General features: G+C 40.6%; 2 protein-coding genes across 4 annotated transcripts in view; both read right to left on the reverse strand.

Annotated features, from left to right (window-relative positions):
- Positions 1 to 12,759, reverse strand: part of ST7 (suppression of tumorigenicity 7) — a 152,392-nt gene extending 139,633 nt beyond the window's left edge. Inside the window, exon 1 of one of the 2 annotated variants that reach the window (XM_082488448.1) lies at positions 12,240 to 12,759. In XM_082488448.1, coding sequence (XP_082344574.1) covers positions 12,240 to 12,390 — 151 coding nt within the window. In that variant the 5' untranslated portion in view covers positions 12,391 to 12,759. The remainder of the gene's footprint in view (positions 1 to 12,239) is intronic. The other variant, XM_082488449.1, reaches the window with a different exon arrangement.
- Positions 12,760 to 28,066: 15,307 nt separating this feature from the next.
- On the reverse strand, positions 28,067 to 59,834 carry CAPZA2 (capping actin protein of muscle Z-line subunit alpha 2; the record flags this gene model as incomplete). Of its 2 annotated transcripts, XM_082493283.1 has the most annotated exons (10): positions 28,067 to 30,232; positions 31,154 to 31,216; positions 33,845 to 33,916; positions 37,522 to 37,600; positions 40,445 to 40,524; positions 41,663 to 41,869; positions 42,368 to 42,431; positions 43,156 to 43,207; positions 45,216 to 45,279; positions 59,709 to 59,834. In XM_082493283.1, the coding sequence occupies 10 exons, from the start codon at positions 59,745 to 59,747 to the stop codon at positions 30,092 to 30,094; spliced, it is 861 nt and encodes a 286-aa protein (XP_082349409.1). In that variant the 3' UTR covers positions 28,067 to 30,091. The 2 variants fall into 2 exon arrangements, with proteins under 2 accessions (XP_082349409.1, XP_082349408.1); XM_082493282.1 differs by lacking the exon at positions 59,709 to 59,834 and having other exon boundaries at positions 45,216 to 45,324.
- Positions 59,835 to 60,948: the final 1,114 nt, after the last annotated feature.

The raw sequence follows: 60,948 nt of genomic DNA on the forward strand, positions 1-60,948 counted from the left end.
GAGAGGGAGGAACTGGCAGAGATGGGGAAACCTGCAGCTTGCCTGGGAGCACACGGCTACAAGGAGAGCCCATGGAGCCATCAACTGAACCTCATTGAATATTTTCATTACCAAAACCAGAAGGGTGCAGAAGAAGGCTGGTATGAGCTGCCAGAGAAACTGGATCAAAGTTAACGGTGCAAAGGGTAAGGGACCAGGAAGGGTCTCTGCTCGCAGCTGGTCAGCTGGCGTGACAGGTCCGTGCTTACTATATGACCACATACTGCTGCGATCCACCAAGGAGATACTGACACAAAAAAAGGCAATTTTAACCATATGACTACACCACAAAATATTTCCAGTGGAAGGCGAGAAAGATTAATTACACCACATAAGGCAGTTAACGAAGCCTTACTTTGGCATACGACGTACAACACTGGTTACCCAATTATGAAATGGATGAAAAAATGAAAGAGTAGAGTATTACTAGTATGCTTAAGGATTTTCCACCGTTTTAGGAGAGCAGGCTAGGACTGCCTGACTGACTCAACCTCACAAGGGGAGGATGGGGAGGGAAAACCCCATATAAGTGCATTGGGAACCAGTCCTCGTGGTGGCGGTGCAGTTTGTGATGGTAAAGGAGCGAGCTGTCATGAGGCAAAGGTGTGCAAACCAGCCATGAATACATCTGGGCTGGAGTAAGACCAAGGTTCCTAACTATCAGAGCTATCAGGTTCCAGAAATATCTTTCAGTGCAGTGGTTTATGGGAAGATAATGTAAAATGTGACTGAGGACCGGAGTAGGGGACCCAGGGAGGCCAATCCACCTCTCTAGTCCCACACAGCACAGCTCCTATATACTCCTCATGGGAGGCAGGGGAGCTACCCTAGGACATCAAGGGTGAAAACCCTGGCTCCTGAGGAGCCCCTGACAAAACACACCTGACAGCAATGTGCCCTGGTGGCCAAGAAGGCCAATGACATCCTGGGGTGCATCAAGAAGAGTGTGGCCAGCAGGTCAAGGGAGGTCATCCTCCCCCTCTACTCTGTCCTGGTGAGGCCACATCTGGAGTACTGTGTCCAGTTCTGGGCTCCCCGGTTCAAGGACAGGGAACTACTGGAGAGGATCCAGCAAAGGGCTACAAAGATGATTAGGGGACTGGAGCATCTTTCTTAGGAGGAAAGGCTGAGGGACTTGGGTCTTTTTAGTCTGGAGGAGAGAAGACTGAGGGGGGATCTTATCAATACTTATAAATACTTAAAGGGAGGGTGCCAGGTAGATGGGAACAGTCTTTTTTCAGTGGTGCCCAGTGATAGGACAAGAGGTAACGGGCACAAACTTGAACATAGGAAGTTCCATCTTAACATGAGGAGGAACTTCTTTACTTTGAGGGTGGCAGAGCACTGGAACAGGCTGCCCAGAGAGGTGGTGGAGTCTCCCACTCTGGAGACATTCAAAACCCACCCGGACGCTGTCCTGTGCAACCTGCTGTAGGTGACCCTGCTCGGGTAGGGGGGTTGGATGGGATGATTTGCAGAGGTCCCTTCCAACCCTGACCATTCCGTGATTCTGTGACTGTAACACAGCCCAATCCTCAATTGCCAGGTCTAGGCAAATCCTGTGGTCCAGGCATCTACAGAAGTCCCAGAGCTAATGAGAGCTCCTCATGGTTTGTGTTCCCCCCAAGACTACACGGTTTTGGGGGGCTGCTGCTCACACAGGTGTGACCAGCAATTTAAAACTACACACTCTTGACAAGGATTTCTGGACAGAAATCCAAGTTAGGAGTGTGTAGGGCAATATTTACTGCTAAGGAAATTCTCTGGAGCTTGTATCATTCCTCCTTTGTCCTAACCCAAAGAGCTGGACAGATGGACACAGGGACCAGGAGGCACTGCTATACCAGCCAATGCAGCATGGTACAGAAGCCTACGCCTAGTGGGCAGAGAAATCCATGAAGTCAAGCTCTGTCGAGGAGACACTTATGTCTCCTAAAAGCGGTAGGTCTGCATCGGCGCAGCCCTGCGTGAGACCTCCTCAGCTCCTTCTCTCAGCAAGGAGGGCTCGTCAGCTCGGCTGCAGCATCCAGCTGCTGCGCAGAGTCGGTTTCTGCTCGAGAAGTGGCTTGAGTCGCACTGGGGACTCTCTGTCCACTCGTCCCCTGCGCAGGGTACGACAGGCCAGCTGCGTGCCCTGTCCTAATGGGGTCTGGTTTAACCTTCTCTCCAAGAACCGAGGAAATGACTAGTCTGGGACTCTGAGCTGAGATTTGTGTAAAACATACCAGCTGGGTATGCTGCTATCAAGTTCACTTTGGAATTAAAAATAGCAAGAGAAATTTCACATGGAAGATTAAGTGCGTTAGTAGATCGTATAACCTTGCTCCAGACCAAGCCACGCTGTAAACCATTTTCAGCCCTCGGCATAAAACATACGGGCAGTGCCATCAAAACATTTAGTTATGTAAAGATCAACATCTACGGAACTCTCAGGTTACAAGTATATTTTCTTGAGAAATGAATGGCAGTCTTACAAAACAAAACGAGGAGGACGATAACATTTCTTGTGCTTTAAATCTGATCTCCGAGTGTCTTGCCGCTGAGCACAAGACCTAACATATCAACCTAACAGGCTTGACATTTAATAAGCCAAGTTTATTTCTAGAAAGTGAGCTGGAAATTAAATCTCATGGTTGCAGTTGGCGCACTGTGCAGAAGAAGAATCTTACGATGACTGCATTTAATTTTTGCCCTATAGCTTTCATCCTTCTAATTGGTATATTTAAGTGCTCTTAATCACTTAAGCATTGAATCTACCACAGTGATAAATCTCCAGTTTAGACTCCACAATAACAAATCTTTGTCTTCTCAGAGCAGCTGGCGAGTTTTGATGTGGACTTTGAATTTAGACCCTTTCCTCAGGCTTCACAGTAACAACTTGTTTGTTCTGTCTGCTGAAAGCATGACATTAACTCTTGTCTTTAAATGCATTATCGTTGTTTAAGCTTAGTGTTCTCGCTCTTAAAATTGGTTGCCCTTCAGCAGTGGCCAACTACAAAACACACAAAAAAAATCCAATTAGCCTGTGCTGGGAGTTCACAAAGCAAATTTCACTCATTAGTATTTACAGAGCATCACTGGTCCACATGACACTTCAGAGACACGAGGACGAGCGGGAGTTTATAATACAATCTTTCAATAGATGCCTCCAGTGCCACAAAGAGCTAATTTAAAAACAGGTGGAAGGGGCCTTCAGACACCCCCTTTAACAGCCAACGCAGGAGCGACATCCCTGCAAGCACCTCACAGCCTGGCCACAGGACCGAGCTAGGTTTTAATCTTAAATTCTTTGACAAATGCCCTAAATACGTTCCTGAAGTAGCTCCAGCAAAAAAGGTAAAACTTAGATGTGACCATCAAATTGCAAGAGGGAAAACTGCCTTTAGACCGAAGAGACCGGGGACCCCAGTTTTGCTACAGGCTTCCTGCAATACCTTAGCATACTACTTATGCCCAAGTCGTTAAGAATTCATGCCCATTAATTACCTTTGCAGCAAACCCCTGGACCTATGCTTGCAGAACAATCACGCCGTTAAAGACTTGCAGGGTCGGGGTCTCATTTCCCTGTGCCTTGGTCCTCCCCGTACAGTCTAACGTAACTCTCAGCTGTATGTTGAACATCCAGATGTCCGGAGTTGGGGCTTATTTTGTTAAATATAAACTATCTTCTTAAATAATTAGCCTTGTCATAAAAAAGCTGAAGCCTGACTTGTGACTGCTACGCAAAAGACACCACCTTCGTCATTTTCTGACAGCGATGTTCATTTCTGTAGATTTAAGTCCAGCGGAATCAGCTCGGTCATCCAACATAAGTCGCCACTTAGGTGGTTTTATTTGCTTTGCCACTTGCCAACAAGACAAATAACTCTCCTTTAAGCCCAGAGCTTGCCAGCCGACCGAGCTGCGCACAGAAACCCCGGCCTCAGTGGGGACGGCGGTCTGGCACGTGCACAGAAGTCCTGGCACATCCAGGGACCGTCGGAGCCTCCGCGCTCGCACAACGCACCTGCGCACCCACAGCAATGGCTTCCAGCTGGGTGTTGGGGTTTTGACCTCAACACGATAGCGTTTTTACTAGTCAGCTCTCCTGTTTATCACAGGCCATCAGATTTCGCTTCCGTTCCCCCGCTGTTGAGCTTGGCAATCTTCATCGCGCTGACGGTCTTAACGCCACGATAGCCAAAGCTGCAAAGCCAGCGCATCGCATGCCGTAGCAGTTGGGTCCACAAGCCCATGTCTTCAAAAATCTCTGTTAAAAACCCACCTTGCACATGAGTTCCTCTGGATTCAGCTTGCAGCCACCCATTCTCATAAGATTTGCTTCCCCCATATTAAAGGCTACTTTAGTACCTGCTCTTTTCTTCCCACCAGATAGTTTACGGTGTACGCAACCACCCCTCAATCCTTAGTTTCTATTAAAGCGAGGGCACTGCACGCAGCATCTCTCCCAGCCAGGCTGCAACTTCAGACGGCAGATAACTTGGCCCCAGTTCTGCCAAGTGCAACACATTCATTTTAGCTCCAACTATTTAGGAAGCTCACTATATGTTTGTCAACTAGATTAAAGCTCTCACTCCTCCCTAGCTCCTGTCGAGTTGCTTCTGGAGCTTCTCTGTGATTAGATAAACAGTCCCAGCTTCCTTACGCTATGGATGGGTTTTTGCTAGACTCTGCGTAGCTCCTCTCAGAGATGCTGCAGTTTTCTGAATCCATTTTAAAACACAGGCACCCCCAAAATATCCCTGTTTTGTCCAACATCATCTTCCTGATTCCTGCTAGGTGTTGCTCTCCAGGTAGGCATCACATCCTTCTGTCTTTCACTTAATGTATGTAAATTTGGCACAGAATTATGTATTTCTCTCTCTTTTCAGTCCTTCGGGCACTGACACCGCTTAGCACTTCTTGTATCTTTCACACATGCAAATTTATCATCTAGATTTTTGCATTTACTTTGTTTACAAAGTAACCACGGGGGGGGGGGGGGGGGGGGGGAAATCTATTTTAAATTTTTCCATTCATTTAGAATCATAGCTTTTTCCCAGCCACTCAGACAATTAGGACTTGTGACCTCTGTGAACAATGAGGCTTATGTTCTTTTGGGCTAAATTTATCCGGGCACTCAGCGGATGCTTTGAGAAATCCAGTTTTAGGAGCACTTCTGAAATCCAGTTTTAGGAGCACTTCTGAAGATTTTCATCAGCGCACAGAGGACATTAGGCTTCAGTTAGGAGCTGGCAGTACAACTCCGTGGTTGTATATTAGCCAGTGTTACATTAAGCTCACTCAAGATTTTATCAAATATTATTTTGAAGGCTCTGACTTACATACTTCCCCTGAAATAGTGGCTGCAAATCTTCTAGAGCTTTTTTTGTATGAAAGTCAGTTTCTTAAAGAAATATTTTCTGAAAACCATGCATTTGCTACAAACTTCCCTCAGTTTCCTGCATTTGATGCTGATTGAGAAATTAAGCTCAATCAAAAAAAAAAAAAACACAACTCACGAAGAAATGCCAAAAATTCATAGAAAACAAATGTCCTTCTGTATCATTGAATGCTGCGTCCATCAAGAAATTATCTAACAAGTTTTGTTAGGGCTCTTCCCTCATTTTGTTGCAAGAATCCCAAGTTCCATCTATAAAGACTTTTGTCAAAAACGGCATGCTACTTTCATGCCCATTATATTCTTTTCCATAAAAAATAAAGAGAGAATTTCCAAGCATACCATGCTGAAAATACATGCTTAAAATCGTTAAAATCTGCTGTACAATAACCTCTGGAATATTAGCCTATATCCAAGCAACAACTAATTTTTTGCAAAACCCACAAAAGCCGACCAAAGAAACCTCTGACATCCAAACCCCGTCTGGAGGCTCAGCACCACTACAAATGCTTCACGGTGCTGTAACTGATACAACTAAAGACGGAGGTTAACAGTAAACAAAACACTCTCTAATTCCATTAGGACTGCAGAAAAATAAGATCAGTCTTTATGAAAGACTTCACTTACATTCTGAGAAACGCAAAAATTAAAAGACAAGTGATTTGGGGTAAGTAGGCAAACTATCCATACGTAACTGATACAGTTTATTCTGTGAAATACACATGCACAATTATTGCTGATCTTGCCAGAAGCGGTCACATATTTAAAATTTTACATTCAACAGTCTATTTCATACAGGAAAAAAAAAATAAAAAATGAAGACTGCACTTGCAGGGAGTTACAAGTTTCTCCATCTCCTTTTGGTGGCATCGGAGCTTTGCTCCAGGTTTCCTGTGGTCACATCACCACAGTTACTTCTACAGTTCACACAGCAGACACTTCCAGGGAAACCCATCCCAACGATGGCAGACGATTTTGAAAGAAGGCCAAGCAAGTACCAGCAAGTCCATGAAAGCAAAAATAACTGTCCTTCCATTCTTCTCAAAAGAAAGAAGCAGTTCACTCATTTTTAATCCATTTGAAATTCCCTGGCCTTCATCAGGTTAATGTTTTCCAAGCCTCATGATCACCTCCGCGGGCTTAAATTGATGAAGGGGAACAACACCTCCTGGCCGTGCTGTCAAGATGCTATCGCAGCAAACACACACATTGCGACACGCACGGTGGCTACCGTGACCGAGCACACGGTGCAGGCACCGGCAGCCAGGGTCCCGGGCCAGGGAGGACAAACCCCCGGGCCTCTGGTCCCGGCCCCACGCCAACAAAAAGCCTCCTACCCTAAGGGTGGTTTATCATCGTTAAGTCTGCGCGCAGGCAGCTCCAGATGGCCAAATGTCACCAGCAGGAAAAAAGTGACCATTAGTTAAATTTTAATAACAGGTGAATGCTTTCTGCTACTGCTTGAATTTGAGATGATGGGAATGAAAAGTTATTTATTTGTCACACTGCAACCTATTGGAGCACATTGCACCGGTGCCCAGTATATAGATCTGCAAGGTCAGGAAGGCCAGAAAGGGAAGATCAAAAAGATGAGATGAGCTTCACTGACAGCAGCCACCACCCCAAAGACAGCACAGCCTAAACCTGAGAGGCATGCTCCACCGCTTCATCTCCCTCAGTCTTTCTGCTTGTAGAGTCACACCCAGCTTTCCTGCATGGTTAAATACTGGATAGTTTTCGTAAAATGAGGGTTCAATGAGACAGGAGTGGTCCGAGCGCTGTATTTGCCGAAGCCTGTGCCATGCACACATCAGTAAATGCATTGGAGGTGGAGCAGATCACCGTAGCATCTGGCTGCCTAGAAACCTCTCGGTTTTGTGGTTTCAGAAAGACTCTTGGATGAAGAGCAAGTGTTGTTATCCGATTTTACAGGGAACAGAGGAGACACTTGGAACACATCCACTCCGTTCTCCTGCCCGTGCATGCACAAACCCTGACTGTGAGTGAGTAACCCGGCGTTGGCCGGCACCGTGAGGGTGCTGCACATCAGCCTCTCTTCCTCACTTCAGATGGCCAGCACCGTGCGTGGTGTTTCAGGCTCTGGGCTCTCAGAGAAGCCTATTACATGGTCACAAATGCCACATTAATTAAAATCCCAGGTAATTATTCCATAGGTACATCAGAATAAAAAGAAGAAAAACACCCCGTTCCCCAGAACACAGCTTTGTCACAACCACCATCTCCTCACCAAAGTGACATGGTCTTCCTCCTCCAGCTGTGGTTCTCCCGGGCTCGCTGACCTCAGGGGCCCAGCAAAACAACGTGACTTGCTTTCTTTGATGCTGTAGGTTTCTAACCCTCCCTTCTCTAGATGTTGACCTGGTGACAGCATAGGGCCTTGCTCCAGTGCAGCTGAAGCAGGATGTCCCACAGAAAGATGGTAATACTCTACAGACACCAACTGAGCTAGATGCAACCCAGAGCTCATACCCATATATTTATTATTCACAATTTGGGGAAATCAGTTTTCCTGATTTCTCTACCCTCAGGAACTCAACGGTTTCCTCCTGCCTTGCCTTTTCACAAGCCAGTTGTGCTTAATGCTCTGGGTATTAAACCCGTCCTCCTGCTGCACTTTGAAAGGATAAATAAAATCATCAGAAACTGTTTAACTCGTGGGACTGTCTCCTTCTTAGGATATGAATAGAAAGCCAAACTGTTATGTCAGGAAAAACAAGCAGGGTTGCACATTTTTAGAAGAGGTGTGTCTTAGTTCAGATTAAAGTGGCATTCAGAAATTGTGCAAGTGCCAACACGGGAGGAAAATACACCTTGTTATATAAAATAATCAATTTTATTTTAATTATTTTGGAATAAGATGATAAAATACACTTCCTCAACTACTTATTCTGTATTTAATATTTTACCCTGGCATAGTAAGTCTCTTCTCTTGCTTCATGGCTAATGGTATGGTAGTGTTAGAACAGTTCAAACACTCCTATTCATGAAGGATTTTATGATTTGATGTGTACCTCCAGCTTCAACAAAATGCAAAAAAAACCACCATGAAACACCAAAATCAGATTTAACATGAATATTTTTACATGACAGGCTAGATTTCCTTTTGTTGATACCGCAGTAATCTACTCCAGTGAGGATACTGAAATTACGCTTGCCCCAAACTGTGAGGGTGTTCAAGCCTGGGAACCCAACGAAACACACAGGGTGACAGCAGAGCTACCAAACGCTGGGGGTGTGCACATCTGTACAACATCAAAAGAGGGGGAAAAAAGGCCTCACACTTCACCTTAATAAAACTTACCCCTAGAAGTGACCACTGGACTATTTGGTGAAACCATCCACAATGACTCTGCCCGCCGCCCACTGCCCATGTCCTCGCTGCAAACCGATTTCAGGCTGTGTGAACACTAGCGACATGTGTTTCGCCATCCGATTTGAAGACTTTCAGACACGGGAAACCCGAAGATTCCTATAGCAGCTGATCCACGGTTCGTTAAAAACTACATTGAGTTCACCCTCTGCTTCCAGTCATCAATTATTATTCTTCTCATGATTTAAAGGCCATTTATTTCTCCCCCCTGACAATACTTCCTTACTCTAATCTAGTCATCTCTCAAGCAAAATCTCTTATTCTGATGTTTATCTCCGGCCCTTAAATAATTTTTTCCACTATCTTCTCCAGCTTTTCAACTTCCTTTAAAAAATATTGACATCAGGCATGGAAAACCAAAAGTCACATAGCGGTAGGAAGTGCCCGTCCCTCTGGCAGGTACTCTGCCTTACATGTCACACTAGTCCTTCACGTCACAGCAGCCCTCTGTGGACCGGGGTTAAGGTGTTTGATCCAAATACCTAAAACCTTTTCAAATCCCTATTTGGTGAGGTGCAAATCATACCTGTGGAACTGCATTTCTCTCGCCGGCTGTCTTAAGCCTGCGTCCGGTGGTACTGAAAACCAGTTTGTTTGACCTCAACTCACCAACAGATCCAGCTTGTTCTGGGAAAATGCCCAGTCATTGTTTTTAATCACCTTATTATGTCTTTACGTCATGCAAAAGTTTTAGTAGCCATGTTTACACTTTTATTTTCCCATCACTGAGATCCATGTGATTAGTGTCACAGCTGGGGCCAGTTGCTGAGGTACGTTATGAGCAACCTTAAACCAATGCCAGTACGCTATTGTGATCGACTGGGGGAAAAACACCCAAACATAATAAATCACTGCATTTTTAATCCATGCACAAAAGCTTTGAAAAACAAAACAAAAAGCCTCACGTTATTGCCAGTGTTGATTTTTTTAATAAATCCTATTTAAGAACAGATGATGCATAAAGGCCATATTGTGCCTATTGTTGTCCCCTGGTAACTCATTTTCATCACACACTTTGGGACTTACTGGTAATTTCTTCCGTCTCTTTAACTCCGTCAATGCTTAAAACACACAGCTGTGGAAATCTCTCCCATTTACAGATCTCATACTTGCATTTTACTTGCATTTGGGGACATTTCAATGAAAACCAAGATGACTCAGCTGAAGACAGCTGGAGTAACATTTCAAATGAGAAAGTGCATCAAGAATTGGCTCGTTGAGACTCCAGAGAAAATCAGAGGGGTTTCATTAGGTCTCAAATGGACGCCTGCGATTTTTTCCCAATAGCGAAAATGACAATATAAAGGATTCTGACATTTTTGCTTGACAACCACAGCCTGCGATGTTTACCTGGGACACATGCATTACATAAATTATTAAGAATCAAGCAACAAGAATTACATCCTGTTCTAATCAGTGTGCAGCAATGTCAAAAGGATACCTTTTCAAAGACATATTGAGAAAATGTAACCAAAATTGTATTTAAAAGTCATTTTTAATTGTGTTTATGCTTAAAGTGAAAGCTGAATCTTTTTCTTTTTCTTTTTTTTTAATTCTTTTTTGATGCCGGATTTGCCAAAGGCTTATCAAATGAGAACAGGCCAGAAAGACGGGCAAAGAGCGCTCAGATAACGTTCGGTTTCCCAGCAGCAGGGATGCCGCGTGGGTTACAGCTCATCTGCCCCCAAAACAAATAGCCTTCTCTGGGCGGGGGGGGGGGGGAGGCGAGGGGGAGGAACTTAAACGATCCCAGTAGATAGGAAGGAAGAATAAGCAACTTCAAGATAAAGACATAACTGTCCAGTTCAGACTGGCCAACACTATGTAAGTTACTGCTGATCCAGGACAGCAGTGGCATATGACCGTATTGAGTCTTAACAGTCAAAGCAAAGTCCATTGCAACTGTGATAATCTCCCAGCAAACTTGCACCCTTTTACTTATTATCATTCAGAAGAATAAGCGGATATCTAATCTTTATCAGAAACATCATAAAAGTTTTAATCCTGTTAAAAAAAAAAATGCTTGAGTATAACATAAATTGTACAGGAAAAAGTACTAATTCTACTCTATATACTCCCTGAACACACGCATATTCCCCATAAAAACCAAGGTCCTTTTTTATCCTTCAAAGAAACTAAGAATTTTCCACAAATACAATTTTCCTTTGGAATCCATCAAACACACAGATGACACCTGCTCCTAAGAAAGCTCCCAGAAAGAATGAACTGCTCTGCAACTGACAACGGGTCTGTATTTACATACTTACTCAGTCTGCATCAAAGATAAGCCTGTTATGGAAATTAATTGAGACCAGGAGCATAGGAGATGTAAATTACTTTTGGTTGCTCCTGAGATAGGCTTGTGAACTGAACACGCTGCACATTCTTACTCAAGCCCCTGAAATTCTCAGTCTCAAAAGTACAGAAAAAGCATGACATGGTTGGGGAAACAGCAGTTTTGCTATTTATCACGGAATGCTTAGGTTGGAAGGGACCTTGAAGATCATCGAGTTCCAACCCCCCTGCCATGGGCAAGGACACTTTCCACTAGACCAGGCTGCCCAAAGCCCCGTCCAGCCTGGCCTTGAACCCTCCAGGGATGGGGAATCCACAACTTCTCTGGGCAACCTGTGCCAGTGCCCCACCACCCCCACAGTAAAGAATTTCTTCCTATCATTTACACAGTAAACCCAGGATAAATAGCTCAAGCCACTACTTGGAAATCAAAGGCATAATTTATTTTTTTTTTCTCCAAGAGCCTGCTAGTCAAAAAGCAGTATGTTGACTCCTTTAGGAAAAGTCCAGTGTGAAACACAACTCCAGAAAACAGCAAGCCTGGGCACAGCCACAGTCTAGCCTATACTCCTGAAGTCCTCCAGACTTCTTTACCTCCACTCAGAAGCGTAAGAGAGGAGACAGAGAAGCTCCTCCAGTGCCACCACAGCCCTTAACCCCCCAGCAGGCAGAAGCAGGTACGCTGGCAGAAGAACCGAGCGCCTTGCAGCATCCCTCTGGTAGCTCACCCCAGCGGGCAGGAGAGAGTTTTTTAAGCCCAGCGGATGATTTTTTTTTTTTTTTTTTTTTTTAACCACATCACACAAAAACTGGCATTTCTGCAGCTCAACTCCAAGCTTCCCAGCTTCGGCGGGGCAAACTCGCAGCTTGAGCTCTCCCAACTTTGCCCCCCCCCCCTCCAAACCTCCTATACAAAATCCCACCCGTACCGCCAACAGAGGGGATGCGGACACGGCGCAAAAGCCCCGGGGAACCCCCTTAGGTCTTTCGGGGAAAGGGAAACCCACACTCCCCCGGCCGAGACAGCATCCGAGGGGGTGGTGGGGGTGCTCTCCCCCCGGGGGAAGGGTCGGACGGGCGCCCCGCGGGGGGGGGTAGGGGGGGGAGAGCACAGCGGGGCTGATCCCGTCCTACCTGTGGTTAAATTGTCATTAATCTTCAGGGGCACCCTTAAGATGTAGACCAGGAAGAGCATGATGAAGAACCACAGCGTCCAGAGATAAGTCCAGGACCAGACGATGCAAGACTTCAGCTGTTCCAAAAAGCCCGTCCCAGCTTCAGCCATGTTTTTTGGAGGAGAGAGGGGAAAAAAAAAAATAAAAAGGGGGAAAAAAAAAAAAACACCAACAACCTACCCAACCCAAACTCAGCTCTCTGCTGCCACAACCTCTCAGCGTTTGTGTTTATGGGATGATTCACGCTTCCCCGGGTTCGGCGCTCGCACCGCCCGCCGCGGGGCGCGGTTCAGGCCGCGGGTTCGAGACCGCCCACGGCCAGAATCACCGCCGGCTTAAAATGGACTCCTCCGAGCTCCGGCTGAGCGAGAAAAAAAAAAAAAAAAAAAAAAAAAAAAAGAGGTTTTTTAGGCAAAGCCCAAGAGGAAGGCGGGGGGACGGACTATGTGCTCCCGGATCTGCCCCCGCTCGGGCTCGTCCCCCGCGCCGCTCCCGCGTCCGCCCGCTGCATGATGAAATGCGGGGAAACAGCGAGAGGCTGCGGGGAAGAGGGGGTTGGGGGAGGGGGGGAGGGAAAAAAAGACAAAAAAAAAAAAAAAAAAAAGGAAAGAGAAGGCTGTGCAACTTTTTCCCATGTCTTTACGATTTAATACAAGAATTTCAAGCGGTATTTCCACCGTGCAACAGGACTTGAAGCCCAAAAAGAGCCCATGTAGGATGGTTTGGGGTGTTTGGGTTTTTTTTTGCCGTTTATTTGCCTAAGCGTCTTGCTGGGATAATATCAGAGGTACGAAACAATTTGCTTATGTGTATTTGCGTGTGCAATGCCCGGCAGAGCCCTGAACCGTAAAACTCCCTCCCCTTCCCCCCCCCCCCCCCCCCCCCCCCCGGGGGATACTATATGGCACAAGAAATAAGCATGTCTTGTTAAAATAGCGTTGATAACGGATAATCGTCAAGTCACAAAATTGTACTTTTGCGAAACGCATTTCTCTTCTTCCGTGACTCTCTCGATGAGGTATTTCTTCACAAAATGAGACTTGTCAACAGAATGTGACAAAAATTCAGTGGCCAGTTAACATCACTGAGTTAACACCGCTGACCCCTGCTTTTTTTTTGATGCTGCACAGGTTACAAACATTTAAGTAGACACACACTGTATACTGCAATTTGTTTGGATCTCTTTCTGGTGTGTTTCCACAATCTGTATTGAGTGGGATAATACTTTCCAGCATTTTAAGGTAGTATTTCTTAAGTGGTACCAAAATAACAAAACATCCCAGAGTATTTTTCCAACTGCTAATAGCCACCCTGTCCTGGGAATTTCTAGTCTGGCAATGAAAAAGTCATCATGGAGAAAAACATAGTAGCTTTTCCAGAAAGTTTACAGTATATAAAGACATTAAACCAAAATAAATCTGTACTTTTACAAATTGATACCTTCTCATCTAGTAGCAAAGGCGCCAAGATTCACATTTTTTTTCTTCCAGGCTATGCTATGGGACTTGAAACTGGATGAGGAAACTTGAAGCCAGCGGTGTCTTGTGCCATCAAATGTGGCAGAATCTGCTGATTAAGGGACCCTGGTCCCTATATCAGAATATTAGTGAAGGAATGACAGAAGTTTTTCCTGCTAATAAATCACGAACCTTTTAAAATTAAAATCTACAGATGGCCCTTAACTACAAAAAGGTCATTTATAGTTTAATTACATACCAGAGAAAACCACATTTCAAATATTTCAGCTTCCTATTCCAGTTATAAAGGCAATAAATACTTAACACATAAGTTACATCTGAAAAATGTCAACACTATTCCATCATGCAGCTATTTGTAAATCAAAATATTCATCTCACATTCTTTGATGTGTTAGTAAAAAAAACACTAAGCAATTTTTTCACTTTTATAAATTTTCCTCTACATATTTTAGTTTTCAGAATATTATTGCTTACGTTGCAAAAATAACTATGATCGACTTCTTTTATGTATGAAAGACAGAGATGTTTTATGTTGGTTTTTTTTTTTTAATATATTTTTATAAACAACTTTTAATTCTGTTAAGCTGTCTTTTAGTGAAAGACTGGAGTGGACTGTGTTGGTTTCTTCAGCTGTGTTTTCTTTATATCCCCTGTATTACTAGAAGATCAAAACACTGTGAACTGTGCCCACTTAAAGCATAGTTATTAATTTTATGCCTTTCTTCCTTTAAGCACCACTGTTTCTTCTTCCTTTGGACTTAGAGCAGCTATTAATATTTTGCAGTAATTTTTTCGCAGTCCACTGCTGGATCTCTGGTGTTTTTACAGGGAGCATAAAATATTTAAAACCAAAGCTGCCAACAGAGTCCAGCTCTTCAGGCTCCCAGTAGCACACTCCAATGGTTTTCCCATTGGGTGCTACACGCAGAAGATAATAATAATAATAATAATAATAATAATAATAATAATAATAATAATAATAATAATAATAATAATAATAGTAATGATGATGATGATGGAAGAAAAAGCATGTGTCCAAATCCACATGTTTGCATGAGGTGAAGAGCAAATACCCATTAGGATAACTTGACTCCTGACTAGTTCTGTGCGCTCATATGACAAATTATGTTTCTGTTGCCCCTATTAAAGAAGCACGTAAGCTGACATTCAAGACGTTCACAGTTCAGGCTCTGTTCAACACAAGTTATCTCTCCTCGTTCAAATCCGTTCAACAGGAGTGCCAAGTATTAATAGAAAGCCTTAAAGCGTGCATTTCACAAGTGAAAGAAGCAAACTGTTCAGTACTATGAAGAGCCCCAAATTTATTAAGTGACATCTGGCTCCGGGCACCCATTTGCTAAGTCAAGGCTACGTCAAGGCACAGAATACAGCTGAAGTGATTGTTGGACAAAAATAATTTTGAAAAGAGTCTTCTACCTTTCTGCTAAGATTTGCCAATCAATTATCTCACTCGTTTAAGTGTTTTCTCACACAACCCCTCAGGTACCCCAGTTCCTACCTCAAAATATAAGTGCAAACACTACTAATTTGTTTGCCATAAACTGAGTTCGGGGTTCCTCGTTTCTTATATGACTGTTGATGACTTTGCTAAATGAATTCAGGAAGTAGACGCGATGACAGTTGCTAAACATGAGGTACAGTGAAGTTATCGTTTTTTTCCAGAAGAAAGAAATGCTCTTGAACTCGGGTCCTGGCAAGTAAGAAAGAAAAGATGTGACCACTATGCAGCAGAAGTCTGGTCTGAAAAGTCTGCCCACACAATCTTTTTATGCATCCGGATCCAAAGTAGTGGGGTTAAAAATCTTTTTCTAAAGAAAATAAACCTCAAAATATCTTCTGTCTGAACATTTCAGAAATCAATAACTTTTTTTTAGGTCCATAATGTACAGTCCCCTTGGAGCCCGGCTATAAAATAAGATTGCCGGTTTCAGAAATCAGGTTTCTCGGCAGCCGAGAGGTGGCCCGGCACACGTATCGAGGACGTTCAGAAAGGGCACGTACAAGACCCACATCGGCTCCAGATATCTGCGAGTGCTGGGAAACGTTGTCAGCGTGGTCCAAAGCAGCCAGACATCCCCCTGACTCTCAGCTGACGCCGGGTGGGCAACTGAATCCAGCTAAGCAATGTTAACGCCTTACACCTTCTAATCTAGATACATATTAAACAACAATAGATATACATATGCATGCATGCATATATCTACACGTGTATCTATATACATATAAATAAATATGCATACAGTGCACCTATTAAATATATCAGGTGCATATTAAACAATATCAGGGATGAACTGGAGATGGCAGTCTAAACTGCAGACAGCGCTGGTGAAGAACAGCGTGCCAACGGGAGGGAAGGCACTGGAGGAGAGTTCATGGGATCCCATACCCAGCACTTCTCAGACATACCAAAGGCTGAATAAAATGGCTTAAAGACATGTGAAAAATCTGTTTTCAGCTAAACAACACCATCCTTAGTCACAGTCCGGAGAACTGAAAATACGCTACGAAAAATCAAAATGAAAATTCATGCTTAATTTTCATTTTAATATTTTTAATTATTTTCATTAAAACAAAGATATTTCAAAAGTATGCAACTACAGACTTCTGAGCAGTGTGCCCAGGCCGAAGTTTCTGTTCCCCATCTTAGAAGTGAAATATTACAGTATTACAGGAATATTCTTCGGCTTAAAGGAACACAGTACTATTTTAAAACATGTCACCATTACTAATGAGGAAAAGTCAAATAAGCGTTCACCTGCCTCGAGCACCACTTGTCAAAAAGCTTAAAAAAATTGTCTTCCGTGTGACTTCCAAAGCAGTATGAAGGTGGGAACACGGGGATGAAGGTCTGTCCGTTTTATCGGTTCAGAAAACAGGGGAGCTGAGTTTGAGGGAGCCGAATCTTCAGATTCCTGGAGATCTGCTTAAACCAAAGGAGGATGGGGAAAACAGCGAGAAGGCAAACTCCCCTAAGCCCACGGGGTTGTCTGTGGCCACCGGGACTCTGCCAGAAAACAGGGGGATGTAGAACGTGTCTGGGAAGTTGTAGGGGAGGGAGGAAAGACCACCTGAAAGTCATTTTAAGATCTTTACTGACAAGAAAATCAACCAACAAGCTGCCTTAATTGCAAGACGAGTCACAAAAACTGAGTCAGACCTGGCTCGGTTAAAAATCGAATGTTGATGCAAAGACAGTGCAAAGAAAGGTATTACCAAACAGTTGGTGCAACTCAGAGCAGTGTTTCAGTGTTTTCAGGTAGTGTTCAAAATAAATCATGACCAAAAATCCCCTACCCCCCCAAACAAACAAACAAAAAAAACAAACCACCAAACCTGTTTCCTTCTTCTTCTTCTTCTTCTTCTTTTTTTTTCCTAACAAATGACTTTTCTCCCTAAAAATGAGATGGGAATTCCTCCCTGACCATCAGCCCACTTAGGCATCAGTGTGGGGCAGAGTGCCTCATCCCAAACACACACAATTGCTAAAGCACATTGAATTTTTTTTTTTTTTTAAATCCATGGAAGTATCCCCCAGTAACACATACATATGTTTATGAAGTAGGTGGACACACACATTCATTGAGGCATTTTATGAAGATCCTTTCTAAAAAAACAGGTGGTGGACCAAGACACGTCAGTATTTGTACAAGGCAGTAGGTGCTTAGGGTTCATAAAGGAATCACGGGAGCTGCGAGGTTGGCCCCTGGTCAAAAAAGAGCTCTCGGCAAGTCAGAGTCTGGCATCTGCATCCACACATGTTCCCTACGTCACAGGAGGCAAACAAGGCTGTGGGAGAAACGGGGAAGCAGAGACAGATGGCGAAAAGCCCGGAGGGAACCAGCGCTGCTTTCTCCCTCCCCCCTTTAGGTCGAGGAAAAGGACAAGAGCTGAGCTCCCCACGTCCATGCCTTGGACCGCAGCCAAACAGTAAATCTGCTTCTTTTTTTTTTTCTTTTTTTTTTTTTTTAAGGCGAAGCATTTGTCGGTGCAGGAGATGGAAAAGCCCTGGAATTTTTTCGCTGTTCAATATCTTGTCCTTTGTTTTCTTAAGAAAAAAAGATGTTAAGAGTGGTCTTTAATTTGCTGAGCGTTGATAGTATATTTCATAAACAAACCTTTTTAAGAGAGAAAAAGGTCTCAACTCCTCTCCTCTGAAATCTGCAATTAGCAGAGCACAGTTTATTTTTCCCCTATCATTTGTCAACACAGCATCTTTACCAGCTACGTATCAGTAGAAACGTAGAAATCCACTGACAGTTACATTTTACTTAATCTCCAGAAATTCAGATGAAGGAAATTGAGCGGCAACCGTGCTGGGTCACGTACAGATAATTCTTGCTCCTTGAAGCTGGCAACTATTAGGGAGGATAAGAACAGCTCTGACTGTAGGCAGACGGTGATGGAGCAAGCAGCACATCCTCTGCCATGGAAGCAGGTAGCATCCAAATGGCACATGATTTCCTTATATCATTTATATATTCCTTATCCTTGGCTCCTGAGCCAAATCTCGTTAAACCTTTGCAAAATCAAGTACCAAAATATCCTTTTGCCTTGCCTGACGCAATTCTTTCCTCTTTGGCCTGCTTGTCTCACCGCTTCACATCCATCCAGTACATCATCGCTGAGAACACGTCTCTCGGATCGCCCATCTTCTTTCCCTCTCCACAGATGAAGGTCTCCATGAGCTCTTGTCTTTAAATTTGGGCTACAGAACAAATGTCTGGTTTACACGTTGGCTTCATGGTACCCTACTTTCTTCCTTCCTTTGCTCTTTGGTCTGTTTTGCTTAATCTATATTCTTGCTGGTTCACGGCATTCTCCCTTCTGCACCCGGCAGTTGTTCTTCATGTCTAAATTCCTTTCTCACAGCGTCCTTTCATTCAGTCCATGCTGCCTCCCCTTTTAGTGATGAAGCAATTGCTATCCCAAATTACATTTGCCTCACTATTTTTAGGTTATAATGTCGGTGATAAAAGGAGAAACGTATTTTGCTGATGGGTAGTAAGAAAACGTACCCAATAATGTCTGCCTAAACAGAAAGCCTTGTCGATAACCCTGATGTAGTCCGTAAAGGCAAAAGAGAGTTTTGGAAAGGAAAATCCACGATGGCCATTTCTTGAACCAAAGTGGCCTGACTGCAAAAGCCCCATTTCAGAGTAAGCCCGGCCTAAGGCTTAGGCTAATCCACTCTCTAAATGCTCATGAAGCAGCAGAATAACCCCACGGGCAGTGTTCCCCACTTCCGAGGTGGCCGGGGCATGCAGCCCTTGTCTATAAACCATTTCATGTTCAGCTAGCAGGAGCTGACAGACCCTGCAGCCCATCTCAGGCCCTGCTTGGGCTGGTGATGGGTCCAGGAACGAGTGAACGGAGCTTGCCACTGGTACAGACGCCCCAGGCTGCATCCTAAACCAAATTAATTGTTGGTGCCAACCTCACACCTTGCATTGAAGTGGGATGCTCACATTTGTTACCTGACTCTTATTTCAAGAAGAAGTATCATTGATTTCACAGTAGGCCTTCCTCCCCCTCTTAATATTAACCTGACTAGTTCATTAAATATTAATCTGAATAGTTCATATCTCTTTTCTTCTACATTATTTGAATAGATCATAGAATCATAGATTTTGTGCTCTTTAGCCAAACTCAGACCTAGGTGAATTTTACATTGTAGATATGCTTTTATATAGCATTTTTGTACTTCAGCCTCCTTCTGATTGTGAAGAACACAGCAGAGTAATGCGATGGAGTCCCACCTGGTCTGAGAAGATCCTCTTCCTTCTCACACCTGCTAGTGTTGGCAAGCCAAAAGTAAAATGACTTTCTCTGTCATAAATGACTGCCAGCTTATATCCCACTTATTATCTCTTACCATACAGCTCTGAATTTACTGCACAGCCCAGCATAAGTGGACAGCCTTAGCTGAGATGGTGGGTGCCTGCAGCCCCAGAAAACACGGCACGTTTCTCACGTGTCCCACCAGCTTGCTGAGAACAAGGTGTGTTTGTACTCAAGCACCAGCTGATACCTGCAGGCTCATTATTCGGTACATATTCCCCCACCCCATTTACTACCTATTATTGAAGTCCTGCTAAAGGTACAGTATTATTCATTCCCTGATGGCTTCTTTCATGCCGCTTGCCACTACGGTACCGAGTACTTCATAGACTTCATACAGACTTTTTCCGTAATCTCTTTTGCAAACAGAAAGCTGAGGTGGAGAAGGAATAACACTAAGTATAGTCACTAACATGGGATCTTGCGCATCACTGGATACTCGTGACATCATACTTGTTGAATCCCAGCCTGGTATCAGTTTGAAACATCAAGTGCTTCTGCAAATCTGGGCTTCTCTGGGCTTGCATGCCCCAAGGTGAGAAACATGAGCAGACCCATAGCAAAGGAGGATTGTAAAGAGCATTAAATGGAGACAAAATTCTCCTAAATCCCAACAGCTGGTGCTGTGTGGGGAACAGGGTGGCGGCTCTGCAGCTGTAGGGTGAGCAGAGTGCTTCAGCAGCTGGGAGAAGGCACCAAGGTCAGGGCCGCAGGTCCCAAAATGCTCTGCGATGCCTCTGAATATATAAATGGAGCACAGTAGTCCTTACACCAGAGCTTTATGTGGATACAGATTGGGAGAGGTCAGTATTGCTACAAAGCTCTTTCTCTCAGGCTCGTTCTCCTTGCCAAACGATGATCACACAAGGGCATCTTGCACTGCCCTCCTGCAGCCTCCCACGACAGGTGCGACAGAGGTGACCTGCCCAGCATCGGAGGTGCTCTGCGCGCCCGTGAGAGCCATGCATGCAGTTGGCCGTTATCTGAGTGACTTCCCATTCCTTCCCTTCTCAATATACCCTGCCCTTTCCACACATTGTCCCTTAGAAACAGGACTTGTCTTAATTCCTGCGTCTGCTATTGAGCCATTTTTAGAAAGGAAGGCAGATCCTTGCTGCTTATTACTCTCATTATATCTTTCCTTGCCCCCTCTTCCTGCCAGCCCCACACAAATTAGGTTTGGGGCTTTTTCCATCATGAGATACGGGCTGTTTCCAAAGTCTTTATATTTTCTATTTTGCACTTTCATCTTCTGTGCTGAGATTTTACCTCCTTAGGAATCCCTCTCCTACAGGCTAGCCCAAGTCTGCTCTGCCTCATTGGTTTGGATGGCATACCTTCCCCTCTGCTGTGCCAACGGGAATTCTTCCCTCCCATTTTGGTTCCAGACAAACATACATATGTTGCACATCTGATGAATCCTGATTTACATTTGACTCCAGCATTGGCTCCCTTCACTTTCTGTTTCAACACAATCGGTGCAGCTAAAGAAGCCGGTTTGTCTTCACCCCGCTGACTGAATCAGTTGCTCTGCACGGCAGCAGGGACGAACAACCAGATAAAAACCCTGGTGGGTAGGCAGGGACCTTCACCCATACACTTCCATTCTTTCTCCTCAGCATTTCCTAACCGCTCTGGCAGGCATAAATAGCCATATGGAAGGGTTCTTTCCTTACAATTTCATCACTAGACTACCAGGGGTTCTGAGCAAATGACATAGCAATGGTTGCTGCTCCCATGTTTTCATCTTCTGTGGTGGTCTCCACCACCATAGACAGCCACGTGATTGTAGCAAACGCATCACCTGCCGTGAAAAATCCGCTGTTACAGATAATCATGGAACCTCTTTCACTGGGTCTGTTACTTTGTTGGGAATCTTGATTTTTCCCCAGAACAATGATCCTTCACTGTGGGATTGCCAAGGTTGCATCTGCTTCTGCCCCATTCTCAACCTTGGCATCACCTGTGTTTTGACACCAGGCACTGGGTTACCACGCAGTGTCAGCAGCTACAGTTTGGGTAGCAATTCTGGTCACACCAACTGCTGGTAGGACTGCAAGGCACACAGTACCCAGCTGAAAGAGCTAAGGAGAGCTAGACAAGTTCTTAAATGGAAGATGCTGGCTCACTAAGTTTAGTAACGAACTGGGATGGACATTTACTCATCACTGACTTTAATAGCTTCTTTGGCGTATGCCTTAACTCCAGATGTTCTTGCACCCAGAGAATCAGTTATGTGGCAACCTCTGCCTTTGCCTTGCAGCAAAGCCCTAGGACAGGAGCAGCATTTCAATTCTTCAAGAGCATATGGCATTTACTTTCTTAGCAGCGTTTCTCAGGTCTAGTCTTCTGCGACTGAGCTGGCTCCTGGCTTCTGTGACAGCTGAAGGACTCGTCGTACTCAGAACACGCCTACAGGAACCTTCAACAGTCTCTTGGATGACATAGGCTTTCCTGATACTCTACGAGAAGTTCGGCCTGGCTTGGTGGAGTGAGGATACTGCCTATTCCTACACACAGGACTGCGGGGACATACGGAAAATGCTACACCAGCTACCATCCAGTCTTCACCAATGCATGGCAGGAGAGGCGAGATGCACCTCAGTGCTTCTGAGAACAGGACAAGTTATCCTCCTGGACCCCTAGCTTAGGCTGTCTTGGCAGTTCTGACTGATCACAGATTCATTTTCTTTTCCTCCACACAGAAAAAAAAGGTAGGAAAAAAAGCATATTATGTACTTCCTAGCACAAGAGAGGGTGGTGCATATCACGTCCTCAGTTTTGACTGACATCAATGCCGACAAGGTACTGCTAAACAAACTGCCTGCTGTTGGGACAAATACGCCAGATAACAAGAATCCAGCTCACCACCTGGACAAGTTCACAGCAGCCCTTGACTCTTCATTCCAGGATGCTCTTACCTCAGAATCCAATTGCTGGCTGCTCCACATCATTAGGATTCCAAAGGATCTCATTTTTGTACACTCCTAGTGCCCACTTCGTCAGTAGAGAAGGATAACATCAGGCACACAAACCCAGCACTGGTTGGTTGGTGTTGTTTTTTTTTTTTTTTTTCCCTGCTTAATTTAGCACGGGCTTTAAAATTATAACAGAAATCTAATTGCTGCTGAGGGGAACGCTAGAAAATATTACAGCATTCAAGGCCAGATTCTAGCAAAAGGACATGAGAGCTGGCTGTGTGACAGAACTCAGAGGGTTGTGATCAGCGGCACAGAGTCTGGTTGGAGGCCTGTAACCAGTGGTGTCCCCCAGGGGTCAATACTCGGTCCAATTTTGTTTAATATATTCATTAATGATCTGGATGAGGGGGCAGAGTGTATCCTCAGCAAGTTTGCTGATGATACCAAACTGGGAGGGGTGGCTGACACCCCAGAGGGCCGTGCTGCCATCCAGCGTGACCTGGACAGGCTGGAGAGCTGGGCAGAGAAGAACCTAATGAGGTTCAGCAAGAGCAAGTGCAAGGTCCTGCACCTGGGGAGGAAGAATGCTAGGCACCAGTATAGGTTAGGGGCGGACCTGCTGGGAAGTAGCTCTGAGAAGAAGGATTTGGGGATCCTGGTAGATAGTAAATTATCCATGGCCCAGCAATGTGCCCTTGTTGCCAAAAAGGCCAATGGAATCCTGGGCTGCATAGGGAAGAGTGTGGCCAGTAGGTCAAAGGAGGTCATTCTCCCCCTCTACTCTGCACTGGTGAGGCCACAACTGGAATACTGTGTCCAGTTTTGGGCTACCCAGTTCAAGAGGGATAGGGAAGTGCTGGAGCGAGTCCAGCGAAGGGCAACTAAGATGATTAAGGGATTGGAGCATCTCCCTTATGAGGAAAGGCTGAGAGAGCTGGGACTCTTTAGCCTGGAGAAGAGAAGGCTGAGGGGACACCTTATTATGGTGTACAAGTATCTAAAGGGTGGGTTGAAGGAGGATGGAGCCAGGCTCTTTTCAGTGGTTCCCAGTGACAGGACAAGGGGCAATGGACACAAGTTGGAACATGGCAAGTTCCGTTCAAATGTACAGAAAAACTTCTTTACGGTGAGGGTGACAGAGCACTGGCAGAGGCTGCCCAGGGAGGTTGTGGAGTCCCCTTCTCTGGAGATTTTCAAGCCCCGCCTGGATGCAGTCCTGAGTAATGTGCTCTGGGCAATCCTGCTTTGGCAGGGGAGTTGGACTAGATGATCTCTAGAGGTCCCTTCCAACTCTGAAACTCTGTGATTCCATGACATCCAAGTAGTGTATGAGTATCATGATAGCCTGCAACATCCCTGGGACCGAAATGAACACTATGCAGAGAAAAACAAACAATCTGCTTCTCCAAATGAACAGAAACCAAAAAGCAGGATGTAGAGAAATGACTTAAAAGTATTGGATTTCACATAGAAATTAGAATTGCTGGATTCAGTCTTTAGCCTAAAAGCTGCGGAGTCTGGAGATGCTCTTCAAATACACAAAACATGTTGCAAAGAAAATGGGAACAAGCTGTTCTGTATGCCCACAGCTAAGATAAAAAGAGGTTAAGATCCAGCAAGGAAGATTTAACTTTTCCTAGTATCTACCTTAATACTAATAATTCCAAAGCCCTGCAAGTACTCAGAGAGGACGAATAATCTTTATCGTTAACACTTTCTTTCAGAGCAGCCAAGTCTCTGCCCTGCCATGGACAGCCGAGATGCAGCTGATCCTGCCACACCGTGGGATGAAAAGCAAGATGAGCCTTCGCTTTCGATTCCAGGGTTTCAGTATTTCTAACAGCACTATTGTTCAGAAATCTTCCAATCAAATATCTGAACTTTGGAGTCTTTAACCACAACTGGGTTTTGGCCAAGCATGCATTTGCTACCTCCTGTTCCTATTTTTACAGTGAAGTGAAAGACTTGCAAAGCTTACCAGTTTTACAGCATCTGAAAGCCGGTTTGATAATGCAGTGTCATGTAAAAGGAAAGAAGGAAGCAGATTTTTCTTTCTGCTATTTAGTTTGAAACTGCTAATGGCTCTTAAAAGCTCAACTCCAGTTGCTCGTGCGTATATTACCCTTAAGCATCACAGCAAAGTTGAAAATGTATTCAAAAAATCAGTTAATCTTTTGAGTATTGTCCCGATCCAATGTCGGGAATGTTTAGGTTGTCCACTTCCAAAACCATGAAGAAGATGGTCCTCCCAGAAGATGGCAGCGCTGTTGAGACAAAATTGCATCTGGTATTGGTTCTCTACAAGTATTGATTTATTGTGTAATGAGTTTACTCCTTTTCCAAGCCTTCTTCCCTAACTTCCAAATTATGTGGCAGTTATTTCTGCATGGTTAGACCAACAGACAGGAGAATCATGTGCCAGGTCATGGTACAAATAGCAGTTATTAACAGAAGGGCCACAGAGGCATTAGGGGGGAGCATCCTCAGGAGTTTTGACTGGGTTAAGACAGACTGTGGCTGGGAGGGGAAGACAGCTGGAGCCACACTTGCAGCAGCCGCTGCCATTCGCAAAGCGCAGGTTGAGGAGCAGCAGGCGTAGCCAGACAGATGGGCAGCAGAGGTTGTAGCTCAGAAGGTCTGGGGTACCCAAGGCTTCCGCCCCTGACAGAGCTGCGCTCCTGGAGAGCAACTTCAACTGAATCGACCTTTTCTTCAGAGCTGCAGCATCAGGCTCCCGCTCTCCGGGCTCAATAGGAGGATTTGGTTGAGTGGAAACACATCACAACTTTCTTCCTTAAGGAAAATCATCATAGATGACATTCTTGTACTTCTTATAAACTCACTGACACATCTTATGTTATAACTGGATGCACTGCCTTACCTGGGAAAAGGCAGCATGATGACATCCCAAATACCAGGACTGAAATTTGGTCTCCTTGCTGCATGATGAGCCCTTCTGGCATCTCCACGGCACAGCAAGAATTTGAACATTTCTGCCTTTGGGCACCTAACTTTTAGTACACAGCTTCTGTGACAGATGCCCACTCCGAGACAATACACACCACCACATGGTACCCAGGAAATCCAGCACACTGGGCAGGGAGGCAGCTCAAGCAGGAGGAAGGGCTGCAGTGGATTTAAAGTTTTCCAAGAGATTGAAAGGTAAGCACCCCTCCTGCACTCGAGAGCTTGTGACTGTGATTTTTCAGTCAGGTTCATCAACACTTGGTTTGCAAAAGAGGCGATAACCTGGTTTTCTTTTAGCCACTTATAAGAACATTTGCTCCAGAGAGATCAAGTCCTTTCTTTATGTCATGGGACCAAAACTCTCTTCTCTCCGTCTAAGGAAAGTAGCCTAGGCTCCCCGCATACCAGCAGAGGCAACTTTTGCCTTAGCAGACTGTTGCATCATAATTGGCAATCCCTCTGCTTGTCTTGCATTCATGGTGCTGTGCCAAAGCTGTAGCTCAGCCTTATACATTATCATCCCTAAGTGACTTCTGAAATAACCTTGAAGGGTAACTCAACATTTGAATTCGACACTGGAAAACTACCTATTAAAGGAAGTACTCTCAATTCCTTCACTGATGCCTACAGTAGCTGTATGCAGTCTAAGCTTGACATTGAAAAACATTAAGCACCTTTAGATATGAAACGGAACTATTTACTACAAGTCATTATCGGCATGTGGAGTTGTCCCCTCAAACCAGCCAACCAAATAGTGCTTTAGTGAGCACATTTACAACCATATAAGCCGGAAGTTGTTTCAGATCCAAGTTTAAAATAAACTACAGTCAGTCAGGCAAAAGTCCCTATGTGCTCCTCTCGACTTATGAGGAATAAACCCAACAGATTTGCCCCTGCACAACTTTATTGATTTGCAAGGAAAAGACACACAGAAAAGTCTAATGTGTTTACAGATTATCCTTTAAGGCAACGATTACCGCTCTTACCGCCTCTTGTGATGAGTGGATGGATAATATCATGCTGAGCACTACCTGTTACAGGTAAGCCAGTCACAGTAGCAGAGGAAAATACTGCTACTAAGAAAACTGACCAGGTATTAAACACTCATTTTCACAGAAGAAATAAAGTACCTATTTCACAGTTCCTTTCCTTTAGCTGTGGGGGGAAAAAAAAAAAAAAAAAAAGACTTTTTTGTTTAGATCTGATGCAAATTTTTCCCTTTCAAAAAAAAAAAGTTTAAAGTTGACACCATTAGACAAAAATTGACACTTTAAGGTTATGAACAAACTAAGTTTAATCTAAACCTAGTTTTACAGTTGCATCAGAGGAAGAACAGTCTTTCCAGTAAACGAATGCGGCAGAAGCTATGTCTGTGTCAGCAAGTAATTCAGTACCATAGGAGTGAATCCATAGAATCAAACCGTTTACGTTCAGCCTCTGCACCTACAGAGTCTAGAAATTTGAAGGCCATGTTTAATCTGATCCTCCAGCCATCCTCAATGCATAGGTGGTTTCAAGCTGCCTGAAGGAAGGGATTTACTCCCAAACCGCACAAACTACATCACTGCCGTAGCTGCAGCTGGAGTCGTCCCTTAAAGAGAACGTGTCTGAGTCTCATAGCATGCTTGTAACCCTGGGCTGAGTGACCATTCACTAAGGAACTGCATTGCAGTGTTCCCAGCTGACTCAGACGGCAGAATTGCTTTCAGCATGTAGAGCATAAGAAGCGGTAGTGATGTAGCCAAAATTACAATGATTTTAAAGTTTCATTTGACCTGCAGTATGAATTAAGACAGGCATACAAAAAAGGGGCTACTCAGGAGAAACTGAAAGCAGAATTGTCACTCCATTGCAGATGTCCAGAAAGAACAATTGCTTACTTGCATAAGTTTAAAATACCTTTGTATAAAAGGAGCACTGAGATGCATAAGATGTAATACACTTCATAAACACAAGCATTTTACAAGTCCATGTTACAAGCCATAATGTCTAGTACATCAACATTCCACAAAACAAAGCATATCTTTATATTTAAAAATAGAATATAAACAAATAGTAATTCACATTAAGACAACTGCCACAGCAAAATTTCTCAAAGAAAGTGCTTTACCTACACAAAATACTCTAAAGTCTACCAAGCAAGCTCTGAAGTTCTCCAATTAAAAGGGGTAGAAACGAGAAAGGCCAAGTAACATCCAAAATTTTGGGGGAAATCAAGAACTCCAAGTGTGCCGTGTGCCTCAGCTGATACTTGAGTCAGCCTCATCTGGGGAGTCATTACCCCTAAATATGACACAGCATACCATTTTTTAAAAGTAACAGAATAGTTGATTTACTTATAAATTGCTTTATTGAAGCTTAACTTAATAAATTTGATGTTCAAGGTGTAAAATTATCTCACAGACTCAAAATTAACACAACAGGAAAATATATAAGCAATACAGATCTACTTATGTTACCCTACTGGTAGAATTGAACCTGTAAGATGCCATTCTTTGAAGATAAGGAATTAAGACTATCACAGGACTGAATAAACAGAGGGAAACACAGCAATAGAGTACTTCACAGTAAAATACCTCTTTATTAGGAATATATTTAAAATTAGCTTTTTATTTCAGGTAAGAAAAATAGCATTCTGACTTATAGCCAGTGCTGATTCCGGTCACACACAATATTCTAACAGCTAGAAAAGTTATTTGCACTGTTGTTGCCCATTAACAGTTCTCCTAAGTGTGCATTCACTGTCCTATATTTTTTTAGATTTTTTTAGATTTCTTAAATACGTTGAAGAAATTCTTCAAACAAGGTTTGTATTTAGACCTTAGTTAAGATTGACTTGACAGTGAATCAGCATCTGTTATTAGCTCACATACAGCTTTTATAATCAACGTGGTTCATACAGCTTTTATAATCAACGTGGTTCATTAGCTGATGTACGAAGACAATTAAGAGGGCAACTCTCCAGGAAGACTGCGGTAGAACAAATCCCACTCTTCTACTATACAGTTTAGTACTGTAAAGTAGCAGCAATTTCAAGAACTTCAGTTAATTCCATACCCCTTTATAAGAGAGCACTGAAGAACAGAATGTAGGGGTATTGCTATCACAATTCAAACAGTAAATTACTTTGTGTGTACACTTTTATACTCAGTACAAGTCTAGACTCTTTCTCTTGCTATGCTGTAACTTAACAGTTTACAGTAATTAATTGGATCATGGTGTAAACAAAGATATAAAACCTTTGTGTAAGCTTTACTGGTTTAGAAGTGTGCATTAATACCTGCATTCCAAAAAACAAAAGCTGTTTAATTTTTCATCATGAGCACATAATTAGGTAGCATATTTTAAAACAGCTTTATCATCCACTTAAAAATGAAATCTATGCATTACACAGAAGTGTTATACAGCATTTGTAATAAAGACTGTGTTTTTAGATACCTGACGGACATTTTCTATATAAGATATATCAGACAAAGTATTCTTCACATTCACACAAATGTGTTATTTTTGGTCTTCTAATTTCCTCCACCCTCTGTAGGCAATATGAAGCTAGAAGACACCTGCTTTAAGTAGACTTCCATATGTAGATGTTTCTGAAGTGCAGATGGAAACAATGGATGATGATACTACAACAATCTCCAAATACACTGAGAAGAGCCAATAAGCCACAAGCTTGTGGCTGTTTTAAGTGGTATTTTAAAAAAAAGATAGAAACACCAAAAATAGGCTATATCAGGAAGCAATCTGATACTCAAATAAATAGAAAATTTGCATTTTAATGTCACATTGAACTTTAGTACATTTCAATCCGAGAAAAAAAAATTAACTGACATAGTAACGAGTACAGGATTATATATATTACAATATGCCTTGTTATAATACACATGTGGCTTCATGATAAAAAACCCTCAAGGGCAGATGGAGTTTAAGCTCATTTAAGTAATTGTCAGGAACAAAGCATTAAATGCGTTTCTGAAATAAGTATGTTTATTTAATTTCAAAATCTTAAACAGTGTTAGAACTTGGCCTTTTTTTTAATTTAGTTACCATGGAGCAAGCTAAATAAGTATTCTGAAGGGTTTAAACAATATAGAAAACGCTTTTCCCAATTTTACATACAATGAAAGGATAGATGATTTCAGAACAGCACCTATGGCTAACTCCATGTTGACCTTGACATAGAAATGCACATTACTAATCTCCACAAGGAATCCAGCAGATTTTGGAAGTTGTCCATTTCACATGAAAGCAAGAGAAAGGGATATCATATGCAAAAATATTTTTTGAACTGTTCTTAACGTGTAATTGAAACTAAAGGCATGGTCTCTTCATTATAAAAAAATAAAGGTACAACAGAAACTCTAAAGGAAGATATTCAGCTATACTGAAGTTGCAACCCTCTGAAAAGAAAGAAAAAAGAAAAAAGTCAATAAGCTAAGCTTTGTGCTCTAAACAAACTACTTACAGTGATTTTCAATGGCAAAAGCCCATGCTGACTGGGTGATTTGACAGTTCCAAATACTTTTTGTAATAATTTTTATTTGTATACAAGGACACTAAAACGATCCAGTCATGCAACGTTCACTTTAAGCATTCTGCATCTCTTTTCCAATCTTATAGCTAAGGATCTTGTTCCAGTCAATCTTGGTGCGGGTAACTGGCAACTGTCGACGTAAGGCCTTGAAAGTAGTGTCTGACATAGTCTGATAATTCTCACTGATAGCAGTCTGTTAAACACAAAGTCACACAAAACAAAGACACATGAAGAACAGAATTAGCATGTTATATAAAAAGTTAAATGATTGAATAGTCTATTACATCTTAAACAGGCTTAATGAAAATATGCCAAATTAAAATATTTTATGAAGGAAAGCTGTTAGATCTAGATTGAAACTATGTGAAGAAATTTAGTGAGACAGATGCAATAAACCTGACTGTAGCCTAGGTGTTTCAGCAAACCACAGAATGCTTAACCAGCAGCATGAATGAAGTGCTGATCAGAGTTAGCTCACACATCATTAATTTAAAAGACCAAAGTCTTCCAATGTTTTTTCTGCAGGGACGGTAGAGTCAGTCCACAACATCGTATGAGCTTGAATATAAAGCATTTCATACACACTTAGTAAATTTTTATTAAAGAGCATTTTTTTTAAAACTGACAGAACACTGTGTCTGAAATTTACTTTATGTTTAAGACCTAACTGAACATGAATATACTTCTACAGAGGATATCTAGAACAGTTATACTTTTCTAACTTTAAAATGACTAATTGAAATGAATGATGCTTATAGCCATATTTAGCAAAGCTGTCTAACAGAGTAGTCTCTGAACAGAATCTGTACAAAAATTCCACTTAAGGAATGCACAAATACTGAAAGACATCAGAATTGCTGATATTTGATCACATTAGGGACTTTTCTGTTCTCAAAAAAATGACTTCTAATGTAACGTTAAGTAGGCGAGTACAATCACCAGAAGGTGTGGAAAGGGAGGATACAGTTAATAGCAGCATGAAATCTATTTGTATTTGTGTGGAACTACATTATCTTAATATCAAAAGTTTGCCAAGTATAGAATACTAGCTTTGGTTAAGTATATGGTAATGTGATACATGTGAGTAAGGATACAGTGTGTGTTTCCAACATACCTGATATTCATTTTCTGCAGCCTCTACGATTTTTATAAATTCCTTCGCTGTCTGGGCTTCATTCTAGAAAAAGAGCATTTGAATTAGGTCTCATGTACAGCATGATTCTAAGACCCATTGAATTATGTATTTTCCATTAGTTATGAGAGATGTCAGGTAGGTTCCATGAGAACACACGGCCATTTAGTGGCTAAACCGAAACTGAGCAAAACATGAATCCAAAAGGCATATGCCACATTATTACATTATTATTATTATATTAAAAAAATAAAAACAGTCCAACTGCAACGAGCATAAAGATTACTATGGAGTTCATTACATTATTTTGATTAAAAATTCTATGGAACAGAACAGCATTTAGAAATACAACAATGCACACAAAAGTCTCTAAAAACATGCGAAGTATGGATATTAACATTACCAATGTTAAATTTCCAGTAGAAATTCAGGAAAACTTAAAGAACACCAACTAACCCAGAAATATGCAGAATACAACCAAAGAACTAGAAGAAGTTTATTGACCTCTCAACATTCTGAATCTGGCGACTATGCTGAGGCAAACACTAGACTTTATATACCTGGTTTTCTAAAAACTTCCCCAAGTACGTCTAGCAAAAATGAGGGTGAAATACATCACAATGTCCAAATGTCATCATGACTGATAACCAGTTTCTCAGCTTTGGGCCTCATCCTTAAGTGTGCAAGTGTGTGTTTGTTTTAAAAAATAAAAAATGACCTGTCAGTCAACCTGGAGAAAAACTAGCTGAAGTGCTTGAAAGAAGTCTTGAGAAGAAAGTGATGGTTTATGAATTTCAAAACTTCCAGGTTGGTGTTGGAGACATTCCTAAGGATGCTTTTGCAGAAGCTGTTGAAAGATAGGAGTGTTCTTGCCCCACATAATCCCTTGTTCCTACAATGGCAAAGACTGGGAGAAAACTATAGCAGTTTCAATGACAACTGTTTCGAAGTTTCAATGAAACTCCAGCTAGCAGCTGTGAAAAGTGCTCCTGGACGCTGCAAAAGAGATGAAGGAGGTAGCAGCCAAGTAGAACAAATGAAGCGGGTTTGACTTTTCAGTGAACCGTGGAAATCATTTCAAAGGTTCTGCTAATGAAAGGAAGAATTCAGGGGTAGGACGTCTTATTTGGCTCAGACACAAATTAGGGCTAAGAAAGTAACCTTCAGCAAAATTATTCATAACTTTAGCAACCAGAGAACTCTTCATTCATTTATTGCAGTTGTGCCCATTGATGGTACAAAACTGCTTCTCTGCCAAACAACAAAAGAGGAGTCGTTGGGGCTCCTTTTAATCTACCTACTGTTCCTTCTGTGTGAAATAGAAACCTGTACAGCCTCTGCCTTCTATCAAACTTAAACCCAAGGCTAAAAATTGGTAACCAGCAGCATACTTGCTTTTGTTTTAGCAGGAGGTAGGAAAGTTACGTAAAAGATGTTTTTCTACTTGTCCGTCTTTTGCCGCTGTGCATAAATAAATTGCAGAACAGGATTAAGTTTCTTCCCAATAGAAAGTGAAGCAAAAGCTACTGAAAGAACTTCTTCCACATAATCTTCCCTGAAGCTTCCCTTCTCTTAGTTGAATGAAAGACTAAACAGATCCCTTTCACTTTGGGGGTCAAAAGTAATTTTATATCTACAGCTCCAGAAGCGTTATCAGTTGGCACCGCATTCACCCGTTCTTTACAGGGCTATTGCAACTGAAAAGCCAACAAGCCTTGTTTTGTATTAACAAACAATGTTCTTTATTGATGAATTTAGCTTTTGAGCCAAATTGGTCACTACTAGTCATTACCATTAAAGTACTTCTACTATTCACTTTTACAATTGCCCTTTGCCAGTTTAACTGCACTGGCTTAAGTTTTATTAAAGAACACTCCAACAGAAAATCTTCTGTTTATAAACACAATCTCCAGTAGGGGAGAGAAGCATTATTTCAAAAGTAGTAGTAGTTCATGATGCAACATTACCAACTCTTAAAGTATCTCTGGTACTATGCCCAAACAATTTTTATTTCTACTGTCTACTCTTCATTATGATAATGATCCACTTGGAAAGAAGTTGAAAAAAATTATGCTTTAAATATAATGTGTGTTATGCTTCTCAAAGCATCTCTGAAAGGGCTTTTTGTACAGAAAAGCAAGAGGCTGACAGCACCAGTTACAGACAGGGCGGAAATGGAGGGAGAATATCCACTACTGCTTCTCAACTGGTAGCATTTGTTTACTATTTTTAGCATACCAGTCTTCTCCCCCTGAGCAAAGGAGGCAATCTCCTAGAGATTGTACGACCAAAGTGGGTTGTTATAACTCAAACCTCCTTCATATTCAAAAAATTAATGCTATAGGTCCCTTGGCAGACCAAAGTTTAAATACAACAGAAGTGCAGAAAGACTGACAGCAAGCTAATTAAAGCTTTACAACCAAAGTTAATTTAGCTTATATAAGCCACATGCAAGCATACATTAATTTTATTTTTTTTTTTAAACAGGAACTATGCATTAGGCAAAAGTAGTAAATATTACATAGAAAATATTTATAAATTAGAACATTAATTCTCATGCATGCAAAAGAGCAAACTAGCCTCCAAAGTTCTGAGGTTTTTTTTCAAGCTTGCTTCTCTTTAAAGTAGAAAGTCATTTCAACATACACAATAAGGTCTTTAAAGTTCACTTACAGACACTGTTAGAGAATCTTGTATGTCTTTATGGCTCACCAGCTGAACATTACCATCTTCATAATAGTGAACCTACAGAAAATTGAACAAGGAATCTCATATTAAATGTTACAGACCAACAATATATAGGAAAATCAAAGTACTCTGTTAACAAACCTCTACAAATCAAACAAAAACACACATAAAATGTTACAGAACAACAAAAACAAATAGAGAAACCAAAATGTTGAAGAATTTAAATATTTTTGAGGGGAAATGGTAAAGAAGCTACTCTGGGAACATTTTTGTGTTGATGTGCTTTATATAGTGTTTCATGCAATGAAGTTTAGATTTATAGAACTATAGAATCATTTAGGTTGGAAAAGACCTTCAAGATCAAGTCCAACTGTACACCTAACACTGCCGAGTCCACACCACTAAACCAAGGTTTCGATTAACATCATGAAGACTACATACTATGTATATGATTCTACTAGAAACTCTTGAAATGCTGAAGATGTATTTAGAGTAAGAATGGTTTTGGTAAGGCTTCAGGATACCATGAAATTGTTTTTTTGCTTCACCCAAATTGTTTTCGAGGGACAGGGCAACATTAACCTTCCCTTTCAGATCTGCCTGGTTTTGATATTTTCCTCTTAGATATGGCTCATAGCAAAAGCTGGTATTTATCTAGACAAAAGAGCTCTTTGGGACAAAGTTTGCCAAGGTTAGATAGCAAAACAGAATGAAATCTATTTACTCTTGAAATGTTATATCTACAGAACAGCTTCCTAGATTATTTTGCAGCAGGAGAAAACTAGTAAAACTCTATCCAAGCTTTTAAATTCGGTTGGGAAGGATCTGAAAACATTCAGTTTCTAATGCAAATGTTGGAAAACTTAAAAAATAGGAAGCAGCTATAAAGTTACATGTAATCATTCAAAATAAATGAATACAGAAGAGTTATGCAGCTCATTGACATTTAAACACATATCTTGAAAGATTTTTTACAATTTTTATAAAGTCAACATAATTAACAGAGCTGATGTTATGAGGAATTAAGGTATTTGTGTCTCGCCCTATTAGGCAAGATAACATTTTAATTTGGAGATTAATGCACAATACTAGAATTTAATATATATTATGATCATGATGTGTGCAAGAGACCCTCATTTTTATAAACAATAGAGAAAACATGACACAGAGTAAGACAGCTATACCTAAGCAAAAGACAAGTTTTCCTACACGAGAAAAACATTATTTCCTATGATTCATCTTACATTATTATATTGCTTATTGTCAAATACTTGGTTTTCAACAAAAGGTATCATCCTAACTATAAAACAAGCTTATTTTCAAATCAAACACTACTGGGTGAAACTTCTGCCAGCCTTTTTCAATCCAGTTCCTAAAAGATAGGAAGTGCTTACTCAGTGCAAAATTCTGAGACCTCCCAATGAAACAGCAGACCCCAGAGAAGTATAAATCTCCCCCCTTCCCCATCACAATCCACTGCAGAGGGCCAGAAGCTCCCCTGTACTCTGAGGCCAACATCAGCACATCCATCTTATCTGTCTCACTGAATCACATTCTTGGCAAACACTCAGGCCTAAAAACTTAACAGGGATGAAGAGTCAAGTCTAGTTCTGGGATGTGTTATATCTTATACAAAATATGAGAAGTAACTGTTCTGTACTATACCTCACTGCTGACATCCTTCTAGAATGCTAGGTCTGGGTTCAGAAGGCTACAAGAAGGATGATGTTTATGAACAGAACCTCTTGGAAAGGTTAACTAAGGAGGGATGAGAATAACAAATTATCTAAGAGATAAAATTAGTAACCAGTACACTTATCAGTTGTTTTCCATGCACGGTTGGAGCATGTCAAGCACCACAGGGACTTAGCTTTAGTAAAAGACTGCTGTTGCAGTTTTCCCCTTACATATAATTAAAAGAAAAATTAAACAAGAGAAGAGATTAAGACAGTTGAGAATCTCCTATATTAGAGTTTATTAATAGAATTAAAAAAAGGAGGAAGTTGTGCAAATAACCTTGAAAATACTGAAGACAGTTGGAATTTTCCCAACATATTCATAAAAGGTCTTATCAGAAACAGGACTAGAGTCATATTGCTGACAAAGATTCTGCAAATAACACTGAAATTTCAGTACTGTGAAATTTCACTAATGTTGTGAGTGCATATTCTAGAAAATACTTTGCTCCTTAAGAAAAAATTAAAGCACTTTTTTTGTTTGTTTGGAGGAGGGAAGGGAGAGCACTCCCACATACATTGAAGAAATTGTACACTATTTCTAAAAATTTGAAACAGTTCAAAATTCCTTGATGAAACAAGCAGTTCCAATACAAGCAAAAAAGTAAAATTTTTCATCACTCCCCAAAACACAGACTTTAATCAAGACATTATTTACATTCATTAATTACATGAAATGGTAATAAAAAGAAAATCGGCTGATGCCCAAATTAAGATGCTGATTAAAACCTGACTAAATTCCCTGTTCAGGATATTTTCTAGGCTACTGGGCTAACCTTTCCCAGAATTAGGTAGACACCTGCCTGCTTGTTCTGGAAAAATCTCTTAAGACATTTAACCAAAAAGTGCATGCTGTGGAAAAAATGCCTGTTTTGCTGCAAGCTAGACAGTTTACTTGTATTCTCCAAATGTCTTGAGAAGCCTAACAGTTATTTAGGGTGCTTACCATCACCAACTTGCTCTGACAACATAATAATGGCTGTCCACATTTTGACTGTCATTCCAGTTGTTACAGAGTTTGCCCCAGAATGGGAAATCAGATTCAGCCCCTCTGCTTGGGTGGATCTGAACACGTCTACTACATCCTAAAATAACATCCTAAGTCTCAGGCTATGGCTAGAAAAACATTCCATTGCATCTTCCTGAAGTCAAGTCACTGAGCAGTGCGGAACTGCAAAACTCACGGGGACACAAAAAGTGCAGGAAAAGGGAACTTGACTCTGTGTCTTGTACTACGCTGAAAGCCAGACTGCACTAGGATTCTAGTCCCAGATGCCAGAATTGTTTTAATAAACTCCTGCAAAATATGTGTACACATTCCAGGGAACCAACCCAGGAAGTCAAGTCCCCCTGCCTACCACATGACAGTCAAGACTTCCTTTGGTCTCAAGGATTTCTGCATTCCTGCTTGGACAGTGTCTCCTTTCTGAATGCCCTAAAGCCAACAGGAAGGGCAAATTCTGAATGAAGAAGATACGGATTCAAGTTTCAGATGGTGGAATGACTGAAACCAAAGGCTACCACCTTTCTGAAAAAAAGAAAAAAAAAAGGTGGGTAACGTGAAAAAAAACTGTTATTATCAGTTAAAAAGAAAAAAGTTCTACTTCAGAAAGGGCCTACCCTCAAGAAAGGCTTGTGCCACCACAAATTCAAGAAACAGGAAACCAAAGAGGTATATGCTTAGCTGAGGTGAATACACGAATACACCTTCTGAAGTCTTCTGAATCATTACATTAAACATGTATTTTGTGTTTGTAAGGATTAGGTAAATATGCAATTAAGTCACTAACACTTAACTAAACAGGCATCTCTGCTTTGCTTATTGGGTCCCCAAATTACCTTAAAATACTTAATACACTGGCCTGAGTCTCCCTTGATAGTAACTGGAAACTTTACTGGTCAGGACACAGTTTGAGATAAGCATACCTGAATTTTCAAGATGCCAGCCACTTGAGTGGTTGAAGGGGTGATTGTAAACTTCCATTCTGACCTCCAACGGCCATTCCTTTAAAAAAAAAAAAGGAAATAGAAATCAGATGTCACCCCACTGGTTAAGAAAAAAACCAAACACAAAAAACAACATACAACTGATAGTCAAAGGAAAATGGAGAACGAATATGCTGTGCAACTACATACACACAAAATCTTTCCCTAAAGATTCAGCCCTGTGATCAGTCGAGAAGAGAACAGCTTCCCAAAATATTTACCCTCAGTTTTGGATGTGGACCAAAGAGATTTATTAGTAAGAACCTTTTAAAAATAGGACATCTGAAAATACCTAGAGTCTCCAATGTTCTTTCCCTCCGTCATTATTAATTAGGTATATATATATAGTCAATATTTTGTTTCCGTGACCTGTAAGACTTGGTGGATCAGAAAAAGTCACACTTCACATCAGGTTATGAAAAACATGAATGGAAGGAACATGAAGGTCTTGCTACTTTCTGCTACGCTGAACTGTAACTAGGCCTTTCAGCTCTTCTAGCATTTCTATTCCAGGACAACTATTTCCTTCCAGTTTCCTTCCACAAATTCAGTATCCTTGCCAAATTGCTTAAAGGGAGTTTCAGACATCTGGAAAACAGTATGGGGAGATTGTAGTTTCACCTGATTTCTTTCCTGTAGGCTAGACATTTTCTTATTTAGTTATGAGGTTAGTGGATTAGGAAGTTAGTACATTAGAGCTATATTAAGAATGCACTGCGGCTGTCTCTCAATTCGCACTTAAAGAAGGAAAGAAAGTTGATCCTATGAGTTCCAATCCTACTAGGGTTAGGTATAGATCCCTATGAGTTCCAATCCTACTAGGGTTAGGTATAGATCCCTATGAGTTCCAATCCTACTAGGGTTAGACGTAGATTCCAGTGCATTCAATGAGGGGAGAGAAAGAGATAAGAGACTTTAAGATTAACACCTACTAATGGATCTATATTAACACATATTAGATACTAACAACATTAACTCCATTATAAAGTCACTGGTTATTATTTCAGACAATATCAAAATTATAGATTATCACTGAAAATTCAGACTAAAGCAATTCAGAAGCTTATCTGTCATCTCTAAGAAAACTGAAAGGGTCACCCAACTCAGTGACACTAATATTGCTTATAGCATTAAGACCCAACCCGTTAGTTATAGGAAAGCTTATGTGCTGAACTAAATTTTAGGTACAATATTAGTCTTTAGATGCACGGGATTCCATGACTAGCTAACATATTTGTTTGCTTCTTAGTCACTTTGTGGTTCTTGAAGTTAAGATAACCACAATGTTTCCACTCCGGGATATCTTTTTTTTGTCCTTAAGATGCCATTCCAAGAAAAGAGTTCAAGTTCAGAAGGATTCTTCCGTAGGAAATACTCTAAGTTAAAAAAGATGTGTCTTTATTTACCTCTGTTGACTTAAGATGTTTTTCTAAGAGATTGACTGTCCTTCCTTTTCTTTCACATTAATAAACCATCTATCCTATTATGTTGACAGTATTTCAGAAACTCACAGAGCATTTTTCTTTGGCATGTATTGGTTTTCTATCATCCAACAAGCTTGCTTTCATAGTAGGTTGCCAGCCTTCCAAATGCCTAAAAAAGCTGGGCCACCTTTAGAATAAATACTGGCTGTGGCTTGGGCTGGATATCCAGACATACAGCTAATCAACTGAGGAGCCTCATTAACTTTGAATCCATTCCTCCATTCCCAAATTCCCCAAACCAATATACGTTTATTAAAACTTGCTAAGAATGACAATTAGAGTCTGACTAACCCCCTGTAAAAGTTTTTGAAACATGTTCAGTATTTACCCATAGATGTCTGACCATAACTTTATTAAAGAAAACTTTCAAGAAAGATTTTCTCCATCTATAAAAGGTTGCTGCATATCTGTTCCTTTTCTTTAAAGACTATAATTTTGAAGTAACTATTTGGAATATCAAAATTCATCATACTTCTGAGCTAAAAAGAAAATTAGGATTATTTCAAGTTACTTTTTGTATTGATGTAAAACGTGCAGCCTTAACTAGTCAAATTTAAGTCAATAGGAAATATTATTTAACTGTGCAATTTCAATTAAAATCTATTTAACAGTATACTGGGCAAATCATTTAACTGATACATGCTGAAATTACTATGCATATGTAATATTCACCTTCAGCATCAGAAAACAAAGATTTCTGCACTTCCACTCATTACCTGTGGGACTACTAAATATAATTTCAAGCAGATACAAAATAACAAATAAAATTATAATGAAATACATTTCTTGAGACAACTGCATATATTAGCTATCTTTAGGAGATACTTCCTTAACCCAACTCCAATACTGTGATATTTATCTCAACTCCGGTCAGTTTCCTGCAAAGACCTATCCAAAGTTCACTCCAGACTGTGGAAAACGTTTCAACTAAGTACAGAAACAAAATCAAGCTGCAGTTTATAAAAGGTCATTTCATCCAAGATCACCTTTATCTACTTCACCCAAAAATTAATGATTCGAGTTCTACAGTAAATCCATATTTGGTCACCTTCCTTCTCTAAGACATGCAAACTAGAAGGAGCTGGTTTTATTCCGTCAGTCACAAAGGAAGCAACACAACCAAAAGCAACTGTGTGACAGAACACAGGCATAGGTACTGGTGCCGATGTGATAAACTGAAAGAGTCATAAGGGATTTTACAAAGTTCCCGAAGTTCTGCAAAGGACATGCAGCCTGCCATTTTAGTTGCCACAAAGGAAGAGATTTCTACATAGTTTTGGCAGAAAAACTTGGGAGAAAAAAAAAAAAAAGAAAGTCACATGCAAGATGTATGTCAGTTTGCTTTATTTTGCTGTATTTGTATCTATGCAGAAACTTACCAAAAATTTTTTGCTTGGAACTGATGGCTCTCTATGCATGCAATAATGGTCTGCTGTCCATCAATTGTTTTACCATATACCTTAATTAGAAATGGAAAAAAAAAAAAAAAAAAAGAGTTTAAGTTTCAGTATGTCTTGCTCAAACTGCTTAGATATCTAGTTCTATTTTCATTACATAAACTGTAAAATTTAATTTTATAACCACTACGGTTCTCACCTAATATTCAGTACATGAACCATTACAGTGTATATTATAATGCAGAAAAATTTAAGATCAGAAAATCTGAAGGTCAAGAATCTTAACTGAAATTTCGTATACTGTGAACTCATTTTTCTGCAACTATATGAATTTTAAGCCTACAGCAGTGATTGCCGTGACAAAATATATTACTAGCTGATTTCAGATACCAGTTGTTCTACAACTAAATGATGATTTAAGCCTTTACAGACTAGCAAAAAGGTGATTGGTCCTCTGTTCTGCTTTATCCCCTAAAATCAAATACTACTAAAAGTGATCTCAATGAACATGCAATTTGGTTTCCTTTACAGAAGCTGGAACTCATCCGACTGCCTGGGAATCCAATTCAACTTGTTGCCTCAGCAAATGATTCCTCCCCGCCCCATCAGGTTACTGCAAAGCATGGGACAGCTATCATTAGATCAGTTTGATGAACCTTAAATAGTCATAGGGCTCCTAACAGCAAATGAATACTACATTAGTACAGACCGAGAGGTTTCATTTTAAGAAGCCATCAGAACCTACTGATTCTGGTGGTAAGAACATAGTACTTTGATATATAGGAGATGTGATGGAGAGAAAACAGTTTGCTTTACTGACAGTTTTGTCAGTAAACCAAGACAAGACAGACATTTGTATTTCATGGATTTATTTTTTTTTAACTTCCAAAGTAACCAGCCAGGTATCCAGGATCAACCTGCAACAGTCTACAGACAGCATTAATGCTTTAAGTAATTGAAATAAAAAATTCTTCAGAACTGAGAGGTAAGTCATCACTATGACCTGCAGTAACCACCCAGCAGTAATCCAATAGCTGAAATATTAAACTTCTGAAGTTTTCCCTCATTTCCCTGCACAAACCCTTGACAGGACTAAATTCTTTACAGCTGAAACTGCCTATCTTCCTGGTTTACAAATAATTTTTTTTTTTTTACATATCTATCTATAGTGGTACACTGTTTATATAATTTAGTACTTACTGTGCAGACACCATTTGGGTAGTGTTCTTTCACATATGCTTTCATTGCTGTTTCAACTGAATTTCTCCAGGATTCTATGGCATTTTCAACTTCATGGGGTCTAGGATCAGTAGCCTCCTTTCTTAAGTGATCAAATTTAAATGAAATCTTGTTCTTGGGATCCAAAAATTTTCCATTTCCTAAATCACCATGTTCTGTTATCAAAACCTGTATCATAAAGCTTTAGTTAATAACATTTGCTATTGAATAAAGAGAAAAAAATACCATGCCAAATCTAATTATATCATCGATTTAAAATGGAGCTTATTCATATCCAAAGACTCACATTTTAAACAAATTATGCATATAGCAAGAGAGGATGAGGCTAACATGACACAGTGACTCAGAAACACATTCCTGAATCATAACTCTCTTACTACAAACAATGCAATATAGAAATTCATGTCCTCTAGTACTAAAGATGGAGCAAATTGTTTCTACAGCTCCAAATCAGGCCTGAATTCAGGCCAACAGCAGACTGAAATTTCAAGCTCTTTACATGCCCTAAATGATTATCTTATTGAACTGGTACTATTGGAGGGCCATAATCTCTATATTTTGGCAGAAAAGATGCATTTCTTTTCATTTTCCTGCCAAGATGTGTTGCAATACCAGAACATCTGTAACAGTTTAAGGAACATTGCAAGTATCTCATTGTATTCATACCTGTTCATCGTAACCGTCAATTTTTACTGGAGTAAACTGGTCCAAGTTGTACTGTGCAAATGCACTACAAGAGAAAAAAAAACAACACCAAAAGCCTGCATCAAACACAATCTTTTCTCCTTAGTAGCTGTAAGAGATTTAAATAATAACCAATAATCTGAGAAATGACGCATCAAAAAATTATATCAATGCTTCATCACCTAGCATGCCCAAATTCTTGGAACCCCCTTGGTTCTTCATTCAGTGCTCATATTACAGATTCCAACCACCATTACACAATGATTTACGTTCAAAAGTAACCTCATAGAGACAAACCCATAAGCTTTACAGTAACTTACAGAAACTGAAGGAACAGATAAAGTTTAAATTCCACAGGGATCCAACCTACTAAGTCAGACATCTCTGTTCTTAGAGATGAAACTAATGTTGGCATAAAACACAGTAGGTGTAATGTTTTGATATAAAATTAGCGTCTAAGGAAGCATTATCTTACAGATGTTCAGTGCCTGTAACATCTACCAAGAAACAGAAAATGAAACCCAAAAAGGTGGAGACTAGTTCCAAAATCCAGGTCACTGTTTTCCAAAACAGTTGCTCTAGTCATTAGGTTACGATACAGATCTTTCCTCTGCCAAGAATTTAATCTTGATCAAAGATGCAAAACACACATAACAGGGTTTTACTTGCCAAGCACACATCTTTTTAAACAAATCACTTGCTGACAGTGAATGTCTTACTGAAAAACATCTTGATTTTATGCAACTGAATATGTGGCATCTGGTACTTACTGGGCGGCTCCTTCCCTGAGAAGATTGTCATTATTAAGCAGCAACCGAACATCTGAAAGGAGATATTTACAACATATAAGTACAGTTAACTCAGAAACTTGTTTCTGTCACATAACATCAACAGACTGTACAAAACAAAACACCTAAACCACACATACAGATTACTAGGTAGGAAATGTATTGCTTCATCTTTCATAATTTTGACTGAACAAAATGAGAAGAGTAGTACGGAAATGGATCCCTTCCAAGACAATCTGGTAAGCAGATATAAGCCATATTCTACAGGCTGTGTGACAGCTCTAGAAATCTGTTAAACTAGTTTTTAGATAATTTCTGAATGATAACAGCCCAGGATTCAAATGAGTTCACTTTTAAGATGTCAAATACGCAATCCCTCACACTGTGATGGTAGTGGTTACTGTATTTTGACAAGACTAATGCAGTACGTGTTGTACTTCTTTTAAGCCTTATCATTTTTGCTCTTGTTCCTTTATGACATTTAGTAGTCAGAGGACAATATATCACAATATCATTTCTTCTACCATCATACAAGAAACATATGAACACAGATTAAAGTCAATACTGCCCTCAGAATGACTTTGTATTTACTATGCAGCAAAATGTTATTTAGGTACTTCACTTACTGGCTTGTTATTTATTAGGCATTTATTTTAATAACAATTTAATGCACTGATCATTAACTAATTGATCATTAGTCTCACTATAACATTTTAAACTCTTCTAGAGATTCCCAAGGTATCATGCAAGTGAAAAAAAAAAATCCTGAATATATCTGAAGTATTTTTTCTTTCAACAAAAAAACACCCCAACAAAAACACAAAACAACAAAACACTCCAAATGAAAAAAAAAAACCCAACCCCAGAAACTCAATAAAACCCATGCCAATCCAAACAAACAGAATCACAATTTTTAGAATTGGAATTTAAAGCTTTCTCTCTCTTTTTTTAAGAAGTCAGTCTGAATCTCATTGAACACTGGTCAGGCATTTATGATCAAATGTTTTGTTATGTGCTTTCAAACATATTACACTCCGTTATTGAGCAAGGAATGGCAACTATGAACAAGCTTAACAATAAATTTTATAGCAGTACTGCTATAAGAAATGGTATTAACCTTCAGGGAGCTGGGTTAATGAGCTGCTCACCAACAGTTTATTTCACAAATGCAGTAAAAGCTAAGTTTAAATAATAATCAGCTGATCACAGTTTAACTGAAGAACAAGGCACTTCTAAAAACACTACATTCTTTAACAAATTTAAGCTCTCTCCAGCCTGACACAGACTAAAAGTTTAGCACACTAAACTTCTTTACTTAAATAACATCAGAGATATTTGTAAGCTACAGCTACAAAACATATGCCTTATTATATGACACGTATGGCCATGCATCTGGATGTAAGAGAAACAAAAATTTTTAAAGAAAAATATCTTAGGTAAAGTTCAGGCAACAATCATTGAGAAAAGCTAATTTCAAATTTCCTTTCAGTATACCAATATACCCAGTAAAATGAAGTGTGCCCAGAACTTAAGGGTTAAAAACGTTTAGAGAAGTTAATATTATTTCCACAACTGGCATTAAGCAGTAGTCCTTAGTATATTCAAGGTTAAGTATTTGAAATTATATTCCTTCTTTAAAAAAGAAAAGCAAAACACAAAAAAAATCCCCAAAGAACAAAAAACCCTTTTAATTGCAGCTAGTTTAACTTCTGTTGAAAAATCTAATTGTCATTCAAAGACTGAAAAAGAAGAAAGTACCTGTGTCTTCTAAATGAAAACTCTAGCAACTGCTAATTCATGACTGAATAAAAACAGAAAGCAAGCTCATTCTCATATCACAAACAAGTGGTACTTTCCTCCTTTTGCATTTAAACTCCAAGCTGTCTTGCGACTACAAAACTTATTATATCTAGCTACAAAACCATCTCTTACAGCAAGTGAGCTGCTAAAATATAAGCTACATGAAATTTGGGAGAGTAATCAGCAATACAGTTTTGGATATAGATGCCTTAAATGAAAGGACAGAGCAGACAGATACTCACCATTGAACACCTCATTGAATTCCCCAGGGGGAGCGTGAATTATGAATTTTGCTGCTATGCGCACCTTAAATACAAAAACAATTATGTGATTGTATATACTTGTATTCATTCCTATTTAAACCGATCATGAATTGTATAGCTTTAACACCCAGACATGGAATTGTACAACTCCCACTGTTTCATATATTTGTTCACATTATTTAAGCTCCTCTGTCTTTGTTAGAAACACAGAATATAAAGTTCCAACTCTTCAAACAGAACAGAGGAGATTACACGTGATGGAAGCAGATAGAGAAATTGAGTCCCTCATGTTTTGTTATTACTGGGGGAAAAAAAAAAAGTAACAAATAAGATCAATAATATATTCACAATGTATTTCAACTTTCAGTTCAGGGATGCCTGGGAATCAACACACATTCCAAGAGAGCCAAAAACCATGAAGAAGATGCATTCGCTCTTTAAAGGTTCTCCTCTAATTTTACTACACATCCTATGGTTCTAAACTTTCCAAAAGGCCCACAGCTAGACCATAATTGATAGATTACATAAGCTTAAAAACACTTGCATAGACACTAAAGCATGTAATTTCACGTGCATCTACCTGTAAGACCTCTTAGTACCACAGTATCAGCAGATAAAATTTAAAAAAACACCTTGAGAACTTCTGCAATGCATATCCTTGAGCAATTGCCTTCAGCCACAACTTTTTGCAAAGAAAACACAGCATAAGCCAGCACTTCCACTAAAAGTAGGTGCACCTGCCCTGGCTTTCTCCCTCCTGCTTGCCAAGCCCTTGTACAACTGCACAGTGAGCAAAATTAGAAAAGTTATTTTTCTGGTTTTTTTTTTGTTTGTTTGTTGTTTTTTTTTTTTTTACCAGTTCACTGCACAGCTGCAGACACGTGCTTGCAAAAGGAACTTAAAAATGCTTTTTTTCTTTTTTTCTTTTTTTTTTAATGTAAAGCAACCTTAAAACTTTTCAACTATTACCTTATTTGCAGAATGCCACTCAGCAGACTTGCTTTCATTTATTCTTCTTTCCCCCCTTAAACTGTTAAGGGCATCCATTATAAAAATAAATAAATGTTGGTTTCCTAACTTAACCTGACACACGTTCCTATCCTTCACACTTTAAAGTTATCTAAGTTCAGGAGACATTCAAAGCTCTCTTGCATCCATGATATGATGTCGCTATTCAAATACAGGATACTACCTGAACCATAGTTCCCATGGCTAACACCTTCAGTTATGTTTCTATGGAATAAAGAGCTGGGAGATTCAGTGTCTGCACTCTCTGGGCTTCTTGTTTGAAATCAAGGTGTTTGAGAAGCATGTACTCTGTTAATAAATAGCTAAAAATAACCAAAGAATGCTTTACATTTACACATTTATATATATTTGAAATGACAAAAGAACTGTCTGAGCATGCTAGAGCCCTTGAACTGACTTGTAAATAGCTTTTACAGTCGAGGGCAGCAATACAGCCAATGCTCGGGCCTCTGGTTCTTGAGAAGTTTCAGACAACAGTCTCCAGGAGAGCTGGTTCAAGCTTAGTGTGCTTAGTTAGGCTGGGCAGCAGCCAAATGAGCAAAATTAAGCAAAACTTGGGTGCCCAAACTGCACTCTGAATGACCATGTGCTTTAAACTGGTAATATCTGTAAGGTGAGATATTAAGTCTGTACTAAAACTGGAATAATACCTCATTTTCAGCAGTTTCGGTAATGTAAAACTGGTTTTACCTCTTTTTTTCACTATCAGTAAGTACTATTCTTATCAGTCAGATTAGCTACAGTATGAGTAATATCCATTCAGAGGTATTCAATAGTAACAGATGTTTCCTCAGGACAGACCAACCTAAACATTACTTTTAATGAACATTTTTCTAGTAAATTCAATTCCTCAATAAGCATTTTTTTCAGTGTGTTAATTCATTATAGATGCCACTTTTTATAGGACAGATAAACACAATCATGCAAATTCACAATGAACATCTTATGAAGAAGTGTAAAGCATATTCATGTTTATAGAAGAAAAAAACCCTTAATGTATCTTCAGAAGCTAAGGGTCCGTCAGCTAAGACACTCTTCATTTTGCTAACCTGCCTTTGTGAAGCCCATTTAAAATTAATCCACTTCTCTTCAGCAGTTAAACCAAATTAACTTATCTGTGGAGACGAATATCTGAAAAAGCCAGATTTCCCCAACTCATACATAGAAGACCATATAAAAGAATTAAGTCTCACTTAACACATAAGAACTGAGAAGCACTTACGGCTTCTTTATTGCCACTTAGTTTTTCCAGAAACAAACACTCTCAAGGTTTCTATTTTCCAAAACCAGACTGACACTGAAGGATAAAGCAATACACCTTCATGAGCCTCAATGAGACGAAGATCTCCCCCTTTTGGCAGTAAAAAGCCACAGGCTCAGCTATCACTTGAGGAAGCACAATTTAAACAAAGGGAAAGTCCATATAAAACGTGGTGTGTATGGGCAAATTAAAAAAAAATATTTCAAAATGCACATATAGCAAGAGCCACATTACTTGTAACACAAAGCGTCAAGCAAAAACACACCTCAACTGCAGCATAATACAGTTCAGATAGATAGTTTTTTTTGCTGAAAATGGTTTAACAAAACACTTCAATCAGATGCATTACAGTTGAAACCAATGGTGGTTATTCAACACATTGAGACTTTTAAAAATTGATTAGAACTGATCCGAACAAGTCAAAACAGAAACACCATAACATTTTAGAAGTCTAAACGACAAAACCTTTTTCATTCAAGAGAACTGTCCCTTCACACACAAGAACGTTATACACTTATCAGCAAGTAACAAAAAATTAGGCTACAATTGAGTATTCCTTTAGAAAACTCAAAAGCCAAGACTGAGAAAACACCTGAAGTTTCTCCACGTTTTACCCTAGTTACTCCCAAAACACCACCTAAAGTTTAATACAGTGTTTTATTAATGTAGTTTCCAAGATTAGATTTAGTCACTGTTTTCAGTTAAATGTCTGCAGAGTGGCCTGCAAGAAAATACAAATTTCAGAGTTCACTAATCCAGAACATCTGATCATCAACGGTTCACAAAAAAATGCACAAAACCAATCTAAATACATTTTCATGAAATGTGACTTCATGCAGGTTTGAGCATTAATTTGGACAAATCACACAGAAGCCAAGAAGAGGTTACAAAAAAAACCCCCAACCCCAAACAAACAAAAAACCCCCACCCAAACAAACCACACAAAACCAAACTTCTGAAACATGAGAAGCATTCTCCACTGCAGGTGTACTCTTTATCCGACTTTCACATACACATCAGAGTCATCAACTCTCACTTAAACTAGTCTGACATCAGTAGGGAAGAGCTAGTTAGATCTACTTTCTCAATTCAAGTGAAGCCAAATGCTACCCACCACATCAGTTACAAGCTTTTTGATTTTATAAAGTAAATTAATCATACTGAGAAGCTTAGCTTAGAAAAGGACAGCTTTGTTGTATGTGATGAGCAGGGACATTAGGCATAATAATGCCTAATTCTTCATTCTGCTAGAGATTAAAACAATTGGTCTATCAAAAAATGCCTACACTCAGTTACTACAATATTTGCAGTTTTAAGATTACACAAGCACAGAGGTAGCAATGTACAGGATGGTACAGTTATGCTTAATCTGCCTTGTTTTCATGCCTTTGCTTTTATTTCACAATCTAATTTCTCTCAAGGCATGACACCCATCAGATACATAGAGAAATCCTATTTCTCTATCTTTTCCAGATGGAGACATTCTAAAGTTTGTTTTATTTTAAAGAATTTATATGCAGTGACTTCAAATGCCCCCAAACCACTCTTCCTGTTCCTGGCACATCGGAACTGACACTGGTTGAAAAAGCCCGACCTTCTGCGCTGTATGTGCCTATATATGGTCATGAATATGTGCTCGCAGAAGTGCAGGGGCTCCTGCAACGCCACATCACTGTCAGCTCCGCTAAGATATGCTCATTCTTGATATTCAGCTAGGGTACACCTAACAATAATAGAGACATTAAAACTTTAGTAAGCTCTTTTTATTTTCCCCCTTTCCTTTTTTCTTTTATCCTTTTTAACTTAACTGAAATACTGCTGTATTTTCCAGGCACCCTGACAGCTCCTCCGTTCAATCAACAGCCACACCATGCAGGAAAAAGGTGCTGGTAAGTGAGATGCTGTGAAACCACATACTTTGCTCTTACTCTTTCCTACACATCACTTATTTCAAGCTCAGCTGTGAACTCCTTGCAGCAGGGAGACCCACCCTTCCTCTACACTCATAACAGGTTAAGGTTTACTGCTCCAGAGCAATAAAAATGAAACAGTGAAGCAGATATTAAATGTCTTTTACCTAAAACCTACATGAAAATTTGGGGAGGGGAGAGGGAGTAACAGAAGACCTCCACAATACATTTCCACTCAAAGACAACTTTGTTGCTAATCACAGGGGAAAAGAAAAGATCTTCCAGCAGTTACTTTTACAAGTGATTATAGAAAGTGTTACAGCAGGAGCAAGGCACTGTATATCATGCATTTATATTCTGGATTCCTGAGAGTACCCTTGCTTCCTTATAAAAAAATAAAGCCATTTCCCACTCACAGGAACCTATGTTTGGCAAAAAAAGTAGGTAAGATAACACACTTGAGAAAAAAAGGGTGCTCTTTGGTTCTGCTCTAGGAACAGTAAAGAGTCCAGAGAGCCCTATTCTCACAGTCACACCTTCTGCTGTAGTTGTTGGTTCAGGAAGCCTTTCTGCAGGCAGCTAAGCAAATAGCTTTGTCTTGACCCACTGAACTGTATTTACAGGTAGCTACAGGGGTTTCTTATAATTAGCCTGTAGTTACAGAAATATTAACACAGTTAAGCTGGTTCAAACTAGGTAAGTTCCAATTCTCTCAAGACCCTGTAATTCATGCTCACAATAACATGCAAGTCATTCAGAGATCCTGCTTGTACTACCTGGGGTGATACTGGACAAAAGGTTTGCCTAGCCTTATTGAGTTGAGTTTGAGTCAAACTCGCGTTTTGAGTTCAGCTGAGCTATTATTTTTCAATATGCACCTTTACTTTCTAATGAACAACAGAACTGCTCTGACATCTACCAGTCAAAATTAAATTTGCATTGACACAAGTAGCACATCAAGAAACACAGCCTAAGCTTCAACCATTTGCAAGATACAAGCCTGATGATCTGTCAATAGTGAAAACATCAACATTGTTTGCAAACCCTTCAATGCCTAAAAAAAAAAAAAAAAAAAAAGTAACTGGCTTCTCCTTTGGAAAGGTAGATACTTGGTAGCACTAGCTCCAGAGGCTCATTAAATTTTTAGGTTAGATACTTCCCAGGATGTTACACCAGCAATTACAATACATCTTTATTTTAAAAGAGCTGGGAGTGTTTCCTAATTGGCATAAACTGACCTAATACCACGTTTCTGCTGCCACCAAAGGCATTAATCTCCTTGCCTCTTACCAAATAAGCCGTGTGATCCATTTTTACAAACTCCTTTGTATCACCAGTGCCCATCTATTTATGTGAGCATCCAGGAAAGCAAATTGATCTCGCTACAGAATAGCTTTAGAAGGTGGCAAGAACATACAGACCAATTCACTTATCAAGAGAGTTTTAAATAATTATTGCTTCTTGCTGCTAACAGTTTAGTGAGGTAAACAAGCCCTTAAACAGCCAGACAAGCACTGAGAATGTATATGTGAGAAAGGGATTACCCCATGTCAGCAGCAAACTGTCTTCTCAGCACCTCGTGAAACCTCACCCATACCCATGGGTATAATTTCAAATAGCGAAGAAGCATCCCGAAACATGCAGCATCTCAGACAAACGTGGAGCAAAGGCAGTGACTCTGGTAGAGAGGGAATGAATACAAGAAGTAGTGTTGCAACTGCTTTTCTAGCAAGCTCAACTGAAAAAACACACTGTAGCATTCAATTCACTTCTGCTTCTGGGAGAGCTGAGGAAGAAAACACTGCAAAAATGTGGTTCTGTGGCACAGGAAAGGAGGGGCACATTCCATGCCTATGGCTTTGACTGAACAGACATTTCCTTCATAGCAATGCATGAAGCTGCATTGCATCTGTAGAACGTGTGTTTTCCTCAATTATTTTAAGTGCACAAATATTTAACAGTATGTAATAGTACCAGCACTGAACAGTGGTACAAAAAGTAAACCTTACACAGCATGAGGCATTCTAGCTGCATTCTTTCTACCTGAAGAACTCACTTGGATAATGAAATTTATTTTCACAAAAATAACCATTTTGAAAGGTGCTGATTGTTCCACTATAGGGCATTTCAGTAGCAGTGTATCTAAATATTAGAGAAGTCTCCACCTTAAAATAGATTTACACACCACATTGTATTAAGATGAAGCATTGCAAAAAAAACAAAACCAAAACAAGACTTCTGAAAGTCATTATATCTGGTACAAATAGCAAAGAGGAATATGAAAGCAATGTATGTTACTTGAGTAATATACAGGTCTAACTAGAAAAAAATTAGAGAAGATAAATTTCCCCCGTGTCATTTTGCAGTTACTTTTATTACGCTTCACTATTTCTAATTGGAAACCTTATGTCATACACTTGCCATATTTTAATTCAGAAACATATTAAAAGAACTGTACTGGCCTCAAATGAGTGAAACGGATCTGTTTTGTTTGTAGATGTTAAAGGATCAGGATTAACCTGAAACTTTGGCTTTAGCTACCACCATCAACTCCTAAAAGCTCTGAACTGAAAAAATTTGCTTGCAATTATAATACAGACAGTAGAATACATTATATTATATCCCCCCCCCCCCCCCCCCATCTGTATTTCTCCGAAAGCCCATGTCTTCTCAGTAGCTGGTTGGACAACAATAAGCCAAGAAAACCACATACATGCAAAAGTGATTCTAAAATTACTGGTAGTGCTACACATCTCAAATTTGTCAAACAGAACATTCTTCCTGCAGCATCTTTACTGCAAGTTTTTATCTTTAATACAGTAGTCCTTTTCCAAGCTATGTCCATGAAAGCCATAATATGAGCAACCACAGGAGAAAAAAAAAAAAAAAAGAAAAAAGAAAAAAGAAAAAAAGATTAAGAACATCAGAACATCTCAGGTTCACAATTTAGACAGAAGTTGCTTTCAGTAACTTCCAAAGGACTTTCTGAGAAAAAAAAGCAAAGAAAAAAAGGAAGAAAAAAAAAACCAACAACAAAAAAAGAAAAAGGATCAATAGGAGGTGTGTCAAAGTAGCATTAAGTTCCAGTCTCAGGAGACTATTCATTGGTGCTTTAAAATATCAGTATCTCAAACTGTATCATTCTTTGCTACTTCATATTTCATTGTAGGTTCAAGCCTCAACATACGTAATCAACCCAAGAAACAAAATATTGTTTTGGGAAGCATGCTAGAGGCTAGCACTCCCTTTGCTAAATAGAAATGTGATATGATTTGACAAAGGTCTAATGCAGTCACCAGTCTGATGTAAATTTATGAGTAAATCTTATCCATAAAACCTTTAGAAGCTGAGCAATTGCATGCTTTGCTTACAGATCAGATAGACAACATATAATAAGCATAAAACAAAAAAATCTCAGAATTTCCTTGCAAAAGTCATTCATTGAAAACTGAAAAAAGTAGTAAAATTTTACATTTAGGCAAAACCATTAACTTCTGTTTGAGAAGTAAGAGGTATAGGAATGACTAACTAAGACTTCACAAAGAAGGAAACTGATGGCATCACCTCCCACATACAGAATCAAGACATTGGGTCAGCCCAACACACGCGCTCCTCAGTTGCAGCATTGAGACCTCTTTCTCAGCAGTCTTTACAGAGTGGTATCTACTATAACCTAAAAAGCACTTGGCTCACATTTGCAAAGCATTCTTCCACCACAAAGCCTAAATTTTTCAAGTGATCCTTCCTACTACTCCAAGATCATTATTTATAATTAGATACTTCAAGGACATCAAGCCTGGATTCAACAGCAGCAGGGAGAGAAAAGGAACAATAACAGAGCTTACTCTATGAAAAATGCCTTTATTAAAAGTCATAGAATAAGGTGCCACCTTAACTGTATGCCTCTCCCTCCCAATTCTGGTATCTTAAAATTCTCTCTCAAAGTTACCCGCTAGTTTGAAAGTTTTAATGCCTTCTGTCAAGTTAAGAAAATATCTGAAATGTTTTACGTTTCAGAAGCTTTTTACTCAAGGATTAAAAAAAAGTAATTTCCATATGCTGAAAAATCTGCATTCATTTCTGCATGAGCAGTTCAGACTTCTTTACACCCCGCTTTCAGAAACTGGAAGTGAATATTATACAGTGCTGCCTGAGAAAAATACACTGATTGGCTAAATAATGTGGCTAAAATCCTTATCCTATTCCCCTTTGGCTGCCAAAATTGAAATCAATCAAAGATGGCATTTCACAGCATAACTGTAGGTTGATGACTGTGTTGGTGAGCAACAGAATCTTATCTAATCTAGCACAAATTATTGTCTCTGGTTTCATTACCAGATTTGCCAATAATTTGTTCTATTACTCTCCTCTATTTTTGGTTCAATTAATTTCTCTTATCTACTTAAAACTATGAGGTTTCCTGGGTAGCATGCTTCCGCAACAGTTCTGCGAGTACAAAGGCAGCAAGAACAGGGATTTTGATGGTCCTGACGTGCCACTGCATTATAAATACTCCACGACACGGTAAAAGTCATAATCCACAAGAAGTACCTAACTTCTTCAGACTGCTAATAACAAAAAAATATATGAACTGCAGTTTTAGAAACTGCTGATCTTATACTTAGCATAACATTTGCATTCATCTTCAAGCTTCAGGTAATTATTTTTAGCTTGTCAAAAGTGCAGACAATTTTGTTTTGCATAATAACTTTATATGGAGGTGCAGTGAAAAGACAATCAGCATTGGACACAAATTGCAACAATTAAATATTAGGAAAAGTTTCTGACCATGGGTGTAGTCAAACATTGCAACACATCACCCAGAGAGCTTGTGCAGTCTCCATCCTTGGAGATACACAAAACTCAAAGTGCAAGTCACTAAGCAACCTGATCTAAGTTGGCCCGCTTTGATCAAGCAGCATTTGAGTTACTTCGAGAAGTTTCTTCCAGCCTGTATGACTTTACAAATAAAGTTATTATTTGCAGTTATACATTGTCACGGTAGGAGATACATACAGTATATGAACATTTTTTCAGACAATGTGGAACACTCCTGTTATTTCTCAAAATTATTAAAATTTATGTTCTGTTCTTCAATCTCAACGGTAGTGATGCATGATTTTAAAAAATAATTCCTAACTCAAGACAACACAAAATGCTATCTCGGGATGTACACAAAAATCTTGATCTTGGAAGTACTGCTATATTCAGAACATGTCAGTCTGAGAAGCACTCCCAACTTCCTCATTCTTATTAAAGACTCTCCTCAAAAAGTTATCAAAGTGTAACCACTGAGTTTAACCTCATCATTGTAAAAGAAATTCCTTCCACACATGTTCCTGTGGAAAAATGTTAACTTTCACAGCTTTGATAATGTAGTAAAATAAACAGAATATATGCTTGAACAGTAACTGAGTTATTTCACATTTAAGTATTAAAGGTTTTTCAACCTTTCATCAGAACGTGCTACAGCATTTCCATTTCTATTCAGAATTTAAATCTAAACAAGAACCTGAGAGCTCACAAAGTCCTCCTGCTAGACATATTAGCAAAGCTGCACTTTAAATATAAAACAAAGCATACACTGATGAACTACAACGAAAGAACATTACCTTATAGATTACAGTGAAATTATACCCAGAAAAGGCTTTTCAAATCCTGCTTCTACTCCAGCACATTCTGCTTCTAATCTTTTATGGTCTCCAAGTCTCATTCAGGGCAGTTCTAAAAATCAGAATTTAAGATCCTTCCAAAATAAATGATTTAGAGCGCACGTATTGCTTTAATACATGTAAAGATTTTTAAAAAGTAATTTTAATTGTCAGAAAATTCTGCTAATGCTTCCAAAGCAGTTTCAGGAAAAAGATTTATATTTGTGTTAAGGAAATGCCTGAACCTCCCACATTGGTGGGCTTGTATGTGCAAGTTCAAGCTTCTGTGAACGTATTATTATGTTTTAAAGACAGAGTTACATAGATGAGAGAACGCATTTTACGGGCATAGACTTTTCTTCTCAAAGCACTGACTTAAGAAACACGTTTTCCTTAAAAAGTCTGACAAAACTACACTGCAGAGTTTTGTTGCTGTAAGACATCCACCTTTATTACTTCGATTTGTAGGTTTTGACACCCAATTTATGAAGTTAAAGTTACACAATGCACCAGGAAATACCTGGAAGCAATGCTGGTTCATTTTCACAAGTGAGACTACTTCCTCATCAGAAGAGAAGTTTTGCTCTAATTACAGCAAGCTGACCTACTGTTAAGCCCCACCTTCCTGAACAAGTGGAACTACTGAGACATAACCTTACTGAAAGAGGTGTGGTTCCTTTTTTTAAAGTGATGTTTGACAATTCCCAGATTTACATGCTTAGCATTTTAAGGAATGCAAGAGCTAATTTTGCATTAAAAAAAAAAAATCGATGTGTTATCCTCTCCTACAAGGATTCTCCCCTTTCCTCCCTAAAGGCATCCCCTTTTTCTCAGGCTTTATCTTGGTATCAACACAACTATTTAGCTCCTGTGCTTTGTAGAGAACAGGATTCACATTAAAAAAAAAAAAAAAAAAAAAAAAGTACAGTAAACACATCCCTTCGAGTCATCAAAATGGACTGCAAAACACTGGTTTTATGATTTAAATAGTTTTAGCCTTGTTTTGCATTTGTGCTGTTGTTTGTTAATGAATATTTACATTAGTAAGCACAACTTTTACAGTAAAACCAGTACCTCCCATTAATCATCGCCTATATTCATATAGATAAATTGTAGCTTTTATATTCACACTAATATGCTCATTAAAAACATTTTTAGATATGCTTATTAGTTTGACATAGCCACACGTAGGAAAACAATTTCTACAGAAACTGGAATAAAATTAAACTGCAAAAAACAGTTACTAGACTTTAACAAAACTACTTTGAATGTGACTACTTCGAATGTGCTGGATAAATAAATAGGTTTTGCATTCAAAACTTGTCAAGTGAGGATGCATTACCCACAGGAAGGGCACAGACGTGATGACTTCCCATTGCTATCCCCTTTAAGAGTTCATAGCTTCAAGATTTACACCTCTCACACCTCATTTTTATTTATAGACTGAAGCAAACAAACTTATGTTACTCCACCTATCTAAAAGCTTCTGAAATTTCAATGACCTACGTGAATAAAGCAACTACAAAAAATCATCTCTCACAAAAGCTGGTTTTAGCACTGGAAAATCCCTGGTACTAGATGCTGAAGCCACTAACTTTCACCGGCAATGGCCCAACTTCAGATCTTTGAATGTACACAACTCTTACACACTGTATTTACTACAAATCGTTATCAGATTTTTTAATTTTTATATATTTTTTTTCAAATTTATCTTCACTTACTATCACCACTGAAAGATAAGCAAGGCTTCAAAAAAATCTCATGCTAAAATGTGAATCTACGGAACAAGACTGAGTTCAAAACCACTTACGCAATCTTGCATATCGAAATCAAGCTCTTTCTGGCAGCTGGCTCTTCTCCTTCCTTGGTTTCAGAGCTTTCTTACCTGAACTGTAAATCTCTGTTTTGCCACTTATTCCAATTCATGCCCTTCCTGTATTCTCAATTACACTAAAATCTGCAAGTTTTTAATCTGAATTATGTTAGAGCTAAATACAGTCATCTTAAACTGACTACCAGATAGCAACAGGAAAGTATAGATGCTACAAATGGAGCTGCTTACTGCCTTTGCAACACTTAAGTTTACTGACTATACACAAAGACATGAATCAAAGACCTTTCAGAACTTGCATCACTACACCGCCCGATCTTCTATTTACTTATGCTTTTACAGCATTATTAGGAGTCTGGTAAAAGAAGTTTTGTTATTTTATTCACCTTCTTCCCTCCTTGAATTCCAGTGGTTTTGATCAGTGTTATAATTATGTCTCTATTGAAATTACCTACAAAACTATACTACCACCACCATCATCTGCATCAGCCTTCAATACTATCAGTTCCATATCATCAGAAAAAAGCATATAAAACAGCAATGTGATTTTTTTTCTGCTGTAAAAATGAATATTTGTCTATCTGCCTCTACTTGTACATTTATTTATAGTCCCAACTGGATGGGTGAGAAGGGCGTGCTTTTCAAATGCTATCCAGCTCAGTAAAACTGAATATTTGAGGTAAGACTGTAATTCTGATACATTTAAGTTGTGCCATCACTTTACAATAAAAATGTTAAAGCATCACAAGATCTACATGGATACTTGCTTGCTTTTCCAAGAGTTTGCAGTGTTACCCATCTTTGCTTTACTAGCCAATGAAATATACTGCCAGGCTTGGAAAATTCCACTCATATAGGACAATCAGTTTTGTATGGGGCTGAAGTGGATAAAGGAATCAATTTAAATTTACGATGGAAGAGTGCTGACTCTGTTCACTTATACCGAAGCAGGAAGAGTCTCTAGAAGGTGTGCACCCATTTTGGGAGAAAAGAAAAATGGGAATTAATGGACAGAAGAAAGTTCAGAACTCAACTCCATCAGTCACAAAAGCACAGGCAGCGCTTCTCAGATCATACAGAGGCAAGAAAAAACTGTCATTGTATCTTTTATTATTCAACAGGACAAGAGGCAATGGGCACAAAATGAAACACAGGAGGTGTTGTCTGAGCATAAGGGAACGCTTTTTTACTGCAAGGGTGACCAAGCATTGGCACATGTTGCCCAGGGAGGCTGTTGGAAAACTCCATCCTTGGAGTTTTCCAACAGCCATCTGCACACAGTCCTGGGCAGCCTGCTCTAGCTCACCCTGCTTGAGCAGGGGTTTGGACAAGATGACCTCCAGAGGTCCCTTCCAACCTCAACCATTCAGTGATGCCAAGATAGCTTGTAACCTAAGTATTTTCAAGCATACCCTCTAGGAATAATGCTACTCGTATTTTCTATAAAGGGCTAAAAAAATCATGTGTTACCACACATAGTTCTTGATTACATTACTTCTTTTACCAAAAGAGAGGTGGTATTTGAATGCAAGTTAAGTAGAGGAGGGCACAGTCTTAAAACCTCTTGGGAAAAAGATAGTGAGATCCTGGCGCTAAGCATCTCTTGGCATATCAGTGCATCTCTAGTTCTGAAACGTGGCCCTGTTAACCTCAAACACGCAGAAATTCTGCCTCATTGTAATTGCTTAGACACTTCAGACATCCTTTTTCTAACTTCAAAGAAGTTAGAAACATCATTTATTGAGGTCTCCCACATTTAAGTCATCTCACAGCTTTGACAGCCATGAAAACCTATGTTTTTAAAGTTGAAAATGAATAATACTGTGCATTACATAAAGACACGAGCAGCGCACCAGCACCATGTACACAAGACACCACACCCTAGCTCTGAAACAGGCAGCTGCCATGAAGCTGGATCTGACAGAGGAAAACAAGAGCACTGGTAACTAAGGTCTTACAAGACATCCCGCTCATTGTGAGATTTTTCCGGAAAAATCTGTCATAAATCTAAGAAGTTTCCAATTGCCATGAAAAGAGATTACACCTCCATGTCGTTAACACAGACCCTCTGCTCCTTGACCTTACGCTTTCCCAATTACTGTCTCCTCATAGGAAGTAAAACAGTCTTCCTCATCCCCACCCCCTCCTCTCCCAAATCTCCCGTATCCCCTTCTCCTCCCGGAGCCTGCGGGGGTGAAAGGGGAGGCAATGGCCTTAGGCCGGCCCTGCTCTGGGGCCGGGCCGGCGGCGCAGAGCCCCTCCGCGGGGAGGGCAGAGCCCGGTGCTCCGGCGCAACCGGCCGGCACGGCCAAGGCGCCTCGGAAACGGGAAGTGGCGGTGGGGGAAGGGGAGGGGAGAGTCCCTCCGCGTCTTTTCTGCCTCTCCCTGCCGTCCCCCGCTCACCGCTTCCCCCCACCCCCTCCGCCCGCCGCACACCGGGCGGGGGCGGCGGCAGGCAGCGGCCGTGCCCGCCGCCCCGGCGGCAGCGGGGAGCCGGCAGAGCGGCCGCCGCCGACACCGAGCCCCGCCCCTCTCCCCCCCGGGCCCGCACCCTACAAGGAGCGGCGGGAGATGCGCCCTGGCCGGCGCGGCGGCCGGGCCAGCCCTCCCCGCGGCCTCCCCGCCGACCCTCCTCCCGCCTCCCTTTGACTGACAGGCCCGGCCGCGGGGCAACGGTAAAAATACGAACCGCAGGGCGAGAGCCGAGCTCGCCCCCGCAGCCTCCCGGCTCAGACCGCCGGGGAAGAAACAGCGGCCCAGGCTCAGCGCAGTACCCCCACCCACCCCTACCTTCTCCTCGTCGGACAGCTGCTCCTCCAGGTCCGCCATCTTCCCGTCTGGCTCCGGCCACCGCCCCCGTCTCCTCCCTCCCAGGCAGGAAGGGCGGGGCCCCCCCGCTCGTCGCGCGGCTCGCCAGGAGGGGGCGGCGGTGTCTCTGCGCATGCGCGGAGCGCGGCGGAGGGGGGGCAGGGGTCCTGCTGTGGGGCGGGGGAAGGGAGCGGGGGGCGGGCAAGGAATTTGGGCAGCCAGAACTAAAAATTGCCAGTTTTTAGACGTCCCCACCCGCCGGCAGCGTGTTCAGTGCGGGTGCTGGGGCTGGGGGGCGGCGGAGCTTGGGGGGCGGGCGAGTGCCGGTGGGGTTGTGTGCGGTGCGCTGGAAGGGAAAGCTGGGTGTGATGGCGGCAAGAGAGACTGAGGTAACAGGTTGTGTGGAATGGTTTGTACTGTGGAAGGTTGGACGTGGGAAAGGCATGTGGACAACGGGAGGAAACAGGAAAATAAATAGATTATTTTTTTTTTTTTTTACCACAAGAGTAAGAATGTGAAGAGGATCTTCCTGCAGCGTGGCATGGTGGGCACGCAGACCGGCGTGTGAGATGACAGCTCACAAGGGTTGCCTGGAAGAAGACCTAATACCAGTTTTGAGGGAAACTGTAATCCGTGCAGCTCAAACTGTGTGGGTTTGAGGCTGGTGGAATTCCATTTCCTCTTCCAACGGTGCCCCAGGGGCGGAGGGGTGCCCCTGGAGCAGTGAGGGGACAAGGCCGCAGGTGCTGGCACTTCCCAGGAATGCCTCGCTGCCAGCCAGCCGTGGGGCAGGGGATGGTCATCCTCCTCCGTGGCTGCGTTCTGACGAGGATTGCTGCCACTTAAAGGGTAGTAAGGCACTGGAACAGGTTGCCCAGAGAAGTTGTTGAGGCCCCATCCCTGGAGGTGTTTAAGGCCAGGCTGGATGGGGCTTTGAGCAACCTGGTCTAGTGAGAGGTGTCTCTGCCCATGACAGGGGGGTTGGAACTCCATGGTCTTCAAGGTCACTTCCAACATAAACCAACCATTCTATGATTCTGTGACTGTTCTTCAAGGGTCAGGTATACAGTGGGAGGTTTTGTTTTCTTCAGGAGCAGGCTGGGAAAATGGATGAGCAGGAGAAGCTGCTTTGATAATGATATGTTCTGGCAACAGTGAGGTAGATGCTGACTCCATTCTGCAGGAGGTGAAAAGCTGCAGAGGCCCAAAAGGGAAACCAAAA

Source organism: Vanellus vanellus (assembly GCF_965231255.1).
Source record: "Vanellus vanellus genome assembly, chromosome: 1".
NCBI classification, from domain to species: Eukaryota; Metazoa; Chordata; class Aves; order Charadriiformes; family Charadriidae; genus Vanellus; species Vanellus vanellus.